Here is a 60,948-nt window from a genome sequence, read left to right as displayed (position 1 = left end):
TTAACGAGCACCTGAAGCTGTTCCTGTTTTCTCTCTCACATCCAGGAATATTTGCACAGAAATTACAACATCCTCATAGAACAATAACTTAACTTTTTCTGATAAAACAATGGGGCCTTATAGATAAAATAAGAAACTGCGGGTCTGCATGACACTCCAGCTAATCTGTTGGAAGGCTCTCTTCCTGTGCTGTTCCTTTTGTTGAATTTGGTCTTCTCAGAATTCTCAAGTTTATCTGAATTTTCCAACTTTCCTCTGATTTATTCAACTTTTCCTATATATTTCCTATAATAAATAATACCTTTCTTATAATCTTTTCAGGTTTAGTCACTATACTGCATTTTTTTGTAGCATGCTGAATAAATTATATTTGCATTAAGGTTTTTTTAGTCCTCAAGTCTTTTCTCTGTTTGTCCATACCTTTCTTGAAGCACAACTTTTTTCCTCTCATTCCAGGAGATGGGAAAGAACCTGCATGAGTATGGCATGGTTGCCTTTCCTACAGGTGCCCTGCTGGCGCTTGTCCCAGGCGGAATCTCGGATGGGGTGGTTATTCAGTTTGCCTTCACGGGGCAGTAATAAGGGGTGAGCCCATGGGCTGACTTGGAGGACCCCTCTCAGCCCTCACTGCTTGAGAGCTGGGGCAGGTTTGGAGATGGACGTTATCTGTAAGCATCGACTGCAGCCTCCCCTCTCCCTTGTGTCACCCTGGCTGCAGGTGGGAGCTCACCCATGTGTCATACCTGCTCTGTGGTCTCTGGTCTCCACAACAGTTATCTGTCAGTAACTTCCACAAGCCCCACAGTCTCGTTCTCTTTTCTGCTGGCAAGGAAAAGGACCAAAACCAGTTGGATTTAACACTTACAGAGCGAAGATGCCTAACTGCTACTATGCATGTAATGTGTTATCTCTCCTTGTCTTTTCTATTTTTCTCTCATCTTTCCCCATTAATTTTTGCAGGGTTGATGGTTGTTACCACATACATCTCTGTCTTGGCCTGGTGGCTCATGCCAGAGTGAAAAAGGAAACAGTTTAAAAGTATGAGGAGCATCCTGGGACAGGAGAAAGGAGAGATTTGTGTAGGACGAGGGTGATTTGATGTAGTGAGAGTAGCAGCTGTCGTATTTCTTTTGTCCGTGCATTGCTTCAACACTTTAATGCACCTCTAAAGCTTTCGCGTGTCTCTGTCTGGGACTCAAAGATGATCTGAAGATGATCTCAGAACGACGATCTGAAGTTTGTTCTGGGTTCATGGCTCATACCATGAACCTGTTTGTGGTAACATCTGAAGCCCATTGATGGTTCATACATCTGCTGTATGTGGTCCTGCCTTTTTGGAAAAGCAGCACCAGGAACCTGTTCAGGAGTGGTGACACAACCCACACGGCTGTGTGATACGGCAGACCAGCCGCCTGACTGCGAGATAACGTCTGGCACACACAGCAGCTCTGACCGCAGGTACATAATTCAGTCGCTGGATGGGGAGATGGGGGAAAACCCAGAAGAATTTAAAAGTCTGCTTGGGGGGGGGGAAGCTCTTGGCCCTCTGGCTGCATGGTGAACCAGAAAAACCTGCACATGTAATAGTTCAAGTAACAAGCCATAAAAGAGGCCGCACTGTGAGATGAAAGATTTCCTTTTTTTTTTTTTTTTAACATGAGGTACCAGTGATGAAAACTGCCGGAGGATGTCACAGTCGATGACTTAAGGATGGAATTTCCACATTGCTTCTGGGTCCTCTGGGTGCAGAGTGACGCCAGCCCTTTGGGGTTACTTGAACGCTGATGGTGTTGTAATAGGCTTTAACGTGCAGGGATTTTACTTTGGACATCAGCACTCCTATCTCAGGGGTAGATTTGAGTGACGTATCCATGTTCCTGTCCAGGAAACATGAGAAATCCTCTCCTGTTCCTGTATGGTCAGAGGAGGATGGGGAGAAGAGAGGGCTCAGTTAGCTCTCTGAATGAATGAATGAAACCGCCCCTGCAACATCACGTTGCCTGGTGTTTAGAGATGCCCTTTGGAGCACTTCCAGTGATGGGCTTTATCTTCCAGGAACAAAGAGCTATATATGACTCTCTGTTTGCAGTTCTCAGTAATGCTGCTGTGATTTTGCTTCTGATTGCTCTGAGCAGACATGAGCAGAGCTGCTCAGCGGTAGGTAGCAGGGTGATAACACAAGCAGCTGACATTTCTGCGTGAGATTCGTGTGGCTGGTAGTTTGTTTTAAAAGTGGACATCTCAAGACTTACTCTTGCTTTTCTGATGTACTATGCAGATCTATTTAAAGTTGTTTAAATGAGAAAAAAGTAGGTTTCCTCAGCCTGAATTTCAGCATTTCAGTTCCTGATGTTATTGGTAGTTTCACCAGGTCAATACTGAGATATGTCACTTGAGGTAGTTCTTCTTCTAACTTTTAGGAGGATTTTTTAGCCTATTTATTATAAGTATAAAATATATTTCACTTCAGGTAACACAGAGGCATTATGGTATTGCGGTGACTAATGGGACTCTAATGTTACTGCTTCGTTCCTGGGATGGTTTGAAAAATCTTGCTCAAATATAAGTTAAGCTGGATGTGGTGAGTGTTCCCTAGTGCAGCAAGTTTTTGTGACATGAAAAGTTAAAAACCACAATGTTCTAGGAAAAGTTTGTAGCTATGACAGTAAAAGCTTCTTCTAGCTGTGACCCCAGCTTTCATGATAAATCTGTGTTCCGATGCGTATGCACGTGCCCCCGGTCATGGCTACTTGCAAAACTTCTTTGAATAAATTAAAGTGAAGTGTCTATTATGTTTTCCCAGGCAGCTGCGTTGTCCTCTGGCTCTTGTTAAGGAGTGAGCTTCGTGGCTTCCTGTGCTGCGTCCTCGGGTGCCACAGTGTGCTGCGCGTGGTGAAATCAGGGAATTTCAGCAAGCCAGAGAAGGAAGTGAACATTCTGTTCTCCTGCGTGGTCACAGGCAAAAGTACACGGGTAAAACTGGGGAGGGACAAGGGGGCATGTTCGAAGAACTGCAGGAAGCAACACCTTATCATAAGCAAATAGATGCCAAGTCCCTGGATTTTCAAAAGTAAAAATCTCCAGTGCTGGAGTTTTGTGAACCTAACACAGTTGTGGTGTCTGTGTGCCTTTTGGTTAAGGTTAACTGCGAAGCAAATGCCATGTTGTACAACTAGCAGGTGGTTAACCAGAGGGAATTTCACTTTGCTGTGGAGATGGGAAACCACAATATGTGTGTCTTTCTCCAGGTTATTCAGTGGGCATTCAGATAAAACATCCTGGGGGTGGAGGGTGGGGGTAAGATACTAAAAATTTCAAGTTTAGGTTCCTGTAGTCCATTCAGAGACTCTCTAACAGATCTGTGGGGTAGATGGAGAGGGGTGTGTTGTGCCACAAACCTTTAAGAGCTCTTCTGTCTCTTGTTAGTGGCATCAATATGTGTAATCAGATTGTAGTCAGTATATCTGTTTTAAAGGGCACTACTTCCAAGTACCTTCGCCAAATGATGCGTTTATAGTAAGGCTATTAAAATGGTTTACTCAAAAAGCCCCTTTTAAAAGAAACAATAGAATACTGGAGGTTTTGGATTATTTGCTTTGTGCTGATAATACCAGTGTCCACTATTACTGAATGGCAAACACTAAGCAAAATGTTGTTTCTTCTAATGTACACTCTAGCTGAAGGCAGCCTGAAAATAAAATCTAACTAACTGGTGGTGGTTTAGGGTTTTGTTTGTTTTTTAAATTAAAAAAAAAAAAAGATTTTTTTTTTAACTGGGTTTTTAAGGGAAGGAGGCAAGGTAGATGAATGGCCAGAAACCAACTATTTCTGCTTGCTTTGTACCATAGGGGTGTCTATCCTTTCAGTTGGATTGCTACCTGGATTGGGTCTTTTTGGTGTGTTTTACAGAAATAAATTGGATAAAGAGGTATCTGGATCCAGAAAAGCATTATGCAATGCCAGACACTTAGTAATTTTAGTATGTGCTACAGGTAGTCATGCTGTAGTGGTGTTACATGCACACCAGAGGATAATTTACAGTGATCAAAATTAATTACATCATCTACTGACCTGATTTCTTTTCTCTGATATGTCAGTTTTCCAGATTTTCAGATACAGCTAGAATGAGCAAGGCTAAAATCAGTTACACAAACCTCCAGACTACGACAGGTTTTCTGCAGGGATCTCCCAGAAACAAGAGGAGGTACAGAGCTTTGTTCCCTTTCTCTACATGCTAATACAAGAATGTGAAAACTGCAATCCTTGATAAAGAATCTAGGATCGGCCTCTGTCAGAGGCCAGTAATGAATAATATAGTGCTGACCATATACTTGCTCTGTTGCTAATCTTATTTCCCTGAGGATTCCCTGCTGGCTTTCGTCAGCTAGTGATTTAGGGACTTCCTGAGCCAGATGCTGCTTCCACACTTGTGCTTAAAAGCCAACAGACCTCTCTTCCTTCAATTCATCTGATCATTTTTTAAACCATTTATCCTTTTGCCATCCAAAACGTCCCATGGCAGTGAGTTCCCAAACCTGATTATACCTTTTTTATGTGTAGGGGAATAGACAGGGATCGGCGACCGGAAGATCACGGGCTGTGACGGAAAGATAGACTCCTCCCCATAGGAGTGGCAGGAACAGGAAGCACAAGAGCTATATAAGCGTGTGACGCAGCCAAATAAACGGACATTTTGTATCCATCATATTGATGTCTGTGCATCACTGTCCCCAGGGTGGGTAGAGCCCTGTGTCCTGGAGATATGCGGCCCAAGATAAGTTCTCCCGTAGAAGCGTACAGCTACATTTATGCAACAACTTTTTGGGTTTGGGTTTGTTTTTTCACTTAATACTGAATGTTTGCATTATCAAAACCAGCAATTACTAATCCTCCACTTACCACCTTGTTCACTCATGATTTTATAAACCTCAGACATCAGTCATCACTCTTCCTACTTAAGAACTTCGAGCTTATTTAATCTTTCCTTGCGTGGAAGCCTTTCTCTGCTTTTGTATCTGGTTCCCTTTCTATATATTTTGTATGTTGTCTGAATCTCATTTATTAGAAGGCAAACTGCGCTGCACAGTGGTGATGAGAAAGGGATTTCTAAGTTAGCACAATGTCTTTCATTTCTCTCTCTAATTCTCAACTTCTTTTTGTCTTTTTCGTGGCACCTGATCCCTGTCCTGATCTGTTCAGGGAGCTTAAAACTAACCTTGAAATGGCAAGGGACATAAGCGTGTCCTGAATGACTCTCAGAAGGTACTCTGCCTGTAAGTGCTACTTCAGACTTTCTGTGGAAGGACAGGCAGATACGTATCAGTTAAGACATGGATTAGTGACTTTCACAAAAGCTGACTTGCTAGAGAGGGAGAGGATGGCTTTACCTTGTTATAAGCTATAGTCATTGGTCCTCTCCAAGTTCCATGCCTGTTTCCCTCTGTTCCTCTCTCCCCTCCCAAATGACACAGCTGAGGAATGGAAAGGAAAATCTTCCCTAAAACTCTTTTGGTTCCTTTTCTGATTCTGAAGAAAAACACCCGAGTGGTGCTTCAGAATACCAGTAATTCCCAGGATTACAAAAGCAAATCACTTTCTTCTTTTGATTATAAGAGGAGCTGAGGAAAAAAACAGGAAGCTGATCCTGACAGTCTGTTCTGTGCTGCATGAGAGGAATTAGAAGCCTTCCCTGCCTCAGACTTAAGGGATGCAAAGTCCTGTGGTTTTTGCAGCAACCAAGGAGTTTTGTCATTGGCTTTACTGATGTGAACTACTCTCGTTTTTCTGGGACAGTAGAAGCATAAAGAAACTTTAAATGCCAATGGTATGTGCTGATACATCCTTGATCCTACAAAAACTTTAAGCATCAGGTCTATTTTATATATATGTTCAAGTGTACTGGAAGGTCCAAATGTACGGTAAGAAATGTAGGTGTTCAGGAAAGCTCTGGGAGGTAATACTGTGAGAAAATTACTGCAGTACTATTGTTGAAGCTTTTAATTTATTAAAGAATCTGAATGGGTTATGAAATGCTAGTGTTACTCTGAAACTGAAATTTATTTTTTTTTTTTTAAATTGGAGTGAAAATTTAAGTAACTCTTCAGGCTTACCACAAGTAAGGACAATGTTGAGGTCCTGCTGTTCTGGAAAGATGGGACAGGCTGTGTTTATTGTGTAGAAAAGGATGAAATACTATTTCAGACCTATCTGAGGTAGAGGCTTAGCTGGCTTTTTCCAAAGTATTAGTTGGTCTAGTGAAAGATATCATCTTTCTGCAAAGCCTTGTCCTGAAACAACAAGCACATCAAAGATGACACCAGACCTTAGGCTACAGTGTTTAACTTCCATTCCTGCAGAACTGTTACCTTCCAGCCCCTCTGGTATGTCTCTGTGTGAAGTCATGTTGTATTTGGGCTGCAGTGCAAAGCCAACATTAAGTATGCATTGTGTTTTCTTCTGTTTCACTTGATTTTTATTCTTATCCTGGATGATTTTGCCTGGCATTCCTCTCATCTTTATCAGACAGAATCCCTTTTCTTTTCCCGCTCTTAATTTTGACCCCCCCAGCCCCTTTTATTTACTTTTCTCAGCCCTCTCAAGTGTCCTCTTTCTAGCAGGAGAGACAGCCCTGTGGCAGATGTGTCTCAGCTTCTGGTACGTGGTACCTCTGCTTACAAAGCCAGAGCACCCAGCTGCAGCCAGGGAGACCTCCTCTTAGCTGGGAGGCAGCTGTAGCAGCATGTGTGTAGCACCCCGTCTCTTCCCTGCTCCACCTATACAGGGGGGTGTTGCAGTGAAGTAGGAGGTGAAGACGGATGTGCAATTCTCACCAGCGCTGCTGAAGACAGGATTGCTTTCTTGGTGTTTCTTCCACATCAGCTCTTCCACTCATCATCTTCTTGTCCATAAATTTAGTGCCTTCCTATGCTCTCCTTTTTTTGCAGCAATGCTGGGCATTCCTTTAGCAACACCAAACCGGACAAGTTGGGGTTACTGGGAAGCTCTGAGGCTGAGCTATGCTCTGCCACTGCAGGCCTGCCTGGGTCCTGCTGCGTGCTGACCCATTTCACCCACACTGTGGGCAGTCAAACCCCATCGCTGTTCTGCTGGAGGCTGCAGCAGCCTTCTGCTCTGTGCCTTCCCCACCCACCGCAGGCGCCAAGCAATCCCTGGCAGCGGAGGCTTCTTGGAGTCACACTTGGGTCTTAAGTCACTCCAGTCTCAGCTGTGTTTTAAGGCAAGTGTAGGAGCTTTAACCACTACAAGTCTTTGTTATTAAGAGGAGGACTGCCCCACTGCTGAGAGGCTGAGATCTAGAAAGAGGTGCCTGAAAAATTGGGATTGAGGCATTAAAAATCCAGGAACCTTGAGTGTACTTTTTTTTTCCCCTCCTAGTTTCCAATTGTTCTGCATTAGTCACCAGTGCTGATTAAAGCCCAGCCCAGATTAAATATATTAAGATGACTCCATTACCACTGTGTCAAAGAACAGGAAGGTATAAGCTGATAGACACAACTGCTGAGTCCGACCCTACATATACAATAGGCACCCGTATGTCAGTCATCCCTAAGGTGGTGGCGATTAGTGGAAAGGCATGTGCAAAAGCCAAGAAGAAAGGAATGAGAAGTTAAGCCTGGAAGGGTGGAGAAGGGAAGAGGTGGGCACAGAGCAGAACTGAGAAGCTGGCAAAGGGGATTCAGCTTATTGTAAACATGCAGCTTCACAAAAGCGTGAGTTGCATCTGCATAGCTGAAGGCTTCTGGAGGCTGGAAGGGCAACACTCTTTTTTAGATTTCTTTTTAGAATTTTTCTAGTCCTGACTAGTGCAATGGAGATTTAAAGTTTTTGTCTGTATTTGGTGTCCTTGAATTGGAGGAAGCATGTAAACGATGCAGCTCCCAGACATGCACTTTACAGAACATGGAACCAAGTCGCTTCCAAATTGCAGTATTTGAGGAATCAATGAAAACAGGGTGAGATACTTCAAAGAATTTTAAATACCAGGCCTGGAGATGCTTGGGAAGTTTTGAAAAGCTGTTTTTGTTTTTGGAGAAAGCTAACTTAGCAGAACCAAAACTTATTGAAACTTAACCTTCGTTGAACTATTGACTCTTCCAGGGGAGATGCAGAAAGAAAGAGCCCCTATGAACCAGAAGGCCAAGGTAAAGAGTGGGCTTATGTGCAGGTCAGGAGAGTCAGGTTCAGGTCTTATTCTAGACGGTATGTCTGTGCCCCTGTCTGCATTTGCACGTGTAGAGGAGAAGCTTCATTGGGACAGAATGGAAGAGGCGCCCCTGAACAACTTGTCGCTTAGAGCACTGCCCTGTGGCAGGAAAGGTTCTTGCCCTGCCATCAGATGTAAATGCATGCATGCATGTGATTTAATCAAGTATACATTGTTCTCCTGTATGCACACATGGGTTTTGGTGATTCTTTGCAGGCAGTGTAGTGAGTGGCCACGTGAGGTGGTGCACAGCGTCATTTCAGTTTGTTGCAAAAGTACTGCATGATGCACAGCATACCTGAAAAGGGTAGGATGGCAGGAGGCAGCTGCTAGTTCATGTGGTCCTCTGGGTCAGGTTAAGTGCTGTGGAGGGAAGGATTGCTCCATCCCTGGGAGTGGCTGTGCTGTGCCTGAAGATACTCCCACAGAGCTGTGGGTAGGTCTGCCAGCTGGCAGAGAGCTGCCACAGGCTCTGAAGGCTGCAAAGGCTCCTTGTAGGAGGGAAGTACAGAGCACAGTGGCAGAAGAAGGTGGTAATCTTCTTGTAGGGACCCAATGGAGACTGCCTGGAGTTTTCCAATCAAGGAAATTAATTTGAATGAAATCTGAAATCAAATTTGCTGTACCGAAAAGACCGGAAGGCAGGCTATGTGATTTCCTTGCTTCTGCAAGGATGTAGCTGGACTTCCCTCAATCTTCTGCTCTGTTGTCATATTTTATAATATTTTGTTAAAGACCTGTGGTATTTTGTCCCACTTTTTTTCCTGTGTTGTTCTTGATGTACAGTTTTCGAAGTGCACTGCAGTACTTTATCTACACTTTATTAACACCACACAGAGCAGAGGTATTTCTTCACATCCAGCTGACAGGTATCCTGTTTATCCTCTGCACTTTGGTGTCTGGCTTATTTGCAGCAGCCTGTGACATGATCTAGCCTCTGAGCCTTTCTGAGGAATTTCCCATGATTCCTCGTCACAAATTTGTGCAATTTGTTAGTCCTGATGCTATGTAACTTTGCATTTGTCCTTGCTGAATTGCCAGCGTTTTCCAAACCACCTACCCAGTTAGAGAATCACAGAATCACAGAATGGTAGGGGTTGGAAGGGCCCTCTGGAGATCAGCTTGTCCAACCCCCCTGCTTGAGCAGGCACACCCAGAGCAGGGGGCACAGGAACGCATCCAGGTGGGGTTTGAATGTCTCCAGGGAAGGGACTCCACAACCTCCCTGGGCAGCCTGTGCCACTGCTCTGTCGCCCTCACAGGAAAGAAGTTTTTTCTCATATTGAGGTGGAACTTGCTGTGTTCCAACTTGTGCCCATTGCCCCTTGGCCTGGCATTGGGCACTGTTGAAAAGAGCCTAGTCCCATCATCCTGACACCCACCCTTTAGGTATTCATGAAATCCCCCCTCAGCCTTCTCTTCTCCAGGCTGAACAAACCCAGGTCTCTCAGCCTTTCCTCATAAGGTAGATGCTTCAGTCCCCTGATCATCTTCATAGCTCTCCGCTGGACTTGCTCAAGCAGTTCACCGAAGCCATTCTGGTTTCTTTTGCCAATGCACTGACACCTTCTTTTAATTTAGGATCTGCATGTGTATTTAATACATCTGCTTTATCCCATCCCCCAAGTGGGAATGAAAGTACTTGATGATTAGGTCCAGGACCAGCCTTTGAGGAGCCTTGCTGATATATTCTCCCATGCTGATTTTTGCATCCCTTGAGACAATGTTTTTCAGAGTTTGCATATTGAAATGTCATGTGAATATGGCATTGAAACTCTCAGTCTCTCTCACAATATCTGTTGTTTTTCTTCTGTCTACGACTTGTTGTAATAGAAAAAGAGGAAACAATTTGACCATGAGTAGCAGCCAACATGGATTTGTCAAGAATAAATCATGTCTTTGCTGTCAGGTAAGCACTTAAAAATCATCTGCTTGTTCCTTTGTGGGGGGATTGAATTTAGTTTGTTTTCATTTTGAAGAGATTTGTCCTTTCCAGGATTCTGGAGTTTCATCTATGACTTCCCAAAAGAGACTGATTATCTTGGGGAATTAAAAAAATTCAACCAATTATTTTTATTATAAACTTTGTGATGATTAGCATCAGCCCAGTCACTTTGAAAAACCTTACGTATCTAACAAATCCCTAGTTTAAGTTAATGCTCCCTTGTTACCACTTGTGTTTGTTGAGTTCTCCACCCTGTTACAGCTGAGTTTTGTGAAAACAGCAGGAGCTGTGCACTTCTTGTATCAGATTTCAGTCCTTTTCTCATGGTTGGAGTCCAACTCCTTCCTTTGTCTTTCAGTTTAATATCAGGGTCCTGAAAGCAGTATGCACGCAAGTGAGATTCAGATGGACAAGCTGAAGTTCAGTGTAATTATATATAGATTCACTGTCCTACTAAGATCGGAAATTCAGTAACATTGGTAGTGAGTAATGTCCTTCTTTTCTTCACTGTAAGTACCAACAATTCAGATCCTGGCTTAGAAAATAACAGAAGTATTTTGTGTTGGTCTTGCTCTCTTTCTTCATTAGATGTAGATCAACATTTCAGGGCCACCTTCATTCAGCCTAGGAAAGCGCAGAGGTTGCAGGTCACAGTCGCGATGCACTCACAAACTCATGGGAGAGTTTCCAAAATAACTGCTTAGTTTTAGTCAACGCCGCTGTTTCCTCACCTTTGTGAGCAATGGAGCTGCGTCAGCGTTGTAATGCAGAGGATACTACAAGCGCTGACAATAAGTGTGAGGCATTCTTATGTTATCGCCCACCGGTTTGCACATGGTCTGGTGTGATTCATCGTATACACAAAACGGGAGATCAGCTACAGAGAGAGAGAGATTTAGAAATCTCATCCCATTGAGCCATAAGGAAATCAGACATAACAAGAGAACGGAAACAGTTGCTGTACCCCAGGGTTACTGTAAAACCTTCACAAGCTGCAAAAAAAACTACAGATGTCATGAAGTCAGGAAAGAAGGGATAACTCTGATCAATACCCAGCCAGGAGAGGGTCCGGGTCTAATGTATGTATAGGGAAACCATACCATCAGGATTTCAACTTGCTGTGATTTAGGGGACCTAGTTATAAAAGAGGTACCTGCATTAGACCTCCCAGGTTTTCAAGGCTCTCTCACTTTCTACCAGTCTGTTTGAATTCAGGAATTTCTAGAGTCTGCCAAAAAAAAAGTGGAAAATTTCTTTCCTTCCTCTTCACCCTCCATCCGTGCCAACAACGGACTGTGTCATCTTTCTTAGAAATACTTCAAGATGGGTTTGTTTTAGAAGCCATGCCAAATAGGCCGTTTTTCTGAATATTCAGCACTGGTTCCTGAGATAAGTGTGTTACTTCTTTGTCTAGTGTTTTAGCTGAGGTTTTAGGTATCTCCCCTGTATCTCCATAGGGTATTTATTTATCTATAGATCTTAAATGTCACATTGAAAGTATTCAATAAATAAATATATGAAGTCCCTCTTGAGACTGGGGTCAGAGGAGGGGTAGGAGAAAGGGAGAAATAGGTCTATTTTTTAACAATAATAATTCATCAAAATCAACCAGTGGTTTGGGGTTTAGTTGTTTTGGGGTTTTGGTTGGTTGGTTTGTTTTTTTTTTTTCTTGACTGGTGTCAAATAGCTCAAGCTGAGGTTAACCTGGGGTGCTAGTAGGCGAGTAGCAACTGAGCCATCAGTGTGCCCCTTGTACTAAAGGTGGCTGCCATTAGGCTGGGTGTTGCCAGAAGGTTGAGCGAGGTGGTCCTTCCCCTCTGCTCAGCACTGGTGAGACACATCTGGAGCTGTGAGTCTGATTCTGGGCTCCCCAGTACAAGAGAGGCGTGGACATACTGGAAGGAGTCCAGCAAAGGGCCACTAGGATGATTCAGGCCTTGGAGCATCTGTCAAACAAGGAGAGATGAGACTGTCCAACCTGGAGAAGAAAAGTGCAGGGAGGTCTTCTTAATGTGTATAAATACCTGCTGTGGAGGCAGTACAGACAACTGACCCAGATTTTCCTCAGTGGTGCCCAGTGGCAGGACAAAAGGTAATGGGCACAAGTTGAAATAAGTGAAATTCCATTTAAACATAATCAAAACTTTTCTACTGTGAGGGTGACCAAACCCAGGAGCAGGTTGCATAGAGAGATTGTGGACTCTTCACCCATGGAGACGGTCAAAACCTGACTGGCCACAGCCCCAGGCTGACCCTGCTTTGAGCAGAGGGGGTTGGACTGGATGGTCTTCAGACCTTCCTATCCCCAGACTCAACTATTCAGTGATCTTTGCAAACTTGCCATTGATTGTGACAGTCATAAATCTGATGTAGATAAATAATTCATGCCTAGACCTGCTGTCTTCATTCAGAAGTTCCAGTAAGTTTCTTTCTGTGTTTCCTTTAGGTACTGGCTCCGTGCCCATGTCCTTTTCTGTGAAGTTTAATTCTTATCAGTACTCTCGTATGAATGCAGAATTTTCCATTGTTGATTTAATGGATGCTTAAATGCTACTCTACCATTTATTTCTTTAAAATCCTTTCCTTCATGGTCAGTCGTGGCTTCCAAATCAGTAAGCTTTTATAGCCTTTTGATGTGTTTATATTATCCTCTTTCATATTTGATCTCTCACTTGCAAAGAGCTGGAGTGAAAATCCCAGACTCCAGACACACAAACACAAGTTGGCATTTCCTGAACCTGTAGTCCACAGCTCTTCCTTCGAAGAGATTCTGGCTTTCCAAATGTGAAGGATCCTGCAGTGCTTACAGTGGGGTCTGAGTTTGTTACCTGCCTCAGTTCTCAGCCTCTTGTGTAGGTCAGATTCATCTAGATTCATGAGCAATTGCATCAGTTATTGGAGTAATTGCACCAGTATAAACAATTGTTTAGCTACAGGTTGTACTGGTTTGGTGCACTGAAGACCTGAATGGCTGTTGCAGGTTGTGTTGCTACTACAAGTGAACTCATTAGTGGCTGACCTTTCACTAATCAAACCATGCCGGTTTGGAAATAGATGTTATTGAGGTGTTGATATATTGAGTAGGGCAGATTTTGAATCACAGCCTGATCCTGACATCAAGTAATGGGATGGAACTGGGTGTGATGGAGACTTGCTCATTGTTCTATAGCTGGGATTTTTAGTCAATAGAGCTTTCAAAGTTGTGGGCGTTTTTTAATGCACTTGAAAAACTGCATGATCCCCAAATGTGGGTATAGCCTTAAACTGTAGTGATGCATCAGGCCTCAGAGTTAGCCTGTCATAATGGTGACTACCTAAAAGCGCAGGTGGATGCAGCTTGCTGGTCTTTGCAAAAACTGGCTGACGCAACTCATGTACAGAACCAGGCCTTCCTGCTTGCTTGTTCTTTCTTAGCCACAGGGAGGAAAAACATTTAAATAATGTGGAAAGAACAGCCCCTATGGAGTCTGTAGTCTGTCACCATACAAAGGTGCTGTTAGGGTGACCTGAGGCTGAGATTTTAGCGTACCCAGGGCTTTCTCCATGAAATCACAAGCTTGCCTCATTGAAATGATGTTAAAATAGTCACACTGTTTTCACAAATCTTATTCTGGTTTGTGTTAGCAACATCTCTAGGAAAAATGCAGGGATGCCCCTGTGTTGTGTACTGTGCCACGAAGCACAGCACTTAAATGACTCACAGCCCTCTGTCTTCCCTGAGTTGAAACCTGCATAGAGGAGACTGGAGCTTGACTCAAAGTCCAGCCAAACAGTAGCCACTTGAATATTAGCGTTCTAACAATATTAACACCAGTTTTAGACAAACAGCGCAAAGGTGCAGAAGAATTGCTGCAGAGCTATACAAGCTCAGCTTCTTATAGGCATTGGGGTCCTTTTCTGTAGATGCTGGGGACATTATATGCCCCTCTGGTTAAGGAAGCAACCTAAGATTTCAATTTAGTGTAAAACTGTTAGATGTTATTATCTGTTCTCACCACTTGTTTCTGCACTATCGTCAGAGCAAAACAGAAATACTTGCAAGTATCTTTAGTGCAGGCATCCTTTTGGGGCTTGACTCAAAATCATTCAGTTGCCCAGACTCTAAAAGAGGTCCAGGTGTAAATTTTGGTGACTGCAGGATCTGGGTTGTTTACAGCTGCTGGGAACGCAAAGGAACAAGCTGAATGCAGGGAAGAGTAAAAGGTAGCACTTGCCTGCCTTTCCAGGCTGTGAGAGTGGCTTTTACTGCTCAAGTATTTCCCAACCTTGTTACTGTCAAGTGTACGTAAGCTGATATTAATGCATGCAAGAGAGTACAGCAGGGGCAGGAGGGTGTCCTCACGCTGTTTTGCAATACTGCACTTTTGAAGTTCCTCAGCTGTGCTAAGAGGAAGTGGTTATTTGGCTTTGCTGCCATTTCAGGAAGAATAAAGCTCCAGTAAACTTTCCCTGAGAGAGTCACCTGAAAACCACAGAGGTAAAAATTAGTATTTGCACATGGCCTGTTAAAGGACGTGCCACCAGGAAGGAACTTCGGACAAGGTGAGCACAAACCCTGAGTTGAGGAAAAAGGCGAGACCAGTGCAATCCGCACTGCACAGGAGGCACTGGTCATCACGCACTATTTTTTCCCCCAAAAGTTATTCTTAGGAGTTGAAGACGTTGACATTTTGTAGGAGGGGGTGTGGTGCCATGCGACTGGTGTATGTAGGTGCAACAAAACGAAGCCTCAAAACAGTTCACAAAATAAGTTGTTGCCCAGTCTTTGGGTGACGGTGACGAGGTGGTTGTGCTTGTTAATTTTTTCCACTGCACATTGTGCCTCGCCAGGAGCTGTCACCATGCAGAGAGTTTAGGGGATTCCGCATCTGGTTATCAAAGGATGGATCTTGTGTGGGAGGGGAAAGCCTGCCTGCACCCCACACTGCCTCCTGGTCTCAGCCACAGAGACACATCTGAAAAGATGACTTAGTGCACACAACTGTCTCTAAAACACCCTGGTCTAGTTCACCTCTTTGCCTTGGTGTCTCTTTCAAACAAATTCCACCTTACTCCCCTTTCCAGACCCTCTCTGCTCAGTGGCAAGTGCTGCAGAGCTGCCCCCTTTCTTGGGAGATGAATTCCTGGTTTGCATGTAGCACAAGTCTTTTGGGCTGTCAGAGACCTCCGATTGGTCCCAGCATACCACCAGGCACAATCTGTGTCCTGCATATTTTGGAATATCTTTCCTGCAAGAAGACTGGCCCTGAAAAGGTATAAAACCTCGCTAGAGCCACATGGGAAAGTGGCGGTTACCTCTGGAGATGAAGTGCCTTTTGATGACCACTTGTCTCTATAACACAAGGGTACTTGAAGAAGCAAAAAGGGCAATCATACGGTGCTTTTGGGGCCAAGCGTGTGCCTCGGACATTTGAGGCCCTCAGCTGCGGTGGCTAGTGTCACAGGCTCTGGCTCCTGCCCCAAGAACTGCTTTTGTGTTTGAGCAATTGGAATAGGGCAAAAGTGGGTTCTGATGATCGGTAAGCAGACTGCTTAGGAGAGAGGGCCTGGCCTCCTCAGCCCTATTAAAAGAGATTACTTGTGGTTTTAAAGCTATTTTAGAGTCATGGGGCAGCTGTCAAAATACTGCTTTATAAAACAAACAAGAGGTGCAAGCTCAGAGGCAGAGCTTATTTTGCGTCATTCACCCTGTAATAAAGGCCTAAATCCCTTTTTTTAGCAGAAGAAGTGTGTGTACCTGTGCATGCATGCCTATTGCCTGCTATACCCAAGTTTCAAATTCCCTGCAAATCACTGCATTCCTTGATCACTCCCTGGTGTTGCCATGTTACCTTCATCTGTATCACTTCAGCTTCTCTTCAGAGGGCTGCTTTTCAAGGCTAATTTTAGGCTTGACCTTGCAATTACTGGTACTGTGAGCTTCAGCTTCCTGTTTAAAAGCTGCTCTCAGGACGCAGCTCTGCAGTGACGAAGTTAGTCTCCTGGATTTAGCTTGCTCTTCCTGCAGGCTGTAGCCACTGTTCTGTAGGATCTTCACGTGCTCTGGACTCTCACATATCTTCCCCTCTCAACATGCTCACCCAGCAAAGAGCACCCTGGAGAAATTAATAGTAGTAACTGGGAGGCTGTTGTTCTAATGCTCTTGATTGCTCTTAAAATATATCACCACGGACCTCATTAATTAATTTTGTAATTGCAGTAAATGAAAAGACTTTTATATCTTCCCTCTCCTGCCATTGATAGTTGTAAGTTTTAACAACATTTAGACCTCCTACTCTCTCCGGGTGGTTGCATTTGGTCTGATGCCCCTCCTCTGTGTTGTGCAGCAGCGAAGCACAGACAGGCAGACTTCCTGCACATCTCTGCTTCAGCGCTGGTGCGACAGACGACATGTCCCTCGTCTGAAGAATCATCTCATGTACATTCACAGTTGGGTTGTGTTTGACCCTTAACTACAGGTACAACTTGTCCCTCACAGGTGAAGGTTTACTGGCCTTGTAGTAGAGGACGTGTGTTGCTGAGAGTTGTCACTGGGAAGGAGACCTTCCCCACTGCTGTGCCCAGGTGGCCCTGCACCAAGGTACCCAAACATGGGGAAAGATGCCCCCCACCAAAAAAAAAACCACATCCTTTCTTGTGCCCACCACATTTGTGTGTCACAGGTGCTGTTTCAGTGCATCACTTAACAGCCTGGAAAATATGGTGTGTTTTAGGAGTCATGCCATGTCGTGAGTAAGGAGGGGTCTGGAAGATGCAGGCTGCTGGTAGACTTCTGCCCCGCTTGCCTCTCTGCTGCTGTTGCTTTTCTGGTTCTTTGCTTTGACTGTCCTCTTGTGATGTGTGAGGGGCAGAGGTGGGCTTTTGCAAAGCGCTTGAACAAGTCTTGGATTCCATTAAGAGTGGGAACCACTCTAGCTCTTGTTTTCTAGGGACCCTAGAGCAGGTCTCTTATGGGGCTTGCTTGATGGCTCTGGCAGTGCAGAGCAGTCAATGCTCAAGGAGCAGTTCCTGAAATAAACCCAGTAGTTGTGTCTCATGGATGACGAGTTCCTGCTGGTAAGGATCAACCACTACTTAAGTTTAGGGCTCAAATTGGGACTGGTTTTGGTGGAGGGCAGAAAGGCCCCTTATCACAGCAGCCAGGATCAAAGGCTGCCCATTCCTTCCAGGCAGGTCTGGTTCCCAGCTGTCATTGGGGGTAGCACATGGGAAAGCTCTGTCCTTCCACCTGCGGAGGTAAGAACAGCCCTTGCAGAAGGTGGAGCAGGTGCTCAGTGCTGAGGTTTGAAGAGGAGGTGAGAAGCGCTAAATTAGATCTGTATCACTGAGGGCAGGTTCAGATAGTGGGAAGGAGTATGATGCTCTTTTAGACTGTGCTCAGCTGTGGTGTGCATGAGTCACTTCACATCCCACCAAGTCCCCCTGTCTCTTCGTAGATTATGTTCTTCCTCAAATGTTTGTGGACCTTTGCGTGCCTCTCTGGACACCTGAGCTTTCTTGTGATGTGGTGGTGATGGTCAGAATGAGGGCTGATTCCTCTGTGGGTGACTGAGCTCCTTTCTTTACTCCTTTTTCCCCCTCATATGAGCTGGGATCGCTTAGTCCAAGTTGATCTGATCTCCTCTCACCTACCCCACTGTGTGTTCGAAGGGAGATGGAGACCCTGCCCTGTAATGTGGTCTGAGACCTGCTTCCTGCTTTGCACCAGGCAGGAAAAACCCCAGAGATTTGTGAGTGGGACTAGTCACAGTGGGGCTGCTCCCAGAGCTGGTACGTGTGCCTGTGGCCCTCCTCCCAGGCCAAGGCCCAGGTGGCAGGCGCAGGTGGCTGGCTTGCACAAGCTGCAGCTGGCCCGGCCCAGGGAGGGCTGCGGGGGCACAGCTGGAGGGAGACCACAGGTTGGCACCTTGCTCTCTGTGCCAGCAAGGCACTGTTGCCTTGGCATGGGCTCCTGTCTCAGCAGAGAAGGTTACCCTGAGCATCGCCCATGTCCAGACGGCTGTGGGGCAGGACACTGAGCTGTGAAACCACTGTCCCATTCAGCCATGCCATTTTGGGCTGTGCAGGGGAGGTTTGGGATGTGGCTGGGGGAAGTCTGGCTGCAGCAGGAACCAAGAAGCTCAGCAAGGCATGGGGTGTGCTCATGCTGGCCGAAGAGCTGGCAGGGCAGACACTGGGCTTGCCTAGTAATGCATGTGCCTCCTGTAAAAACTGGCTGTGATATTTGCATGTAACCAAGAAGGTGTCTGTTGGCAATTAAAAAAAAAAAAAATTTTAAAAACCAACCGCTTTTTGTATGAAGACAGATTTGACAAAGAGATTGGGTGAGTGCAGGATGGGGGAGGAGAGGAGAGAGGGGGCTGCAGTGGTGACAGAGAGGGGATAAAGGTGGATCTGCAAGCACTGCAGAACTGGGTCCCCTGCTCACTCTTCCCTCCCACTTCTTGAGAAAATAGAATGTGAAAGCCTCAGGCAAGGTGAGTTTGTGTGACAGGGGGTGGGTGTCATCACGAGCAGCCAGAGCTGCCCTGCTCACGGGTGCTCGGCCCGCCCATCAACCAGAAGGCATGCTGGAGGGCTGGCCTGGGGAAGGATGGTCAGGGGAACAAGAGTGGTTAAGCCACGTACACGCTTCAAATGGGGTTTTGTTCGGTGCCTTCTAGAAATAAGCTGTCTTGAAAGCTACTGTCTGGTTCAGTGCTGTTCACAATGGATCTCGACGTGCTATGGAAATACCTCAAGCTCCTGAGGGAGGCTGTCGGCCACTGTAGACGCCATACATCCAACACATGTTGTGAAAAGTTCCTGCACCAACAGCTCCTTTTCTTACAAGTAAATGTAAAAAAGGAGGAAAAAGTGGACATGCTAAAGAGAAAGGGGAACAAAGCACTGAGCAGCAGCGGGAGTGGAGGCCGTGCCACTTGGGATGGTTAGTGCCTTTCAAGACCCTGTTTCAGCAATTGCTGCAGCACCTGCTTGCATCCCCACCTGACTTTGCTGGAGGTCTGACCCTCCAGCTAGGGCAGCTGGGGGCAGGGAAAGCTTCAGTGAGGGTGCTGCACTGTGCTTTGTCCTTAATGAGCGATTTGAGGTGTCAGGTGAGAAGGCAGAAGTGCTTAATCTGATACCTCATCCCTCTGCTGAGGTCCTGCTGGGTTGCCCTAGTGCTTTGTAAGTATTTCTTATGCTTTAGGCTTTCAGCTGAAGCCCCACAGCTGATAGCTACTGGAGCATGGTACTAAGAAATGTTACTACAGCATACTTTGAATTCACATAGATTTTGTAGAAAAAGAATTTGAGACTTCCCTTTTTTAGAATGAGAAGCACTGCTGTTCTGAGTACAATGGTGTGGCATCTTGTTTGGAATTTCCCTTGCTTTCTATATATACACATGTAGCGAAGCCACAGGAAATGGAAGTTTTAAAAAAATACCATAGAGCATAGGTATCTGCTTCTTGAACAAATTTTATTCTTGTAGTCGGTTTTATTATTAGTGAGCACTTAATCTTGAGGCATCATTTAAGGCTTGTTTTAAAAGATGTGATGTCTTAAATCATTGGAGGGGGAAGCAGAAATTGCCTTAAAAGTTGCAGAAGATTTGAGAAGCTTTTTAGGCTCTATACTGCCCATGCTACAGAAGACAGCGTTATTGTTGAGCTTCTCTCCCTTGGGGCTTTTGGGCTAGGGACCAACTTCTGAGGCTTCTCCCAGCTGTATTTTCTGAGATTCAGTGAGTCAGTCTTGCCTACAGCTGCTGTTGTGATTGTGTGCTAAGGGCCTACTTCTGCATGGCAACCAGCATAGTTATTCGTAAACAGTGTTTACTTTAAAATCCCAAGCAAAATACATTTTAATTAGGTCCAGGAGTAATGAGAAACAGCTTACCAGCACTTGGTCTGAAAGCTGCTCGGGCACTCTGAGCTTGTCCTGGGTCTAAACTCAGGCCAGTCTGGAGAGCAAAACTGAAGGAAGGTAATCTAATGAGGGAGAAAATTTAGAAGGGATGGACTAATCATGAAGGTAACTGGACAAATACATCTTGGCAGCTCTTAATAGGCTAAGACGCATTCCTACAAGTCCCAGAAGAGACAGTTATACTGCCTCCTCCCAGTCTCCCTGGACCTACAGAGGTACCTCTGTCTGTCTTCTAGTATTGGCGTGCCTCTCCATATGGGCATTGCTCACCAGCACTTAGAGATTTACAGAAGCCTGAACGGGCATTAACTTTGATAACAGGGTTCAATTATCTTGGATGTCTTTTGTTACCAATACAGCAAATAAGGAACTGGGTCCCACATGGTCACATAGGTTCTCTACGGTTTCAAGAGTCTCTTGTGTGAGGACTTGTTTCTGCAGTTTTACAGGTCATGTGTGTTTCAGTGAACAAGTGGGGGTACAAACAGATAATGAAAGTTCACAAAGTTTATGCTATTGAAGTTCCTTTCATTTTATGCAGTTACTTTTTTACTCATACGCCTTTATTGCTTCCTTTTGGGAAAGGAGCTGGGTTCTTTTTACCATTTAACTAAAGAAGAGTTGCACTACTTGGACAGCCATCCAAGTGGCATAGAAAAATAGTGTGAGGCCAGAAGGAGCTTTCCTTAATTTAAAGGGTCCAAACGCTGCTGCGAACTCCTGGCTGCTTTCACTTCAATGTTAGGACGGTGGAGCTGACAGTTTTAATGCATACTGGTCTACAAGTTGAGGAACCTGAATTTTGAATGTAGGTGGTGGTGGTGGTAATTGCTTGGAATGCCTTGATGTGTATGCTTTGCCTGGTGAGGAGAGGGCAAGTAAACATTTTATTCCCTTTCTTCAAGAGATCTACCAGTCACTTTGGTGTAAAAGTCAAAGCACTGGGTAACAGGCAAGTTTTCTTAGGAGGAATAGTTTATGCCCTATAATCTGAAACAAATATTTGCAGGTGAGACACTGGTAGTTCTTCACAGTGTGTGTAACTGGTTTTGTCTTACCCAAGAAACAAGAAACAAATAGGTAAGGCTTTTTACCAGCTGGAAAAAAACCCAACCAACAACTCAGTAGGAAATGGTAAAACAAAATAGCTCTGAAGTGAGGTATTTTTATACTGAAAACCAGAAGATCTGTCCTAATTTTTGCCACGGGTATTCAAATTCCAGTCATTTATTGCACAGCTTTAGGTGGTAGCTGTAATCTGTGCTTGACCTATAACTTCACCTGTTTGCATCTGTTGGTCCAGTGTTGTCCTCTGTGGAGACATATCCAGCACTGAAGTGCCCTCCTTTCCCAGGCTTCGGAGTCTAATCTCTGCTCTGACAAAGGGACTAATTCACAGGTCTTACAACTACAATATGTGCTATTAATTTCTGCGTAGTGCAGATTCTCATATCTACTTCTTGTGTCTAATAGTTGTCAGGCAGTCTGTCCATCTACACCTACAGGGATTATTGTGAGTGGAAACCTACAGCAGATTTGAGCTCCTGACTGATGTATATTAAAGCAGTGATCCCAGACGCAATAAAAAACAATGCACTGTCAAGATCTAGCTTCCTTTATTGTTGTGTTTGTCTTGTAATTATCTTTTAATGTGAATCACTAAAAAAAAGGTCCATATTCTGCTGTATAGATCACTGGCAATGTAGTATTTGTGTACCCTGAAGCTGTAAACAAGGGTTGTATAATGAGAACAGTCAGAAAAAGTAAGATTAGCTTATGCCACAGGAAGTTTAATCATATGTTTCTCAGCCTATATTCTGTGGGCTGCATCTGATCTCGAAGACCTTAAAAGGCAATGTATAAAATGGTCACTAAAAAAAAAAAAAAAAAATAAGAAAAAGAAAAATCTCTGCATTTTTGTGCATGTTGTCTTGGGAAGAAAACCAGCTAGTTAGCAATCACTTCAAGATTAGGTTAATAAGAACCATTGCACCTGCACACTGCATGCAGTGGCCCACACATCATCTTCGGTAGTGTCCTACCTAAAGCACCATTGGCATAAACCATCATCTTCCTTTGGGGCCATAACAGGATCATGAAAAGGAAATATCAAGGAAAATACCTGCAGTCCTCCTAAAGCATAGTACTGGGAAGGAAACAAAGCAGGAAACAGTGGCGTTAGTTTTCTTTAATTATGAAAGGTCATGGTTGCACTTGGCCTTTACTTTGTCTGTATCCTGTCCTTAACTCCAGCTCTGACATGGTGAGAAAATCCTGGAGCCAAGGCTGAAAAAACTTGTTACATTTGTACATGTTAACTTCTAATACTTCTTCTCAAAACAGTCCTCTGCTATTTGGTAAACTTGTCTCCAGTGTCGGTAGGATAAGAAGAAATTTAAGCAAACATTGGCATTGTCACAGTTGTGGGGCAAGGTAGGATGTTAAATGTGTTCTTGTGCACCTGGAAGGTTGCTTGTCCTCTCATAAATGAGGAGTGATTTTTCGTCATGTTTGGAAATAGTCCGAGACAGTGCTTATCACTGAGGCAATGAAATAACTCATATCTGAAATCATTACATTTATTTAACCCTTAATCCCAGTAACTATACTATTTCACATTTAAATACTTACACTGAGAGATTTTTGACCACTTTACTAATGTAGTAAAGCAAATGCACAATCACTTTTATTATAAAAATAACCCTTATGTGGAATAGGAATACGGTCAATAATTACACAAACATGCATTTACAAATATGTAAAATAGTTACTTATAGCACAGAAAAATAAATAGCTCTGTACATCGTTTCTGTGCAAAAAGACAGGCTAGTTTTAGTCAATAACCAGTCCATTTATGTTCTCTTTGCTTCTCCTGATTTCAGTTGAACACAAGGATTTTCAGAAGAGGCGGCTGAAAGTTCAACCTCAATAGACAAGAAAATACTTTTGCTTTTAATCCAGATAAAGTACAGTACGATTTTTCCTATCTTCTGCCAAAATGCTCCTCCCCCATTCTTCAGTCTACATTTTTGGAAGAGGAGAAAAATTTCAAGTTCAGTCATTTTTTTCACAAGCCTTCAGGCTGCTGTAAAGAATTAGATTCAAATACAAGCTGCACCCTGAAGTGAACTAGCACTGTAAGTTTCAGTTTAGTTCGTAGTAGAATTTGCATTATGTTCGCCTTCCTTGTAGTTGTCAAAAATAATTCTTCATAAAAACACTTTGCTTTATCTTGAAGTCTTTCATACAGTCCAAGAGAAGGTGAAATCAAGTAAGAGGTAGATACTGTTCATCCTCCTAATTCCTAAGAGCTGTCCATTTGAATTACTCTGTTTTAGGACTGTAGGAGATACATACAGAGTTAAGTTTTACTGTCTATAAAGTAGTGATCAACTTACATGCCTCACATCACGCGGTCACTGACAACATTCAGCAACGTGTTTGAGGAATTCATCACTGAGTTCATCACTGAAAAACCTCATACAATGAGGGCATCTAAGTTCACCCTGTGCCCTGCCCTCGGATCCAGAGTTCCCATTGTCCGCAGGAGGAGAAGCTTGTTCAGACTGTGAAGATGTTCTTCTCATGCCTGTTTGGCCCGGGCTATTGCCTCGTAGATGTTCAACATTTGTCTGTACGTACATATGATTTTGGTTACCAATGTGAACTCTGAAATGACTACTTGTGTCTCTTGAGTCCTAGAAAGAGACAGAAGAGCTCTTTAAAAAGATGCAGTAAAGATATATTCTTTGACAGAGTATTTTCATCACCTTTATCTGAAACACTGCTCATGGTTTTTATCGGAAGATTTGTAAATAAAATATGCATCAGTTTTTGCAGTTTTATTAGTTAGTTTTAAAGTTAATTAGTTTTAAAGAAGGCTTGTAGAAAACACAGAATGTAGCCAGCATGCTCCTTTAAAGATGCCACTGTTAAGGGTCATGGCCATCCTTCCCTCTAAGAAATTCCCCCTTACTATGTTGATCCAAAATAGAAGGAAAACGGACTGGAACGGGGTATTACATGTGTTTTGGGAAGCATCTCTGCTAGAATGCAGACTATGAAATAATGTAAGGTTTTGATAGCTGCACTGAGCTGAAATGGTTTTAGAAGTACTAAGGTTCTTTTAATATCTATTTTTAAGTATATTTTAGTTCTGAATTCTGTTGACATGCTTTAATTGAAAAACTAGCATGTTGCTTTCTTACCTGTCTTCTGGCTAGCTGGTGTTGCAGACATGCAACTTCTGCCTGAAGCTCTTGTATTTTACTCTGTGCTCGTTCTCTGTCTGATCTCTCAGATGTGAAATCATCTTTATAAACTAGGACCTGAAAAAGAATTATTATGTTAACTTTTTATAAATTAGAGCATTGGCAGGTTAGATTAAGAAGTTGAGGCGGTGATTCCTTTGCTTGTAAATGCTTATACCCAGAATCTCAATATTATCTTCTCTATCATATCTGGACTTTAAAGGTATTTGTATTTCTTTTTCAGACCTTTTACTATTTTGTATTAAAGCCAGCAGAACTGCAAGCAGTTCTTTAAGTAGTGAGTTTCCCTTAAATCTGTGTTGTTAAGTATCTCTATAGACAAATGTAGCAGGACAAGTGGCAAATGTCAGAAGAGGTAATTTCGTTTTTCCCCCCTTGAACTTCAGTGGTCTGGGGAGAAACCAGGAATTCCTATGTCTAGGAAGAAGAAACTTAATCACCTGTTGTTCCAGCATTTGTATGCGCTCGTTGTCTCCTTCACTAGCCTTCTTCACATCTTCTAATTCTCTCTTAGTTTTTATGCATTCATTCATTTTTTCTTCCAGCAGTTTGTTTAACCGGAATATTTCCTTGTGCATCAGGTCAGAGTTTGTTTGTGCTGAAGTTATGCCATGCTGCAGATCCAGTTGTGACTTCATCTCTTTGAGCTGCAAGTGGAGTCGCTTCACATACTCATCCCTACTCGCATCATATTTCTGCCATTTTGCATTTAAGTCTTCCACCTGAAAGATTACCCAGGAGAGTCATGAAGAACATGAAGACACAAACTGCCAAGCCTTCGTAGACTGTCTATATATGCAGGACCAAAATTCTCTAAAGGACAATATGCTAATTCAGCCACTGAGTGTGGATAAGCCACTCCACAGGAGAGCAGATGATGATCATGCTATAAGCCAGGCTCTCCACAGGCAGCCTTCCCCATTCACCAGTACAGAGGGATGGTATTAAATAATAACGAATGGGAGAGGTTGGTGGTCACCCTGGGCCTACTGCTGTTCTCCTGGGGTGTAGTACTGATGTACGGAAGGAACACAAAAGCAGTTTTCTTCCACTGTGTATTTTTAAGAAAAAAAAAACCAAACAATACATTAAAAACAATGTAGTAAGTTGTTCTTAGCTAAGGGAAGAAAGACTAAGAAAAATTTTGGACTCGCATTAAACTGCTACTTAATTAGATTAACCAGGCCCTACCTATTCTAAATTTACTGTAATTCAAAATACTCAATCCAGTCTTAATCTTGTACAAAATGAAAGTACTCACGTGAGCTACTTTTTGTTTTAACATCCTGTTTTCATCTTGTAGGTTGCAGATAAGAGCTTGAAGTGAAGTTTCATTGTCTAAAACCTATAATTTTCAGATAAAGGAAGTGTTACTTTAACATAAAAATCCCAAATGCTACTTAGCTATTAAACTGTTAAACTGGAAGTGATCTTTTTTAAATTTCTCTAAAACTATTTGCTCTCAGTGAAAAATACATACATCTAGGTCTTCTTATTTCTATATAGTATATTCCTAAAGAGTAATAGTATAGCCTACTGCTTTTGTTATTAATAAGCAATGCAAAATGTACTCAGGTTTTTACCACCTTGGTATTGCTTTTAAATAGATCTGAGTGGTGTCACAAAATCGTACCTGTCTTACCAAATTCTGAGCCTGCTCAAGGTAACAAGAAAAATACCACACATTTTACATGCATGAAGGTCTACACTGATGACAACAGAGCTTAGCAGTTTACATGAACTCCTTGGAAACTACTTGTCTGGAGTGGGGGAATGCATGACAGAGACACAGATATGCTTTCATCTTGCTTTGTTATTACTGTCAAGTTTGGCCAGTAGGAAGAAATTACTGAGGGAAAAAAACCCTGCTTGCTAAATAATTGACTAAAATGATACCCCTTTTTTACAGTTGTGACATCTGCTTTAAAAAACCCCTGGTGTACATGAGTAATATAGAATACTTTTGTACAAAATTCCCTAGAATCAGCTAGTAATTGCATCTGAAATTTCTCTTCTTCAACAGGGAAGTCCCCACTGTACAAGGTTAGCTACTTATTACATGTATCAAAGTCAATTAATTTCCTGTCTATCAATTACATATAAAATATGGTAATACTGAATGCTTCAAGTCCCTTAAAAATTCCTTTTTTTCTTGTATCTAGTCCATCTCGAACTACTTCTTACAGGTAACTTTAACATGAATAAGTTTTCTTTGGAAATGCTCCTGGAATGTTTTACAAAGTAAAAGTGAGCAATGTGTAAAGTTTATCGTAAAAGCATAGATGAGTGGTCATGTGAAACACAGCACTGCCACTACATAGCAGTAAGAGCATGAGACAGAATTTTTCTTTTTTGTGAGAATTGGCTGTAGCATCCTACTCAACACTCTGATCTGTTACCAGAGACAGCACCTCTAATGTTATTTCCTTATGGTATCATCATGAATTACCTAATGACTCTGGACCATCATGATTTCTGGAACAACAGAACACCATGATCTACCTCTGCCTCTGCCCTACACATAAAAGCTTCAGCTAAGGTGATGATGCAGCAAAGCCACACAGCTATTAGCAAAGCATGCCAAAATCCAGGTGTTTCTTTGTGCCCCTCGGTGGCGTTTCTGTCACCTTCCTATCATGAAGTAATTTTTCTAAACATCTCTGCTGGAGAGAAACATTGGACTGGGGGTCCAAGGGGGAACCCCAGAGCAAAAAAAAAAAAAAAGGTAGAACACCTTGACTCGTTCTTCCCTCACCAACTTTCTGTAGGTCTGTACTATGTGTGCAAAGCCAAATCCTGATCTAAGATGACCGCATGCTATAGAGTCCTTAATATAAATACTATTTTAAAGTGTCTCTTTGTTTTGTGATTTAAATTCTTAAACAAGTAATCAGGAGATACCACCTTCAAAAGCACAGCACCATCTAGTGATGCACGGAAGCATGCTGCAGTATAAAAGCAGCACTTTCTCCTGTATACACAGGGAAGAGTTGTAATCATGGAATTGCTGAGGTTGGAAGGGACCTCTCAAGATCCTCTCCTCTCCAAAAAAAAATACCCTCTGATGATGAGATAAGCGAGATGGCCAAAATACAAGTGATTGACAACTGCTTCCATCCTAAATTTTTGGTACTCAGAATTGTTTAGAACTTAACACCTCAGAAACTACTAAGACCTTAAAGAAATGTAGTAGCAGTAAGAATACCTGATTAGCTCTTTCAGTAGGTGTCTGGTCATCTGAATTCCGCTTCTCTCTTCTTTGCTTCTCTTCTAGACATTTTGCCAGATGTTGACACATTTCTGCTGTGGATGCTAATTTGCGTTGAAGTTGGTGAGTTTCATCAGTGAGTGAACGGCACAAAACATCGCTGGTGGCCTGAGCCTTCTCTCTCTCTGCCAAGCTCTTCTGAAGTCGTAAGATTTCTCTTTCCTTTTCATATGGAGGCTGATTTATCATCTGCTGTATTTCTCCATTTTTCTCCTCTAGCTGCTGATTCAACTTCTGTACTTCCTAAACATAAGGGGGAGGGGAAGTTATTTAAAAGCAAAATGAACTCAAAAGCCAAAATAGTTCTAAGACTGAAATCTGTATTGCAGTAATTCCATATTGCACCTATACTCACTGCGAAGTACTTAAAAAGTAAAATAAATTAATTCATTTCTGCATAATCACTCGACCTTGGAACTGACAGATCAGTCAATCAAAATCAAGAACTGCTCGGACAGCTCTACAGGCACTTCCTAGTCAGTAGGATGGAGAAACCAGAAACAATAAGCCAAAATTCAGGAAGATTCAATGGAAAGATATACAGCAGCAACAAACTAAAGATGAAACTTACAAGAAACAAAGTAGTTTAAAAGGAATAACTATGGAGACTGAGAAATGCTTAGTGGTCCTGCATTCTAAATTACCAGATAGGAGAGATTTTCCTCCAAAAAAATGGAACTGGAAAGTCGTCGTATCAAAACCCAGTGAAGTGTATTCATTGCCTGGCACTATCACAAGGACAAAGCAGAGGGAGCATACACAGCAACTTTCCCACCTAGGAAAGGATGAGTGGTAAGGACAGGCAAATAGAAAATGAAATCCATGTGGCAGCACTGACTCTATTTTGGCCGTAGCTGACCCTCCAAGGTACGTGAGGGGATCTGTGTATCTCATTGCCACACATTCTTGTTGAATTGGAAGCTCTGTGGGATCTTCTGCACTGCATTAAGGTAATTGCTCCATAGGTGTTTTGAAAGGAAGAAGTTTGCTTGCTGACTGTGGTACAACCGCTCTGTAGTACCATGCATCTGAAGTGCACCAGTCCTGACTTTGTCAAAAACAGTTTGTGCTTGATATCCTCAAAAAGTAGCAGGTGCTGGTAACAGAAATCTCTGAAGCACTGCTCCTCCAGAATCAACGATGTCCTGGATGCCAGCGTAGACCATGAGACAGGCACAAGCTTAACTCTACCCTTCCAGTTCCTGGGGAGTCCTAATGGAGATGTAAATCACAGGAGGCACTCTTCTTTGCCAGCACGTAGGCCTCTGACTTCACAAAATGTCCTTTTTTGTTGTTGTTACTTCTAGTGGCAATGATTTCAGTGTTTCTAGGTGGGCATACAATACTTATTTCTAAAAAGAATAAAATTAGTTTCTAACTTACAGAAATAGTACTCATTCTAATTACCGATGTTTAAATTCTTTAGCATCATGCTAAATGCTAGATTTCCCCTTTGCTATAAAGACATTCACCATCAGACTTCAAAATATATTTGGATACCACAGGTTTGTCATCTGTCTGCAAAGTGTCAGTACAATAGATCATCTCTTGTTACAAATTTCCAAACTCAAACTTATTTAAATGTATTTTAGGTGAGTGTCATATATGGAAAATGTTTTGTATAAGCATTAGGTCAAGAGATTACTTATGACAAAAATACTTGTTTCAATTTTAAGTACTGCTTCTTGGTTTGGAAATTCCTTTATGCAGCTTCATATAGACAGAAATGCTTTAAAATTCTTCAAGTATTTCAGACTGAACATGGGCAGGTCTTAATGACAGTAGCAAAAAATAGCACTTGTGGTGGATGCAGTTTCAAGACTTTTTCTTCCCCGTCATAAATTTCCCTGATCTACCTCCTCACAATCCAGACTTGCCAGTTACTTCTCCAAGTATTAATGGGCTGCCTTAATGTCACTACAAAAATCCTTTTCTAAGTGCACTTTAAAAAAAACCCCACTTTAATAGAAAAAGTGTGGTGGCATCAGTTGTTTATCTTACATAACACTTGTTCTGTAAGAAATGTTCTCTTGCATCCGATAACGAGGAGGGTCTTCACTAAGTGATATGGAACTTCCAAATTTAGTGTGTTTTACTATTTTTCCTTCTCCTTCTGAAGCCAGCTGTATGAGGATTTGTAATGCCACGCCAAGTCCTTGGTTTAGGATTTTATGGTTTGTCTTCTTGAACTGAGTGCAGCGGGGAACTACTGTTGGACACAGACGGCTGAGCTCGCTTTGAGCACGGCCCAACTCCGGGCACACTCGACAGAGCAAGTCCCGTCAAACGCCGCAGGGCTCAAGCCCTCCGCTCTCCGCTCCCCGGTGCGGGCTGCGGCAGCGCCCGCCTGCGGCGCCGCCGGGCGGCCCCTCACCCCGCCGGGCAGCGCCGGTGCCTGCGCACCCCGAGCAGCATGCTGCCGTAAGCGCGAGTGAGCGGTCGGAATGCAAACCGGCTGCGCCCTCCGTTCAAGACAAGCACTGCCGGACTTATTAAGCTTAAACTACTCGTTTTGCTCGAGAGGCGTGCGGAGGCACAGCTCCGGCGGCGAATGCTGCCGGCACTCCGGGGCTCCACCCGTGCCAGCCCAACTGCGAATGAGGGCATTCGCGGGTTTACCTGGCTCAGAGCTTCCACTCTTCGCGCCGAGAGTCGCTCGCTGTCCCTGAGCTGCTCCCGGGCCTGGCCCAGCTGCTCCAGCAGGCTCTCCACCAGCGAGCGGGCCGGCTCCGGCTCAGCGCCCGCCGCCCCCGCCGGCGGCTCCTGCTCCTGCTGCCGCTGCTGCAGCCGGGCCAGGCTGCTCCGCAGCTCCCGGATCGTCGCCTCCTTGGCAGCCAGCTGCAGCTGGAGGTGCTTCAGTTGCTGGGCGGACTCGTGGTACAAAGTGCAGAGCACGTTGTACCGAGGCACTTTGTTCTTCAAGCTCCTGTTCTCCCGGTGTAGCCTCTCCAACATCTCCTCCACCTGTTTGAAGCGGGCCGCCAAGGGGTCCGTACTGCTACCCTCGCTTACCGAGCACATGGCTGGGGAAGGTGAGCCGCGGTCACGCTGCTGCCCCTTCTCTTTCTTCTGCAGGGCGAGCAGTAATCCGGCCAGGTGCATATAAACCCGAAGAGGAGCCAAGGCAGAGCTGGGGTGGCTGTCGCTGCTCTTCCTGCTGCTCCACTCTTCCGCCTTCCCCGCCGGGGGCGGAGGATGGTTGCTCTCCTTTAACGGCTCGCAGGATCCGGCGCAGGGCGGGCCGGGCCTCGGCGGAGGGGGAACCCCGCGGCGGGGGAGGGCAGCGCTTTTCCCCCGCCGCCCGGGCGGGAGGCGGCCCCGGGGGCGGGGCGGGCTGGGGAACCCCGGCCGGGGCGAAATGGCGGCGGGGTCTGAGGCGTGAGGAGGGGAGAGCCGGGGCGGGCGCTGAGGGGCCGGGGGAGGCCGGGTTGGACGAGGGGGCGCTGAGGGGAGGTGGCGGGGGTGACTGAGGCCGGGGGGCGGCCGCTGCGGGCCGAACGAGGGGGAACGTGGGCGGAGGGGGATTGGGGCGGCGGGGCGGCCGGCGAGAAGCCGCCGAGAGGGAGAAGGGGGAGCGAGGGTCCTCCGAGGGGCTGCGAGAGTAAGCGGCTGGCCCCGCGTTGCGACAGCCCCGCAGCGCGGCGTCCCAGCAGGAGCCGCTGCGGGAATTCCCCGCCTCGGAGCGGGACTTTCCCCCCTCGCACCCCCCGGCGGCGCAGCGACCCCCGCGCCGAGCCGATCCCCGCTCCGCCTCCCCGCCGGGCCCCGGCGCGGGGTCTCGCTTCGGCCTTGCCAGTGCAAGCGATGAAGAAATGCCCGGAAAATGCTGCGTGGTGTGTTGGATCCGCAGCGGAAGCAGCGGGAAAGCTTTGGGCCCCGGCGCAGCAGCAGCACATATCTCCTCGAAGGCAGCGCACCTTTAAGGGTTTTGAGGAGAAACTTGCTTAGGGAAGACCTCAGGAGACCTAAGTCTTGCAGTCGTCAGAATTCATCTCATCAGCTAGTGTTTATACTCTCATAACTGCACTTGGAGGTGGTGAGAGTAACACCAGCTGCCTGACGCCGAACAAGATGCCGATCGGCCGTCCCAGTGGTGCAGAACTTTGATTAGCAGCATAGCAATAGAACCTCTTAGCCAGGACTACAGCTATCTGAGAGCTTATGCTGAGGTAGTATTTCTCATAGTTTCTTGTTGTTTTGAACCCCTCACTACAAGGACATCGAGATGCTGGAGCGTGTCCGGAGAAGGGCAACAAAGCTGGTGAAGGGTCTGGAGAGCAGGTCTGATGGGGAGCGGCTGAGGAAGCTGGGGTTGTTTAGTCTGGAGACGAGGAGGCTGAGGGGAGACCTTATCGCTTTCTACAACTGCCTGAAAGGAGGTTGTGGTAAGGTGGGGGTTGGTCTTTTCTCCCCAGTAACAAGGGATAGGACAAGAGTAATGGCCTCAGGCTGTGTCAGGGGAGGTTTAGATTGGATGTTAGGAAAAATTTTTTTACTGAAAGAGTGGCCAGGCATTGGAACAGGCTGGCCAGAGAGGTGGTGGAGTCACCATCCCTGGAGGCATTAAAAAAACGTGTAGATGTGGCACTTCGGGGCATGGTTTAGGAGGCATGATGGTGCTGGGTTGGGGGTTGGACTTGATGATCCTAGAGGTCTTTTCTAATCTTAATGATCTATGATTTTATGATTCTGGAGGAGGAGGGGAGCATGGTAAACTGGACTGATGTAAAGGTTTTTTTGGATCGGTTTTGTTATATCCACATTATACTGGTAGAACAGCCTGGGAGGAAAAAGCCTTAAACCAGTACAAAAAAAAAAAGCCTAGGTTACATGTGGTTATTATTTGTAATAACGTTTATTGCGGGTATATCTATGCATGTATATAATAAGGTATACAGCACGGAGCTTAATGTGTGCACGCACACATTGCACTAGGTTCAGCAGAATCATAGAAGATGTTTCTGCACCAAAAAGCACATCTGTCCAATTCTAGAGCAAGTGAAAATCACTGCAGGCAAATGGTAGAGGGGGCAAAAAGGGAAGACTAGTCAATGTAATAGAGAGCAGCATCCTGCATTAGCACCTTTGCTGCTCATAAGTTTTGGGGTAGAAAGACACAGCAACAAAGAATTTGTGTGGAAGAATTTACAGGAGTCGGAACATGATGAAAGGAGATGCTGAACATTGAAGTCAAGGCACTCAGTTTTACTGGTAATGGATAGGAAGCGTCGTGATGTTGGTGCATGTGAAATGTAACATTTCGGCCTTTCATGAAGACAATGGGTGTAAGTTGAAACAAGAGAGGTTGCAATCAAATATAAGAAAAAACATTTCCCTGTAAGGGTAATCAAATATTGGAAGTGCTTTCAGCAGGATTTTGGGCTAGAGGCCTCCTGAGGTCCCTCCCAACATGAATCATGCTATGAATCAGTTCAGGTTTTTCAAGGTGGAAAGGCGTTATTTTGTCACCTCGATTACATTAGAAAGGGTTATCCAAAAGGTTAGGAGAGATACATTCGAAATGGTCTGTTAGCTTAGCTATTTCTAAAAATATAACTGAATTTTATGTGCATAGAAAATCCTGTGTGGCAGAAAAGGGTAAAACACTTGCCTAAGGCACAGGTCTGTGGTGTATTTGCTGTTTTTCCTTATAAATAATGTAAATACCCCATGATTAAGGACAGTAAAAAATCTGTGCAGAAGTTGAGGGAATACAAATTTTGGCTTTTTATTTGTACAGACTTATATCCTACAACCTTAAGATAGCGTTTTTGCTGTGAAGAAAGTCAAGTTCCTGCTTTAAAATACCCACACTTCATAGTTTTAATATACATCAGTAGGAAAAGTGGAAAAAAACCTACATAGACTTCATCTTTTATTCTCAGCATCATTGTGCTACAGTCAGAGCTAAATGAAAAATTTGGAACGAGATTGCTTTTGCTGACTGTCAAAATATTTTGTAGAAATATATGATGAAGCCCTAGTAATGGAGAGATCTGTTTGGATTCCTACCAGTTCAAATAGTAAACTGCAAGGAGACTCAGAAATCCCAAGTGTCTGCAGGGTGGGCAGTGATGTCCTTAGACCAAGCATCAGGGAATTTAGCTAGCTATCAAACAGAATATTTATCACACAGTTACATTTGTAGTATTGCATCAGTATATTAAAATCAAGCATTGCATCTGATTACTGAAAACTTGGTATTAATAGTGGTTTGGATAAAGGCAGCACTCCCCTGAGGAAAACACCACTCACTTCAGGGAAATTTGACCTGCGTAAGTATTGAGTAAGAAACTGATCCCATATGTTCTCGGGAATACCCTTAGATGACTCTTTCCTTTTGTCAGTTCTGAAATATGGAGGAATTCCTGGGAATTCAGTAAAAGAAGCTGGTGCCAGAGAATGAGTCACATCTTAAGACGTGTTTCTTAGTGTACCTGGCTTTTCCTGGGTTGCCTCTTGTGTGCTGTTCATCAGATTTGCTGATAAAGCAGCTGCTCTGTGGAGCAGCGTGTTTGTCCTTTTTTGGGTTTAGACAATCAAATCAAGGCTTATGAAGTAGTAATTCTGGTCCGCAACTAATAGCATGAACAATAGCTAAACTCTGCAGGAAAAAACTTTATTCTCCATACCTTACCGGTCTCAACTTGAAATAGAAGTTGAAATTAACTTTAACTCATTCTCATTATAGGATGTAACAGGATATTAAAGCCACAAGGGAAAAATATAACCTCAGATTTTGTTAAAGAAATCTTAAAGTTATTTTGAATAAGTAATTCTATGAGCATCACATCCAACTATTATAATGCATGAGAAGTGTCATGCGGTGTACGAACAAAAGTGGTTAGATACTACCTAGAAACAAAAAGGAGATGAAGCAGATCTTAGGAAACCAGGAAGAAGGAAAGAACAGCGTAGTTAGGTTAGAGTAAGTGTGCATAGACGTAGATATATTTAGAAATTAATTTCAAAACATGAGTTATTTGTGGAGTTGGTAAGAATAATTCCTCTGAACACAGTAGTTATGCCTCTGTAACGTTAGTGCAAATAATACCAGAATGAGTTTCTATATTTAAAAGTGTAATTCTGTGTGGACAAGACTGTAAAATATAGTGGGGAGGGGGGTGTCTGTCATTTTCCAAATAGTGACATATGCTCAATTTGCAAGAAACTTTTTTACTTATGGACTCCAGGCGCTGTCCAGCCTATCAAGCCGTAATTTTTCCCCATTGTTTTGAGTCACCGCTAATTGTCCTGGATGGTAAGTCACGACCTAATGACACTTACAGAATGTTCCGTTGTCTTAAACTGATTTATCTAAGCAGAACTGATTAGAAATTAGTAAGCAATCCACCTACTGCTGTAGGCTGAAAAAATCAATATTGGCTCACACTTCCTTTGCTGTTGACTGTGCGGTGCAAAAGGGAATAAAAACCAGTAAGAGTTTATTTTCCCCAATTAAGTCATCTGATATACTCACTGTTACTTTTGTAGCCAGCCTTAGAGCTCTCTGTGCATCTGAGAATCTGATTGTCATGCTGAGCAAATAAAATGTTTATGCTTCTGTGACTCATAGATTAACACTAATTATAAGCTGCAGTTGTGTTTACACTTCTTACATGGAAAGGGGTAAACATCCTTTATATACATTACTATATTGGATGTTCTGATAGTTTAACGTTCTATGTATTTCACAGTTGGAATGGCAAACTCATTGAGAGGTTAGCTAAAGGGCATTCAGGATTCCCAAAACTGGGTGAACTCATCGCCCTGCTATGACAAACATATCCCTCTGCATTGAGGTTCTGATTTGGATCACAACATTCCTCTTTCAGTCTTGCTTTTGGTTTATACACATAAAAATATTTAGTGTAGTTAAGAAAATTAGAATGGGTTTTATTTCTTTCTAATGTAAGCTTTTTCCCCACATTTTTTTTGCGTGGTTTGAACTTTGGAAGATGTCAAAACCAAGTGTTTTGATGCTTAGGGCAGAGTCCCAGGACCTGTGCTCTAAATCACAGTAACCAGAATGAAGAGCCATGACATTGGTCAGATCTAAAGCAGTCCTCTTGCTTTTCCCTAAGAAGTGTTTCTTTCACATTTATTTGGACTGAGACGGTTCAGTCTCATCTTTGTAGGTGTTGGTAGATAAGCAGGATATGCGATTGTACATCTCTCACAAGTCGTCTGATCAGGTCTATATCTAGGCAATAGGCTTCTGTTATGCTTTGTTACTCTCTAATGCTTTAGATCTTTGCTGCAACTCACCTTTCTGTGAAAGCTTACTGGTCCTGTACTGGATGTTTCCCCTGCCCCTGCCAAGTGTTTAGCTATTCCAGGCCCTGCTTTACTTTCTTCTGGATATTTTTACTTTTTGCAGTTTCTTTTTTGTTTGCCTGTAGTGCAGTGGTACCAGTTCTCTGGGTCTGTCCTTGCGAACTGGAATTTATTTCTGTTGCTGATGCTGTCTCTTGATCCGAAACGTTCGAGCAGTATGCTTCGTCCTTTAGGAAACTCTGTCAAGACATAACAGTGTAACTGGTTTTCAAGATGTAGTTTAATTTACAGGAAAGTGAAAAGTTGAACTGTTCAGTTGTGCTGAACACAAGTTATCAATAACTGGAGACAGTTTTCTTACTCACAGGCTTAGATCACTACAGCTACCACTCCTACTTGCAAGCAAGTTACTACTTTGAGTACTACTCAAACGACTTAGGGGTTTGCCCATTCTATTTATTCCTGGTGGGCAGTGCATTACACACTGGCTTGTATTTGTCGTAGGACATTTATTCCTAAAAAATGATGCTTTGAAATACTCCATACAAACTTTTTTTGGGGTTGCAGGAGATACTTCCCAACTCTGACATTCTCAGCATGTGATCCGTGTTACAGATTCTTTCAGGATTCTGTATATGCTGATTGAATTTTCTGTGCTGATGAATGCAGAATACTGTGAGTTTTCTGGTTTCTGTTATGCACCTTTCCTTAAATACCTGGCAGCTAAAACGGGAAAAAAAGGCAGCTAAATTGGGGGGAAGAAAATAGAATTACTAAATATGACTAAATGCCTGGTGTTCCATTGCAAGACTGGAAAGGGTTGCATGTGAGAACCTAAATTTTTGTGGATTTGTTTTATACACTAATATTGTGTAATGATGCTTCCTAATGTAGGCTCTGTGGTGTCTCTGATCCCGACCACTCATTCTAACTAGAACAAAATCAGTTCACATATTTCTGATCTTTAGCTTTTCTGACCTAGTGAGCAAACAGATCTCTAGAGTTTCATTAGAGAAATGTTTAATTTAAATGCTTTTTGTAAAGTATTTGCTTTAAAGTTATGATTGGGAAAGGTAATTTCTTAAGACTATTGGGAATCTCAAAAGAAACTGTAGTGGAGAAGAAATTATATACATAAATCAGGAAAAAAGAAATAGTGGAGGCTTCCTAGTATGTCTTTGGTATTAGGCAGTGAACTAGTTTTCAGAACTAGAACGTTGAAGAAGGGTTGGGAGGAATTAAGTAAATGGAACAAGAAAGTGGAAGTGTCCTTGCTGCACCACTCACTCCCCTCCTACACACCATGCCTTTTCCACATAAATAACAGCATTTAACAAAATTCTGATTAGTGTCTGGTTGAGAGGCAAGAAATGGCATAATGTTCCTCTCAAGCTCCATCTACAAAACAGAAAATCCATCAATCATCTTGGCAGGACAGGGAAAAGCAGTTTTCAGCAGAGTTTTAAATTCAAGTCATTAATGTACATACAGAAGAATAAATCAGGAAACCATAAGAAAAAATAAGATATTTCCTGAAAGTGATAACTTCTGAAAAAAGCCACTGCAGCTCTTTCATGGCTAAATTTGTCTGAAAATATCACCAAGCGGCACAGAAACTTACACTTATGGTACAGTGAAATATGCCTGTTGCAATAGGAATAAATCTTTTTGTCTCTAAATGAAATGCTTTCTCCATTTAATTATATTTATGCAATATGTTGTGATTGTTGCTGGGTTAATGTGCATTTTAGGGCAGGTGGCCGTTTGTTTGGCAAAATTGTTATACTATCTTTTTGCCCTAAGCTGTAGAGGTAGGATCACAGCAAATCCTAGATGTATGGTTTTCATTAAAGTTTCTGATGAGAACTACTAATAAGTTTAACTGAACAAATAGAGAGGCCACCATCTAATGGATTGAGTCCAAGAACATAATTTAAGAACTGATTGACACTGATTTCTAATGTCTCTTCTCTTGAGTTTACTGCTTGACTTTGAGTAAGTCTTTTAACTTCTATGTTTGCTTTGCCATTTGAGCCTTGCAGTAATGATAATAGTGACTTGTTGTTTTAGATGGTTTAAAGGCAAAAAGGCTACAGAATATTAAGTATTTGGTCCATGAAATGAAGGCCTCACTCAGTTTTCACTTAACATTACTTAATTTTTTAGACAAAATCTGCAAGTTTTGACTTAAAACTGGTTAACAGAATGACATCAGTATCTGACCCGCTATGTCTTTTTATTGATATACTTACCTGCTTGTGACTGAAATGCTTAGAAGTCAGCTGTGAGAAAGTTAATTGTGTTAGGTTTTGCATAAACAAAATAACAAATTATCTCTGTACCTCAGTGCTGTATGTACCTGCTTCTTTGGGAGCTAGTCTGGAGTAAGTCATTTAGTGTAAGTGTGACATTCCAGTTCAAGTGTGTGGAGATACATAGACACCTTTAATTAATGTCAGAAGCACTGGTTTTGAACTTTAAAAGTATCCACTGAAGTCATAGTTTCCATGTAACTGACTTGGGAAATATGCTTGTTTCTCTGAAGACTGGTTGAAATATTGTCATGATCTCATATTTACAGAAATCACCCCTTTTTAACAAACTTAAAGCTGTTGTTACACAAAACACATGGTTTGGAGGGAGAGTGAGTGTTTTTGTTAGATCCTCTGATATAGCTGGAAAAAAAACAAAGACCTTTTGAGACCATCTCTACTTCCTCAGATTAGTTGGTCTGTCTCTCCTTACGAATTGTGTTTCTATTATATCTGTAGACCATCACATTTGCACCATCACTACTGTGACTTACAGATAAAACAACTTCTTTTAGTAGGTTTTTAAATTTGATTTCTGAAATAATGGTGATGGCCATTAGCTGACCCAACAGCTTTAAAAAATGAAACATAATCTACCTCTCTCTTATTTCCTGTGAGCTCTCCAGGAAGTGTCTCAGAATGAAAGACAAGCTATGAATTTGCCAGAAAATGAAGACAAGCTATGAATTTGCCAGAAAATGAATCTGACTCTTGGTTCATGGTTCTTTCCTGTAGGCAAAATTATAGGTTTCTTGTAAACTTAAAGGAAGTGGAGTGGAGGAGTTCACTTGTGTGATAATGACAGTAGCCAAATGGTTGATTAGCAGCTGAGGAGAAAACTGTGCTTTGGGCATTATTGATTTTCAGAGGTGCTATAGGAGTGTGGTGGGTTGACCCCAGCTGGCAGGTAAGCCCCCACCCACTCACTCAACTCCCCAGCAGGACAGTGAGGAGAATCAGAAGGGCAAATGCAAGAAAAACTCACGAGGGAAGAGAAAAAAAAGAAAAATAAACCAAACAAGTGATGCAAAGGTGATCACTCACCACCTCCCACCAGCAGACTGATAGCCAGCCAGCCTCTGAGCAATGACTGCTTTTGAAACACCACCCACCCCCAGTTCTAACGCTGAGCATGAGATTATGTGGCGTGGAATAGCTCTTTGGTCATTTCGGGTCAGCTGTCCCTGCTGGCTGTGTGCCCTCCCAACCCCCAGTCCACCCCCAGCCTACTCCTTGGGGGTGCAGAGGGAGAAACAGAGAGGGCCTTGGTGCTGTGCAAGCACTGTTTGGCAATAGTTAAGAGCACTGGCCTGGTATCAGCACTCTCTTGGTCACAAATCTAAAGCACAGCGCCGTATGGGCTGCTGAGAAGAAAATTAGCTCCATCCCAACCAAACCCACTACAAGGAGTAAGTGGCAGAGAGTGTTACTCCAAAAAAGAGGTTGAGGAGGACACCAATATTTTGTAGCATTTACATGGCTCTTGCAATTTTCATGTAATAGAAGCAGGCTAGTTTGGAATTCTCTAGTTTGGAATGAGGGAACCTGACGTGGTGAGATATCAAGAGATTTGTTCAAAGTTGCATATAACATCAAAAGACGATGCGCTGAAGAAGCATAAAATACTTGTGTGACAAAACACTTAGAAGACTTTGGAAAAGAGTACAAATACAGAGCCAATTTTATAGTGTAAAGTCTGATAGTAAAAGGATTAGAATTCCTTTATGACTGCTGCTAATAGAAAAATTGTTGTTTAGAATAGTCAGGAAACAAAATTTATTTCTTGCCCAGGTTCACTCACTGTTTAACGTCAATCTATACCACAAGATTATATTTGAAAGACATTTTCCAGCCTCTCCTTTTCCCATCTTCATTAATAACATCTCCAACCTTGGCAAGATTCTCAGAAGTACATTTTCTGCAGAGTAATATAAGCCAATAGAACTGGTCTCTGCCAGAGCAGCACCTTCAAAATTTACCGGCATTTCTCATAACAACTACAGGATGTTTTTGCCACAAAGGAACCATGATACTTGTGTCACTGGCTTCTCTGTAGCTTTTCTGGCAAAGCATGTGACATTCAAAGCGCTGTTATCCCTAGAGTGATCCCTGTGCATTTATTCCTGCAGCAGCCTGTAAGTGGGATTGTAGAAGAGGGATCTAAGAAGCATGGGCCGAGGCAAATGGAATTGAGAAACTGGCCTTCATGTGCATTGTATGAGGGCTACTGTGAGAAAAGAAGGGGGGGGTTTGAGTAGATGACCTTTAAAGGTTGCTTCCAACCCAAACTATTCTATGATTCCTGGCTGCTCTATGTGGGGAGTGGTTTGAGAGTCTTGTGCTCCTTCAGATGCCCTGTTGGAAAGAAGAGATGCTTTTGTGTGGAGCAGTGAAGTGCCGTCCCTGCTTGTTTTGCAGCCTGTGAACCCCATCCTGCCATTTCAGTACAGAGCTGGTCTGCCCTGGGACGCTGCTGGGACTGCCTGGAATTCCATGGGCTGCTCCTCACTACTGCTCTAGTGTTGTGACCATTGCCAGAGGAGTCAGCCTGATGCTGATTTGGTCCATATCTGTCTTGCTATGGCCTTAGTCTTACAAAGAAACCTGGAGTCTTCAGCATCTGTGAGGGCAGATAGCAGAAAATGTCACTGCCAGCCTCTCCAAATCGCTCTGCTCCTATCCTTGTGTACAGAGGCTTCCCCATGTGTGGAAATGGATAATGTCCGCAATTCCCCACAGCCCTCTGAGAATGTCAGCCGTGCAGTGAGTATGCCTCATTTGGCTTGTCCATAGACTGGTTAGGTTTAAGTAAACATATCATGAGACGTGGTTGAGCGAAGTGGTAGAATGGGGAAGCAATACCTTTCTCAAAGTGTAACGTGCAACGTGATGGGGAGTGACAAATGTGTATTATTTCAGAAATATTTCCTTACTTCAGAAGGGTGATGCTGAGTATTGAATAAATATCTGCCATTTATGGCTCTTGATTTCAAATCTGTGTGAGAGAGGTACTTTCTTTTCCTTGCATATGCATTATTGTTTTGAAAGTTTTATGATGTTACTTGATACTTGCAGAAGATAAGATAGAAGGAGGTGTGCATGTAGCAACTGGTATGGAAGCAAACTGGGAAATACCTGCACCACTTGTGTTTGATGCAAATATATACTCTTGGATGGTGGTGATCCAAAGTGTGATGATGTTGGTTAATATGCAGGAGCCATCCTGCCACTGATATGAGGCATACCATTCAGAAAGGCTGGGTTTTACACGTTTTCGCTCCTTTGCTGAAGCAGAGGAAACCACCCAGCAGCACTGTGGACGCTTGTAGTGATCTGGGTTGTAACAAAAAGGGTTGAGAATAGGCCCCCTTCACACATCTTTCGTCTGTGAAAGTCAAGCTGGCAGATTGCCCTGCTTCCCAGGCCACGCGATACAGCATCCAGGCGTTGGGTGGATCATACAAATCTGACATAACTTAAGAATTGTATGTATGCATGGCCAATCTTTGGTTCACATACCAAGTTTTTATGCATTGAGCTTTAACTTTTTCAGTTTCAATCCGTGTTGTATATGTAACCTGCTGTTGGAGCGATGGGTTGACCAACAGCTCTGCAGCAGGAGCTGCATTTAAGCTCAGGCAAACAGCTTTGGTCCCTGCCTGAGCAGCACTGCAGGGATGCCTGATACATGAGCTGTGGACCTCGCTGTCCTGACCCTGCCTCGCTGACCCCAGCTTGCCTCACGAGGGACTCGTCCAGCCAACACCCAACTGTTGGCTGACCCTAGTTCCTGCCAGGGGAGCTGCTCCGCACTTCTGGCTTGAGTCTTCCGGGACTGTGCCTTTTGTGGGTAAGGACACTGTCCCTACCTGCCTTGCTGTCCCCCATGGCTCCTGGTCATCCTCTCCTGTGCAGCAGCCCACTTTTGTTGCTCCCTGACACCCACAGCACTGAGTTAGCAGGCCACCTCCTGTTAGTGGCCTGGGATGAATGAGCCAGAGACCTTTAAAGCTCCCTGATGTTGTAACATCTCTACACTTATTAAGAATGGGACCATATTAAAACCCTGGATTCAGAGCTTGTCCTACTGCCCTGAGGTGTTGAGGGTTGGATTATTGTTTGTTTTGTGAAGATATCCAAAATAATGGAAGTAGTGCTTTGTGTCCTCCAGATTTCACAGAATCCCAAGTTGGAAGGGACCTCAGGGATCATCTAGCCCAACCTTTCTAGGAAGAGCACAGTCTAGACAAGATGGCCCAGCACCCTGTCCAGGCAACTCTTGAAAAAGTGTCCAACGTGGCCGAGTCAACCCCTTCCCTGGGGAGATTATTCCAATGGGTGACTGGCCTCACTGAAAAATTTCCCTCTGGTGTCCAATCGGAATCTCCCCGAGAGCAACTTGTGTCCATTCCCCCTTGTCCTCTCTATGTGACTCCATGTAAAAAGGGAGTCTCCGTCTTCTTTGTAGCTACCGCTTAAGTACTGGTACATGGTGATGAGATCCCCTCTGAGCCTCCTTTTCTCAAGGCTGAACAAACCCAGTTCTCCCAGCCTATCCTCGTATGCCAGGCTTCCCAGTCCTTTGATCTCCTTGGTGGCCCTTCTCTGGACCCCTTCCAGCCTGTCCGCATCCTTTTTGTACAGCGTATATTTCTGTGTTTATAGCCTGAAGCACATAGTACATGTCTTGGCATGTGGTTTTGGGCATATAACTCCTCCTTTCAGCACACTCCTCCTTCATAGGAGGCTGCTAGTGAGGCTACTGGAAGAGGAAAAACATTAGCAGAGCCATGTGCATGTTGTCTAAGCATTGAGCAAATAGTCCCCTGAACTATGCTTTTAAATCATTTTATGCCCAAAAGACAGCCAGCAGCATGCTAACACACAAGTAGACTGGACAGACTGGGAGATCAGGGTGCAGGAGCAAACCAACTTCATAATGGAATAAATGCACAAATATTTACAAGGAGCTTGCTTATTATAGTATCTGAGCTGCTGCTAATAGCATAGAGTAACAGAAATTACCTTATGGCATTTGCGCTATTTTATTTTCCCCAAGAAAAGCTAGGATTATTTTACTTGTCACATGTCTGCTGTTGCTTTTTTTTTAAAAAAATCTGTGCATTGTACTGTATTTGGGAGAAGAGAAAGTTGAAAATTTGCCATATGCTTGAAAATGATTAGCCTGTATATACTGAGAGGATCAGCAACATTTATTGCAGTCACTCTTCTAGCATTTCCATTTCTAAATTCTAAAAGATTATGTCAAACACCAATAAACGTATGTCAGGAGGTCAGATATCTGCAGTGATCTCCTGCTGTGTGCGTATCCGTCATGATGCCAGGATCCCTTAGCACTTTGATGTGCTTGACTTTTGTATTAATCTCTGAGACATGTTAATATTTAGTTGAGTATCTCTTCCTGCGTTGTGCTTGTTTACGTACAACAGTCAGGCTATTTCATGTCTGCTTCATGAACCAGTTATGTCACTTCCTAGACGCTCGTTGGGAAAATGAGGTACAGGATAGCTGTAGGATGTGGCGTTTGATTTCTTTCAGTTTGCATTGTTCTGAACTTTTAGTTGTATTTGTGTAACAAAGCACAGTGAGTATTGAAGCCTGTGTGCTAATCAAGAAAAAGCAGAAGTTGTAACACGACAGTTTGAGCTACCAGGGTTCAGTGCTCAAGACTGTCACGTTTCTTGTTCTGGAGGTCCCCAGTTAGGTCGTTGATGTGTCAGCCAGGAAAGTGGCTCTCACAGCAGTACTCGTGACTTTGTAAAATTTTCTCGCAACCAAAAGAAATCAGACTGAACCTGGACTTAACGATGTTAGTGCAACTATAGGAGAATTTCAGAGAAAATTTTGGTGTGGGTAAGGACAGAGTCTGAAACTGAGACTTAGTCATAGACTCTTGAAAATTTATAGGATACTGTTTGTATGCCTTTCCCGTGCATATGATGCTGCAAACCCAGAGAAGCGATTCCCCGTGGTGTGCATGACTCGGCAGTTCTGTGATTGCTCTACTGCATGAGATGCCTGGTGATTTAAAAATAGCTCCGCTTACTCAGATGCAGCTGATGACTGCAGAAAAATACCGCTCGGTGGTAAAGCTGGAACACCTAGTGCTTCTTTCCCATAACTAACAGCAAACAGAAAGCAAGGTTAAAAAATGGGGAGATAACTTACAGTTCGTTTTCAACATTTTCTTTTTTCTTATTCCTTTTTGTGGAATCAGTTATTTCTTAGGGCATGGAGCTCCATCCATTTCTTATTGCTGTGCCGTTTGCCAGGGTGATGCCAGCCCTGTGTTTCTGCAGCTTGGGAGCTTTGTGAGAACAGGTTGTTAGCTTGTATCTGATCCGATCTGTCCATCTCAGGCGGCTCTCACTGGCACTAATGTGCCCGCTGGGGTCACTGCAATGTACAGAAGATCCTGTTGTCTCAGTGCATCGTTTCCATGTAAATACAGATTTTCTCTGAAAGTTAATTACAAGGCTTTTAAGAGAAAAAAACCTTTTCATATAAACATTCCAGAGTAAAAACTTTGTTTACATGGCATTATGAAATACTATACAGAAATTATATTACAATCAGAGCTGGTTAGTTCACACTTGTGTGCACGTGTAGAGACACACATTGTATGCTGCAGTCTTGGCAAATGGAGTACAAAGCTGATACAACACACTGGAGAAATCTAGAGGATAAAGTGCATCAATCTGTACGTTTCATTGAGTCCCTCATTCTGTTGGGAGTTACTAATGAATTTTTTTAGTTACTCTGGAGCCATAGATAGTTATTGAGCTTGGGCTGTCAGGTTTCTTTTGTGTATATTGCAGCTCGACTAAGGCAATATATTTCAATCTGCCAATAACTATCTAGTCTTGTCTGAAACAGTTTTCATACCAAAAGATTATAGATGCACCCATTCACTTCAGAAATCCTGTGAGTCACTGCATTGAAGAGAAACTGAAACTAAAATCGCTCCACTAATATTTTTTTATCAATTTTTACACCAGTAGTACTCCGATAGTTCACGAACAGGTCAGGGCCCCAGAGGCTGTTTACGTGTTACTCAGGCACCATAGATCAAGGTTCTAACTCCACACAGCTGGAAGCCGAGAGACAAAGATCACGCTATCACGAGTTCCAAGATCACTTTCTGGTTATGTTTCTCCATTAAAAAAAAAAGGCACGCAAACTAACCAACCAAAGAACCCCCCCCACCCAAAAAAACCCAAACCAAGAATGATAGGAAGATTACTGTAGGGGTTAACAGGAAAATGACTAGTGAAAAATCTTCAAGGTAGATTAGTCACGAGAAAGCAAGCCTGTGGGTTTTATTTACTTTCAGTCAACAGGATTTTATTATTTACAGGAGCATTTCCCCAGTGGTTCTTAGTGGAGAAGAGTTCTCAGTGGGCTTCAAGAAATGAAACTAGCAAATTCTGGTAATCTGTAGATTTTTATTGAGGTGACATCCTTCTCAAAGCGTAAGTTATTTCCATCTTTATTACATCTTAATACAGCTGTATGAGTTCTGTAATACAAAGAGGTCCAAATCATATTTTACAGTAAGATTTGTAAACATTTCCCCATTGCCAATTGTTCCTTTTCTCTGTCTCACTTTTGTACTTTTTGTGATCTAAATAGGGGACTGTGACATGTTTGGTTTTCAGTAAAGTAAAAGGAAGTGCAGACAGTGAGTTTACCAAGTTTGTCACCCCGGGCTAATAAATTGCCTTGCCTCATCCTCATAGAAGCCACACTCTCCCAAGAATTTTCAAATTCAATGTAAAAAAAGAAGAAAAATCCCTATAGCCTAATTAATCAATTTGTTCAGTAGAGCCCTTTATAAAATATTGAATAAAGCAAAACATCCATCATAACTGGTGCAATTACCAGGAAACTGCTGCAGATTTCATTTCGCATTTCTTAAACATTAATATTTTCTCAGATTATTGACTTACATCTAATAGAAAATACAGACTGTTTATCGGGCTCAGTAAAAATACACTGCAAATTGCTATTACTTAGCAGTGATAATGTTACCTAGCAGCCTTCATCTGCTTTTCAAACAGTTCACAAAGGTAAGTGTTCTTATTCCCTTTTTAGTGATAGGAAGCTTTGGATGAAGAGGAATTAAGGGACAATTTAAAAAATATAAGCAGAGAAAAATAGGTGTATTAGAACGTAAAGGAGCCCAAATAGAGATATGTAATCTAGATAAAAATTTCGGGGGGGGGGGAGGGTGTGATGTCAGAAAGAACATAATGAGACAAGATGAAATCTGTTCTAATACTTATTCATTGTAAAGACACACAGTTCTGTTTTATAAGCCAGCTCTGACAGCATCACACATTTTTCCATACTGTTTCCATGTGTTTTTCTCTAGAAAAAGATAAAGGTGAATCAAAAATGCAAAGCCAATGAACGCTTTCACATCAATAGGAGAATGTGCTCTTTCACAAGTTTCATCTGTGTCATCATTTTCCCACAATGTATGTTACATTTTACATGCTGCCTCTCAGTTTCCTTCTTTACTGCCAGTAAAAGCTACTGTGTTTTTGGTAATCCTATTTACTGTAGCCAATGTAGGGAAAAACTCCAACTTTTGTTCTAGAGAAGACGACAAATTCTATACCAGCGATTCAGTTCTTCCTCTCACAGATTTCTTCTCGTGTCATTTCAAATAAGCCTAACCTCTGCTTCAGAACCAGCTAACTTAAGCTTACCGTGGGAAGGCTGTTGAAAGTAAATTTATCATTTATCTGAGTTTATACTCACAGCCTGAATCCGGTGTCTTTTCCCACAATTGCTCAAGTTTCTCTTTCTGTCCTGGACGCTTTCATTTTTAGCTCTCGGCCGCTTCCCTTCTAGTAGTATGACAGTACCAAACCTGTTGATGCATATTCAGATTTAATATTGACCTATTTTTAAAAGAATGGAAAAAGGTCTCCATCTGCCTGCTGAGAAATCAAACAGATTATGGAAGAAGCTGAGAAGCGGTGCTGTTAAAAAACTCTCAGGTGCTGTTCATCAGTTTCAGTAAAATACTGAACACGGTTCAGTGGAGCGGTGCGTTAGCATTGCCAGCTGATGGCCATCTTAATTTCTAAATGGCTTCTGTGAGACTTTTTAATAAAATGTCCTTCACAATAATAGATCGACGCTGAAGAGGTAAATCAGATCTTTTCCCTTTTTTTATCAGTTTTCTTGCTTTCCTTGTTTGGTGTCATGGAAATGGATAGTAGCAGAGGGAAACAGTGGAAATTTTGACTCTTCTACTCCCTTTTCACAGCATTTTTCTGTTCTTCCATGTTGGAAACCCAGATACAATATATCACACTTTTTTTTCCCTGATCCGTAGAGAAGTTCTGGCCTTTGTCCAGGTTGTCAGGCATCCAGATTCAGTGGGTTTAGTTTTCTGGCTCCTGCCTTTGGTGAGAACAGCATCCCCAGTAAGAACACAGCTATTTTGTATGTTCTGCTCAAAAGTAGTTTGATATCATCTTGACATAGCAGATGGTTCCTGTATAGTTCGAAGTGATTCTGTGCAACATCCTCACATACAAATACCACCTCATTAATGTAACTCAGTAAATAAAAGGCATCAATTGCTTTGAAATTAAACTGATAAAATCTCAAGTGGAGAGTGAAAGCATAAAATACTGATCAGATCAATCCTACTTTTGCCCGTTAGTGGCTGAACACTATGCTTAGGCTGATTAGGCTGCCCTTGCATTAAACTCTCACAATTTAATCCTACTCTTGCATCACCTAGCCAACACCCTCTTTCAGCTGATAGTGGTGATCCAGCAATCATATAGCTGAGAGCTATAAAGTGCTGCATTTGGCTCTGTTGAAGGACCCGTGAATCCATCGCCCCTGATAGTAGACAAACCTTCTGGATGCTGGTGCTTCTGCCCATGGGGCTGGGAGCATCAGTAGGTCCTGGTGGCACCTTTGCAGTCTGTCTGCCATGCCGAGGCATGCCTTACTGCACCGTGCCTCCAGGGGACATCCAGGACAGCCTGCTAGTACGTGTCTGTGACAAACAGGGGTTCCTATGCGTATCCTGGCTGGTGGCACAGCTAAGTGTGACCGTTAGCTCATGACTGCGTAGTGGGTATGAGTGTCTGCATATGCATGTTTGTGTGTATTGTGAATTTTCCTTTATTTGCTTTTCCCACACACTCATCAGAACTGTAATAGTAAAGACATTATCGTTTCTCCTGCTTACAGAGCTCTTGTTATCATTATCGTCCACATTTTGTGTGCACTGCACTGTGGTTTTCTAGGGGCTGCCTTTGACACTGAACATCAATCATTGATCCTCATGAGATAAGAATTCCTACCCAATTAGTGAAGTCACTCAGCTGGAGTGCCCACGCTCTGAAGTTTTCATTTGATTCAAATGCACATTTTTGGTCTAAATCTGCAGTGCATTCTAGGTTTGTCTACATGAAACCGTAGCTGTGATGACACACTCTTTAAAATTAGTAACTTTGCCGACTGTGGAAGGCAGTGGTGGTTTCAGACAGGCTTAAATTTGAGTTTATCAACTGCTAGAATATGGGTTTATTAATCATTAGAATATTTTTTGAGGTCCAGCTCTGTACTGTGACCTCTCGTCATCTTTCTGTCATTTTTCCCCATCAGGTTGGTGCTTCCCCTTATGCTGGGCTGTCCTGGGAAGGGCTTGTGAAGTGCATGGGGAGTTTCATGTACCATGTTATGTAAATGTAACATAACATGCACTGTAAGTCTGTAGGTCACGTCATGGTTATAACTTCTAGTTGTAGTGGCACTGACTTGAAACTGCTTGTAAAAGTACCATATGATCGGGGGTGACTGTGTGTGGTGTCACTACCGATACAATTTTCTCTGGTGTCATTAGTTGTGAACTTCTAGTTCATATAATCACTCTGTGCTTCTTTCCTCAAGAGCTCTGCAATTGACAAGTCTTGTTTGACTGGCAGAAGAATTAGGTAGCTGGAGAGCAAGAATTTGGTTTAAAATTGCTTTGCATCATGGTGAGATTCAATTAACTTCATTTTATTTTTTTAAATTGATTTTTAAAAAAAGCGCTTTTCAATTAAAAGCAAAACAGTGTAAAGTTAAAAAGTAAGTTTGAAGTGTCCACAGACATTCCAGTGCAGATTAACTAGCCCATTTCAAAAATGCCACCTTTCATGACTTTGGAATATTTTGTGGTCCCTAAGGCTACTGTGAGCTCTGTGCTTTGAGTCATGTACCCCAAGTTTTCATATATTCTAATTTTTAACATATTTGCCTCATATATCTTTCTTAGGCTAGGCAGTCTGAACATTGAAATGCACTGATTTGACATCAAATTAGTCCTCTGGCTTACTGTCCCCTTCCACCCCTTCAGTTCTTCACCATTTTATCTACTTTATCAGTGGAATCTTACCTTATCTTGTATGCTCTTGGGGCACAATGAAATTAGATCTGTGACTCCTCTTCAAGCCTTTGCCCTATTGTAAAACAACATAAACCCAACAATATTAACTAACAGAAAGAACTGATCTAATAATTATCTTTGCTGAAAAAAAGTTGTTTTGCCTGTTCCATAATTGTCCTCTTTACAGTCCAGTGAGATTTTGCCTGTTGAATAGATCTGCAGAACATGACTCATGAAATTAGAGACAGGCTTCAATTTGTGTGTTATTGGCCCATTCGAAATCAGTTTGTGCTACTCACAAGCATAAAATTAATGTTTTCTGCAAGTAATTTTTTTTTCAAGATTATAAGGCCTTGGTATTTGTGCTGATATTATTTAGACAGATTAAATTATATTTCAGTTAACCATGAATAAAGAAAAGTGCAAATAAAAGCAGAGGAGGATTTTAAATTAGAAACCATGGCTATTCAGCATTAAATGTACTTGTACAAAAAAATGTTTTCTAGCTTTTCTTTTCTACTTAAACTGCCCATATATGGATGGAGACTCCCTTTTTACACGGAGTCCCATGGAGAGGACAAGGGGGAATGGACACAAGTTGCTCTCGGGGAGATTCCGATTGGACACCAGAGGGAAATTTTTCACAGTGAGGACAGTCACCCATTGGAATAATCTCCCCAGGGAAGTGGTTGACTCGGCCACGTTGGACACTTTTTCAAGAGTTGCCTGGACAGGGTGCTGGGCCATCTTGTCTAGACTGTGCTCTTCCTAGAAAGGTTGGACTAGATGATCCCTGAAGTCCCTTCCAGCCTGTGATTCTGTGATGTATTAGATTAGTATCTGCAGGGTGCTCTAGAATAACCATATCTTGGATAACAAGGCCTGTGTTCTTTTCCTGCTCTTGTGCAGAAGGTTACTGGGGAAAAATGCCAAGTTTGTGAACTAGAAGTCACCGTGTAAACATATACACAGACACACCCACACACCACAGCAGTGATATGACCGCATACTTTTCCCATTCTTACGTTCCGGGATGATACTTTGGGAAAAGTAATAAATATAGTATTTGCAAAAACAGAAAGCATGTAAAAATCAACACAGAAGAAATGGCATGTCCAGTATTTGCCATGCTGTTAACCTAGTCTGTTCTCATTATCAGAAGCCTTATTTCATAAATAACCAATGATCTTTTCCTTTCTTTCTTTCTTTTTGCCAGAGTCCTACACTCTGGTGGGACCTGACTGCAATATAAAAATATTATAATAACATAGAAATAACTGAATACCACTTGCTTATCTGGCTCAGAAGGGGCAGCTGGGCAGCTCTCTGGCTTCAGCTCAGCTGCTGCTGGAGGGGAAGGGAGGTCACACAGTGCGTAGGGACACCAGCAGGTCCCGTCGAACCCTCTGAACCTCTCCTGTCCCACCTGTATGGAAAGCTCAGAACAAATGATCTCATCCTTCCCACAATTTTTAAATCTTAATTTTTAAATTTTTTATGAACCTGCCTAAGTCCATAGCTGACCTTTCAGTCTTCTGGCTTGCAATCTTTGCTGGTGTTTGTAATCTCTAGAATTTTGCTGTTTCCTAGTTTTTCTGCACTGGCAAAATGCAAGGGTGAGACCCACTGGCCAACCTGGCCTGGAGGCGCCTTCTGGGGACGGACAGACTGAAGGACGGAAGGAAGGATGGACCTTTAGAGGTGCCCTCACAGCACGCCGTGGCAGGGCAAGGCCGGGGGAAGCAAGAGGTGCACCCGCAGCCTCGTGTTTCACGTGCTGCGGGCTGGGGCACAGCGCTGGGCCCCACCTGAGGTGTGTGCAGCTGCCAGAGCGTTTTGATTCAGGCTGCAGCCCTGCCCCCACAGCCCCCTGCCACTCCACCGCTCAGCCATGCCTCACGAGCAAGTCAAAACTTAGCAGCTGCATTGTGTCTGTGCCTGGTGGTTGTAAAGAAAGTGAAATCTGATTCACACCATTTACCTAGATCTTATAAGCACAGCTGCTCCTTCCCAGCTGCGTGTCACATGGAGGCAACAAAGGTCTTTACCAGTGAGTTACTGCTTGCCTCTTCCCTTCCGAAAACTGTAGCCGTGTCCCAGGCAACAATATTCACACTGCTTTGCATAAGCACTGCAAGACATGCTGGGGAGGGCTAGGGACATGCATCTGAGGGCTAAAAGGCAAACTGAACAGGGTTTGGTTATTTTTAATATAGAAAGAGCGTAACTAGAGAAGGAGGGGATGGCTGCGTTCCCACAGCTTCCTGCTGCGAAAGCGCTGTTTCCCCATAGTGTCTCGTTTAGCCCATTTTGCAATGTAAGGATTTAAAGGTGATACCCATGTTTGTTTGACCGTTCTGGCTGACTCACACTAAATTAGAAAAAGGAGTTCTCAGGAAGGAGAGGCCTTGCAGGGAACCTCTGCCTTCGTGCTTGAAGCCTTCATTGCCCTCTAGCGACAAGCCGAGAGCAGGCGGCAGGGCCAGGAGGGTGCGCTGGGCTCTGCGGCCCCTGTTCTGGGAGGGGAATAAAACATGTAAAAGTAAAAATCATTAAACGTGTACCACTCACACTCTGTGCTTCTTTAGTGTTTATCCCCAATAATCTTTGTAATAAGCTTTTTCATTAGTGTCATTGCTTTACTAGCAATTTAGAAAGGATTTTGGGGTTTTTTTGCTTGGATGACAGCCTGTGCTGTTACATCTAAATATTAAAAACATTCTGGCTGAAATAATAACTAACGAAACAATAATGGCTTCAGTGTTAAGAATGGGTTCCCAAAGCTGTTCTAAAATGTGATATTCCTTTGTGATGGCTGATACAGAGGAGGTGATAGCTGAGATCAGCTATGTTTGAAATCCCTGTTATCCTCTTGCCTCCCTTAGGAATGCTTTGCAAATAGAGCTTTAACAGCAAACTAGTAACAGCCCGTGTGGAAGCACTTGAGAGTCATAAAAGGAAGCAAAAAGTCCTTTTGCTGATACAATGTTATTAGAATTTCTGAAATCAATTTTAGCACCTTTACCACCAGTTTAGGTGGTACACTTATACCACCATACCCACACCAGCTCTGGGGCTGATACTGTCAGTGTGAGCAGCAGTTGCTAACCCACGTCACCTGACTGATGAACATTTTAATTTAGACAAGGTTTAAATCGTTGCTCTGGACTGCGCTAACTACCACAAAGGAGTTTATATCAGTACACCACCTTCTTTTCTGAGAATGCAGATTCCCAGCGTGGCTATACATGCATGCAGTCGCTCAGGATGGAGGCTTCAGCTCTAACCGCAGCGTATGTGCAGCAAGCACCTGTACTTCAGCCTGCCTCATAACCAGGAACATGGGAAGTGAGTGCTTTCTGGCCACAGCGCATCCCAGGCTGCAGCTGATTTCAGCTTCTCTGCAGTGAGATTATTGTAGCCCTTCTATTTTTTTATTGCATATTTGCAGGTTTTCTTTTCTATGATAAAAGAATCATCTCATTTTCACTGGATTTTCCTGTGGCATCCCTAGCTTCTGACTTTAAGTCACATGTGACCATGGACAATCATGCTCCCCAGGTAGATAGCTGTGCCATGTGTTCTGTCTGAGACCGGCACTTCTCTGCACTATCCTGATGAATGATGCTGATGACCTGCTAAATGAGGCAAAGCCAAATTTTTGGCAACTGTAGGGCATGCAGCACCAGGCATTCCTGTCCTACCAATGTGTGTGCCACCCAAAAGTTGCTCATGTCCTTTGTCCTAGAACAAGGGGAAATACAGCTGAATTTAGAGGTCCTTTTGATAGGAAATCTCCATCTGCCCACAAGTACTAGAAGGCCCTTTGTTCTTAAATTATCGTTGCAGATTACCTACAGGGCAGAAAACTTGGAAAAAATATTTTTCAAGGTTTATTCTGCTAAAAAGAATCCCTTGTCTGCAGAGCTTTGAATTCCTCCTTGAGATGCTGATCACAGTCAGACTCTCACCTGAGGTCAAGGATCTTTGTTGCCTCTCTCAGTCTACAGAATATTTACTTTTACATTATCAGTAAGCCAACTGAGAGCAAAAAATTTTCAGTTCCTCATGAGTCATAATCATCAGTACAGAGCTTCCCACCCTGACTGTCTGTAGACGTAAGACTCATCACCACAAACCTTGCAGTTATGGTGTTCAGTTTGTAGGACACAGTGGCTCTTTCCCCATGTCTTTGTGATGGACTGGTGAGAAATAATCACCCCAAGTATATAGTTCCTTACATGTCATTCTGTGTGTCTTTGACTGTGGATATACTGAAATACCATATTGTCCCAGTTCAAAAGTTCACAAGCATACATGAGCCTGATGTTAGCCAATGCTTACTTCTGCAGTAATCATTTGCTAATGCTGTAAAATCCTGGGACTCATCTCGGCATCTGCTAATATGACTCTGCCAGTCAAATCTGCAGGAAAACCCACATGCTGTGCTTATCCCACTTATGCATCATAGCAAGTTTTACCTTGCCTCTGGTGATGCACAGCTCGTCCTAGGTCTGCCTGAAGGATGCTTTTTCTTTCACAAATCCTACCCAGGCTGGCAGTAATGTACATTCAGGGAGCCTGGAGTTTCTGTAGATGGTCTCAGGTCACAGGATGCACGAACAGGTTGGAGCTCTAGAACATGAGAATTATAGGCTGTACATTTTTCACTGCATCAAAAAATAACATGTACAGGTGCTGATAGACTGTGTCAGCCTCATTAATTACATGGTAGATAAAAAAAAGGGCTAGTGCAGAACTTCTGCCTGTCTATCAAAAAACTGTTGATCTTTAGATCATGCATTCAGAATTATAACCATCTGACAGCAATTTATCTCACAGCTGTCCTGAATATGTTGGCTCAAAATTCATTTTGTTCTCCTAATAAAGAAGAGAAAACAAATTACAAAGGGGCAGACTAGTTTTACAGAAGACGGTAATGTGTTAGAGTAGTCCACCTATTCTATACTTTATATAGAATAAAAGAGAATAGAAATTCCACATTATCATGTCATCAGAGGTGTAACTGAATTTAGAGTAGCATGAATCTTTCCCACGGCGTGCAGTAACCAAAAGTCTTGCTGCTCATAGAACAGAATGTTCTATGATATTGCTTCAAATCTTGTAGTGCAATAGGTGTAGAAAGTAGGATGTGCTTTGTTTCCAGGCAAAATCAGAAACACATCTCCCACACTTACCATATCTCGATAGAGTGAGAAACTCTGTGAAGTCCCTTGGCTGTTTCCTTCTGCTTTGTCACTCCTGAGTAAACTTCCCACTTCTTGATGTTCATACTTCTGTATAAGTATAAAAGTATATATAGCAGCAGTGATATTTGCTGTTAAATATTTTTCATTATAGGAACTCAGAAGGCTTCACAGTAATCAGCTGATTAAAGGCTGCATTTGTAAGTGTGAAGCAGGTGTGGCTTGATTTACATATCCTTTTGCATTTTGTTAAATAGACCAATGACAGAACGAAAATTCAGGAGTCAAGACTCATGTTAATCTTTCATTAAAAATAATCTAATTTGCATAATACATAAAGTAATTCAGCAGCTTGACCCCAAAGGTAGGTGCACTGATCTTTTAATTATAATGTGGAATATTTTGCATATGTCAGTTAAAGTTTCCATATCTCATTTTCCTGGTTTGTCAAGTTGAGAAAATAGTAATTACTTTCTTCGTAGGGTTGTTAATCCTTTTTAAGGACTTTTAAGCACTATGAAAAGAAAAATACCCTGTGATAGCATTCCTAGTAATTACGCAGTTTAGCTGTCTGCAGCCTGGAGGGCTTGGCTGGTTACCAGAGACTGTAATAACAAGGGTTTCAGACACATCTTGATGAGTTTTTATTGCTCAGGTCACATCTCTAGCCTGCTGCTGTTATGAGAACTGCCGACTTTGCCACTGGCAGTTGCACAACTTCCTTCTGGCTTCTAAAGTTGTTTCCAAGGAATTCCTTTATTTTGGTAACTGGTAATGATTTCCCAGGCAACAGGTCCTGATGCTGATGACTGTTTCGTCTCCTCTTTTTACTTCAATGTTAATGACATGATAGAAGCAGTCAGACCACATCTTCCTTTTTTCCAGATCTTTCATATATAAGGTCTTCTTTGAATTTAACAGTGTGAATGTTTGTTGGAAGCAACTGAAAACCAAGAAGAGTAATTCATTGCTCAATTCGTCCCAAAGGGAAGAAGAAACAGGAGCTAAGCCTAGCCCCACTTTAGCCAGGACGGGAGCACATAGGACAACAGCTGGGGTTTAGAGGGAAGATAACACATCGCTTTGGTAACAGTTTGATTCCTTACATCAAAAAATGTTGAAGATTGGTCTCATTAAAAAAGCAGAAAACCTCTCTCGGGTTCACTTGTTCCCTTTATCACAACCCTCTTGTACACACATATGCTTCCGATCCCAGGAAATCTTGTGACATACACCTTTTCAAAAAGAAACAAAGCAGTTGCATTCCTTGAAAGCAGTAATAGTAAAGAGAAACTGGAAGCAAAGATAGCTTGGGAATATGGGAGCCAGTTGGGTAGAGCAAGGCTTGATCTTCTCTTCCAGGCTCTGGGAGAAGGAAATAGCTTTTTCATATTGTACCCAGAAAGACTATCCTGAGTATGGGCATTGACAGTTGATGGGCTGAGAGTATTTAATCTATTTATTTAATCTAACTTAATCTAATTGTGATTCACCATACTAGATGGTTGATCTAATCGTATGAACTGTTAATCAGTCATCAGTTGGCGATTTATTGGTTCAGCAAACAGTACTTGGTTTCTAATTAGTTAAACTGATAAACGGTGGTTTCTCTGAGTGGGGTGCTCTCACCCTTTGGGGACCTTGAGAAGTACCCTAAGTGTGAGAAAGCAGGGGGCACCAAGTGTCCTCGCACCCTGTGGCCCCCCACCTCCAACTGCCTGCTGGGGGTGCAGGGCTCAGCTGGGGCGGCGGGGAAGGAAATATTGCCCAAAACTGGATGAATAGGACGGAGAGAAGCAGGGACCAGGCGCGAAGGGCTGGGAAGCAGCGGGATGAGAAGAGCAAATGGATGGGGGAAATATTATCCAGGAAAGCGTGGAAATATGGGAAGGATTTTGCCTAGTCTGGCTAAGAGGGAGCATTTCTAAGACCAGGCGGGAGTGACCAGCCCTAACCGGGCCCGCGGCTTGCAGCGCTGCCCACCCCGCACACCCACGCAGGAGCCGCTCCGGGTGCGGGCTGCAGGTGGTGCAATTGCCTCGAGAAACGCCTTCCAGCTCGGCTGCGCGATGTTTCAGCGTGGGTTAATCGCATGCACGGAAACTTTCACCGGTAACTGCTGTTCTGATGGCAGAATAGATGAAAGGGCTGCCCTTGTCTTTATTTCATTTTAAGTACTTCCTAAGAGTGGCAAATCCCCAGTTCGTGGCGGTGAGAAGTAAGCCATCGTTCCTAGAGGCAGTGATGCAATTGTTGGTGTTTTCCTTTATCTCATCTGTATTTTAATTAATGATTTCAGACCCTGCAGCTAGACTTCATAAGCAGTGCAGATGTCTCATCTCGCAGACAATGATCAAATCAATTCAGCCGCAGGGACGCAAGCAAAATCTGCACATAGCTGCGTGCAATATGTTACACAAGCAGGAGAAAGAGGCAAAAATAACTAAAGAAAAAAAAGAATTCATGTTACGCAACGATCTTTCCGAACCTCCCAATCCCTTTGTTTTAACATGCTACTCTATGAAATAAAGTCAGTAAACACATTTTCCCCATTGCTTTGGCATTTTATAGATCCTTCTGCGGAACACCAGGACCTTTTGGACCTCCAATTATATTCCACCGTGTATAGCTTTGTGGCCAAAATGTCGACAGCTATAGACTTGCAGTAAAATTACATTATAAGCAGTCTATGTTACTAATGACTACAGCAGAGGTGTCTTTCACAGCTGAGCAGTTGTTTGGATATCTCATGAGGCATTGCTAAACATCCTAGAGTAAAAGCCTCCTCCCTGACACTTTGAAGTCCATAGGACTTTTGATGTTGGCTTCATTCATGGTAGGATGAAGCCTTAATGTTGCCTACGTATGGTATAAGGCTGACCTTTTCGTGAATCACTGTGGCTATGAGTGAGTCAATCAGCTATTTGGTGCATCATGTCCTCTATCTCTATAAGGTAATTTAGGTAAATGCCATCCCAGGTGCAACCCAAGGAAATTCCTGAGATAGAAGAGCAACAGGTTCACAGAGTGCAGTTAACTATCTTTTCCATTCTTCATGCCCCTTTGTACCAATGTTGTCCTATAAGCACTGCCTGTTGTGAAAATGCATTCTCCAATGCTTGTAAAAAGATCAGAATCTGTGCCATTGAAGAAGTGCAAGTGTTTATTGAAACAAAAATGCATGTTTTACAAATCTTGTAAAATGTGGTAGCAAAATACCATGTGGAGTTCAACAAAGTGAAACAATTCGTCTAGCCCTAAGAGTTGCCTGTTGTTGTCATGCAAGGCACTGTGTCACATCACAGGGGACCTGTGGGGTAGCATTTCCCTCTTGCGTGTAATGAGACCTGCAATGGGATAGCAGATGCTCAGCCAGGCATCATCCATTCAGGTGTTTGGGATGGTAAGTCCTTCCTGAGCCGGAGGTCTTGGTGATAGGTTGGGGACTTAGTCTCCCCATCATGTGGACATGGCTGCAGAGGCACCTGTGAGGTCTAAGAATTGATCAATTCACAGACGCATTATGGGATGCTCTGTTATTGGCTTTTGTAAGCTGCTTTCACAGCAGAAGAGATGGTGGAATTGTTCTGAGTCATAGCCATTAATAAAACAGACTTTGCTTATAATCTAGCTGTGATTGCTTTGGTAATGTTGTAAATTTGCATGATTAGTCCATTATTACTTATATGAGAAACATAACTAATGTGCAGCAATCTTCTCTAGCATTTAGTTTCAAAGCAGGATAGAGAAGTAGCATAGAGAAGAGTTCCTTTGATGCTCACGTGGCATTGGCTCCCTAGAACTATCTATAAAACACGCATGTTCTCTCACCTATATTGGTCTCCTGATGTGACCGGAGAATTGCAGTTCTATTCTTCTTGGATTCCCTGGGAAATATGTTTTAGTTTATGGGATAAACAGATTCAAAATCTCAGCTATAGCTAGTAAGTTTACTACATGTGATCTTTGGACTTGGACTCACTTTTGTTTGTCCCTAATATTCTAGCTGTCATTGGCCTAATTGCCTGTATATCTGTATATCTGGTGTAGTCTTACCATACTAATTACCTTTTCCAGTGTAACTGTTTAGAGGTATATACCAGCCTTTTGCAATCACTGGTTAATACACATTCATAATTGTGTGCTTTTGGTAGGCTTTCATCCATCACTTCACACACGCGTTCAGTAACTAGTGCAGTGAAACAGTGAACCCTGGTAAGCGGTTTTGTTTTCTTTTTAAGGATAAGAATAGTGAAGTGTTATATAGGCCAAGAATATCAGAAGTGGCTTGAGATTTTTGGGTGAATAGCTGAGTTTGTCGGTGTCCAACACAAGCCATCTAAAGAGACCTGATTTTCCAAAACAGGTGAGATACCTGCTTTCTGAAGGTCAGGTGCTGCTAAAGGGTCTCTAACTAAACATCTAAAAAACTGAGTCACTGAAGCTACTTCTGGAAGTCCCTACCAGTTGCTTCGTCTGAAGTCACATAAGAAGTTAAAGGCAGGGAAAAATGAATAACTGACTCTTGCTTTCAACTGACCTGTGATGCCTTCTTTGCCTACTCATTAGATTTCTCAGTGGCGTTTGTCTAGTCTACCCTTTTCTGTCTTATAATTGCTTACCAAGATACACCATCATTTTCCTGCTGGTTTGTCATTAACATTCCTTTTCTGTGCTGCCTCCCCCAAGGAGCAGACCAGTCAATATGCTGACACGATAATGCTGTCACACCAATTACCTATTTATTTTCTTATATTTTCTCTCTTTATGCTTTTGCTGTGTTTCATGTTACACTTGCGCATGAAACTATTTGACACAGGAACCATTATTTTTGATTGTACAGCATCTAGAATAACAATGTCCAAGTTTATAAATGAGGTTCTTCGGGGTTCACTACACTACTGCTACTATGACTACTAAAGAATTACAGGATTTGCTTGTCATCCATGTTAATTTTTCAATTTAAAGTCAACTCAGTGTGTTGTGAAACAGAGTTCAAGAACCTTATGTTTTATGCCTTATGCTTGAATCTGTTAGGGCTTACTGCTGAAAGTTACTTCCAGTTTTCTGAGTCAGAAATACCAAATCTGTTTTGATAGTTAGGTTAGTAGGCAGGACATTAGGTAGGTTGTCTAATCTAACCTAATTAGGTAGGACTAAAGCAACTCTACTTACTCCATAGGACAAAATTTAGCAAGTGTTCCCTATACTAAATTTCTATTGCTTTCTGCCTGACTATGCTCTTACATGTCAGAATTGCAAGAGCATTTTGTGTACGAGGCTATGGAGCTGCCTCTGTGAGATTTATAGGCTGTACACCACTCTTACCCTAACAGTAGACTGGAAGGATGAAGAAGCTGTCTATGTCTAGAACTTATTTCATCACAGAAGCTAAACGTAGAACATGTGGTTTTTCTCACTGGTACATTTAATATTTATGGAACTATCAGTTTTGTTTTGCTTTGTGATAAACAGAAAATAAAAATTCCTAATACACTCCCAACTGCTCCAATTTCTGGGCCCAGCTGGAAAGCCATCCCTCCCTACGTTTTTCACAACTACAGTCCATGGTCAATGCTGTACTTTGCAGACCCTGTCCTTACTTAAAGCCTGGTTTATTATCCAACACGATCTATTGCTTTTTGTTATTATTTAATGAAAGGCCTGAGTGAGCAAATCATAGTCATAAACCCCTTAGGAATTCAGTTTCATTAAGCAATTTTCCCAGTCTTAGAAGAATTACACAGCACACATTAATTAGTCCTTACAACCACCACTTTCAAGAGTAGGGACAAAGAATGTATTATTGCTCTCACAAGGAAGCAGGGAAGTTAAATCTTATTTGAATCAGACATAGTAGCTTCTGGTCGTGTTCTCACAGGTATTACAGACGAAGCATGTTCATGTGAATGACTGAAGTGCCTGTTTGATCTTTTTGCAAAGAAAATGTCTTTGGAAAGGATCGTGACGAAGAGTGCTCATGATTTTTGTGAGTGTATTGCCCTAGACCAGTGGGTTAAGTGAGGCACAGCAAGCTACAAGTGCTGGGCACTGAAGCATTTCATCAGTGAATGTGCTGATGTCACTATGGTGTAAGAATGTGC

The 60,948-nt window shown here is 42.9% G+C and overlaps 1 protein-coding gene across 2 annotated transcripts; it reads right to left on the bottom strand.

Annotated features, from left to right (window-relative positions):
• Window positions 1-22,720: 22,720 nt before the first annotated feature.
• On the bottom strand, window positions 22,721-30,819 carry TNIP2 (TNFAIP3 interacting protein 2). Of its 2 annotated transcripts, none has more exons than XM_075092025.1 (6): window positions 30,243-30,819; window positions 27,561-27,866; window positions 25,617-25,700; window positions 24,796-25,077; window positions 24,293-24,412; window positions 22,721-23,782 (listed from the first exon to the last, which is right to left on the bottom strand). In XM_075092025.1, exons 1-6 carry the CDS (start codon window positions 30,723-30,725, stop codon window positions 23,501-23,503), a joined length of 1,557 nt encoding a protein of 518 aa, XP_074948126.1. In that variant the 5' UTR covers window positions 30,726-30,819; the 3' UTR covers window positions 22,721-23,500. The 2 variants fall into 2 exon arrangements, with proteins under 2 accessions (XP_074948126.1, XP_074948127.1); XM_075092026.1 differs by having other exon boundaries at window positions 30,636-30,819.
• Window positions 30,820-60,948: the final 30,129 nt, after the last annotated feature.

This window comes from Phalacrocorax aristotelis, chromosome 4, assembly GCF_949628215.1.
Source record: "Phalacrocorax aristotelis chromosome 4, bGulAri2.1, whole genome shotgun sequence".
Taxonomy (NCBI): domain Eukaryota; kingdom Metazoa; phylum Chordata; class Aves; order Suliformes; family Phalacrocoracidae; genus Phalacrocorax; species Phalacrocorax aristotelis.
This window is presented reverse-complemented; position numbering and strand designations above follow the sequence as displayed.

Bases quoted from the DNA above. Each gene is read 5' to 3' on its own strand.
- TNIP2 (XM_075092025.1), bottom strand. From the start codon at position 30,725: ATGCACCTGGCCGGATTACTGCTCGCCCTGCAGAAGAAAGAGAAGGGG. The intron at 25,078-25,616 runs GTGAGTACTTTC...GTAATCTTTCAG, and splicing joins TAAAACAAAAAGTAGCTCAC to GTGGAAGACTTAAATGCAAA. The intron at 24,413-24,795 runs GTGATTAAGTTT...ATTCTTTTTCAG, and splicing joins TACAAATGCTGGAACAACAG to GTCCTAGTTTATAAAGATGA.